The sequence below is a fragment of the Mus musculus genome, chromosome 5, assembly GCF_000001635.26.
Source record: "Mus musculus strain C57BL/6J chromosome 5, GRCm38.p6 C57BL/6J".
Taxonomy (NCBI): Eukaryota; Metazoa; Chordata; class Mammalia; order Rodentia; family Muridae; genus Mus; species Mus musculus.
This window is the reverse complement of record NC_000071.6, coordinates 92,225,837-92,281,158: the sequence shown is the minus strand read 5'-3', so window position 1 is coordinate 92,281,158 and position 55,322 is coordinate 92,225,837. Positions and strand designations below refer to the sequence as shown.

Here is a 55,322-nt window from a genome sequence, read left to right as displayed (position 1 = left end):
TAAGCAGGGAGCATGCAGTGTGGAGCCACAAGTAGTGAACTCCTAGATGCTGTTGGGTGCTGGACAGTCAGTGGTATGCATTTGGCAACTTGCTACCCTGGTGATGGAAGGCAGAAGCTCCGGAGTATAGACTGTAAATTCATAGCCTGCTCCGTCTATGAAGCAAGTTCCAGGTAGTATGGCTCTGTCTCGAAAGCAGAATTCCAAGGTGCAGTATATGTGTCCACCAATGCACACATGGAATCTCTGAGAAAGTCTTTCACTGAAACTGAAGCTCACTGATTGGCTAGGCCAGCCTGCTAATGGTCCCTGAAATCCACCTGTCTCTCCCTCACCTGCCACCCCAGCTCTGGGAATAGACATGAACATGTGTAGGGCAGGAGGAATGGCTAGAGATTGAAACTCAGGTTCTCATGCTTAAACATCAAGTGCTTTACCCACTGAGCTATCCTCCCTCCCCAGCCCATCCCCCAAAGCTCTTAGTGGCACAGAGGGTAGTGTGGAGGGGAACACATTGGTGTCTTCATCAACTCATATGCCAACAATTTGGGGAAATTATCCCAGAATGAAAAGAAGCTTAAGCTATATCTCAATTTTAATTTTTTAATGTACAAGAGTATATGTGTGTGTGTGTGTGTGTACTCTTCTACATATGTTATTTCTATAAAGTCTTAAGATTGTTCTTTGAGGGGCTGGTGAGATGGCTCAGTGGGTAAGAGCACCCGACTGCTCTTCCGAAGGTCCAGAGTTCAAATCCCAGCAACCACATGGTGGCTCACAACCATCCGTAACGAGATCTGACTCCCTCTTCTGGATTGTCTGAAGACAGCTACAATGTACTTACATATAATAAATAAATAAATCTTTAAAAAAAAAAAGATTGTTCTTTGAATGCAAACAGAGTACTGTTAAGAAAACAAGCCAATCTTTAAGTAACGGTGGTTTTCCCTTGAGGCACATACAGTCTTGGTGTTTCTTCTATAAATAAAACGGCCATGTGGAAATGGTTGCTGGATGTGAGTGGAAAGGATATATCTGAGTGACTTCTTTTTGCCTGCTTTGGACACTTTGGTAACTCGTATGTTAAGCATTTATATACATTTATATAAAGCATCCTTTGCAGAATCAGGAACAGCTCTAGTTCCGCATCAGCCAGAGGCAGTTGGAACAGGCCTGCTAATCCTAAATCAGCATCAAAGGGGCCTTAAAAGGAAATTGGGCCAAGTTGTAAAACAGAAAGGCAAAATGGGAACTGCCATTCCAGGAAGGGCTGCAAGAGTGGAAGTTTAAAGGAATCACTAGGGAAGGAAATTCGGAGTAAAAATACAGCTTCCTGTTTCAGGGGTACTGCACCTTTTTTTTTTTTAAGGTAAAAACATTTGAAAGATTTATTTATTTAATGTATATGAGTACCCTGTAGCAGACACTCCAGAAGAGGGCATTGGATTCCATTACAGATGTTTGTGAGCCACCATGTGATTGCTGGGATTTGAACTCAGGACCTCTGGAAGAGCAGTCAGTGCTCTTAGCCACTGAGCCATCTCTCCAGCCCAATAAAAACACTTTATAATCACGACTTTTTAACATACAAATATATAGAGCACAAGGAAACATTTACCAATCCAATGTTAATATCCTGGCTTTTTTGTTGCTTTTGTTTTATAAGTGAAAGCATGAGAGGCTGGCTTTCTGGCTCACGCCTGTAATCCCAGTACCCAGGGCTCAAGCGGGAGGAGCAGGAGGGTGGGGTCAGTCTGGGCTATGTTCTGCCTACAGAGAGGAAGTTCAGTATAAGAAGAGAACCAAAAAGTGGAACTGAAGCACTCACCATGACCCCTCCCTCAAGTGCTGCTAATCTCAGATGTGTGTGTGTGTGTGTGTGTGTGTGTGTGTGTGTGTGTGTGTGCGCGCGCGCACGCTCCTGTGTGTGTCTTCAGCACAGTATTATTTAGTATCTTAAAATTTGGCATAGAGTATCAGTTTGTGCTTTTGCTGACTGTAACTCAGCATTAGCATGTTTGTGTGTGTGTTGTGTGGCGGTGCACGTGTGTGTGTGTGCACATGGAGGCTAGAGGCTGACATGGGGGTCTTTGTTACTTTCCACTGCAGGCAGGGATTTTTTCCTGAGGCAGCGTTGCTCTCTCACTGAACATGCTGCTCACTTGACTTGGGTGAGCTGAATGTGCAGTTTAGCTCCATCCCAGCAAGAGGCCACTGGGGTGGACTAGCCCTGGGGTCCTTCGGCCTGCTCACTAGCTCCATCCTCATGGCTTGTTCGGCTTGCTTTCTTATAGAACCCAGGATCATCAGGCCAGGGATGGCGCCACCCACAAAGGGATGGGCCCACTCCCATCGATCGCTTATTGAGAAAATGTCTTACAGCTGGATCTCATGGAAGCATTGTCCTCAACCGAGGCGCCTCTCTGACGGCTCTAGCTTGTGTTGACACAGAACCATCCAGTACACCGGCGCTGGTTGAAACAGAGTCTGAACTTTAGGTGTTTAAGTACAGCGCAATTTTAGGGAAAAGACGTTTCCTGGTAACAATTATCTCAATCTCATGTGCACAGTAAAGCTTACGGCATCTTAAGGACCTTGGGCAGGATCGGGTGTGGTCTTGGGCATACATATTTCATAGAGTCATCAAACTACAAAGTGCATGTGACATCTTCCGTAAGGATAGGTTCTATTGACTGAGAAACAATGCTTACGAGTCTGGGAAGTCTAGGATAGAAGTATAGTCTAGGGGGTTCGGGTGAGGTCTGGCCCTACGTATAGCACAAATCACCAGGTTATTAAGTACAACCACTCCCGGCCTTTTACACAGAGATGTGATACTGCCTCTAGCTGTGAGTGAGAAGCAGGCTTAATCCCGCTGGGGCAGGAGGCGGTGTCAGTGCTTGGGTTCCTGACCGGGTGGAGCGCAGGCCCCGCCTTCAGTGCCAGCACCGCCCCAGGCCTCCCACTCCGCCTCCCCAGGACAGCAAAGATTCATTGGTCCGGTGGTGGCCTCAGAAGCCGGAGCTATGGGGACCCTAGCCACCAGGGCCGCGTGCCATGGGGCACACCTGGCCCTGGCTCTGTTGCTGCTACTGTCGCTGTCCGGTCCCTGGCTGTCGGCTGTCGTCCCCGGGACTCCGCCTCTCTTCAACGTCAGTCTGGACGCGGCCCCGGAGCAGCGCTGGCTGCCGATGCTGCGGCACTACGACCCAGACTTCTTGCGCACCGCGGTGGCGCAGGTCATTGGGTGAGCGCGGGACTGGTCTGGTGAACTTGTAGTCAGGCTCTGCTCTTCCCTCGTTGCTGCACCTCTACCCTCTCACCGCTGCACCGCTGCCCTCCCCACTGCTCTGCGCAGCGCCCAGCGGGTGGCTGACCCAGCAAGGCCAGTTCGGCTCTCAAATTCGGAGCCTCCTGCGGCGCGCGCGTTTACCACACATTTTCCGGGTCAGGGTAACGCGCAAGGTGTCACCCAGTATGCTAAGCTGCAGCGTAGGGCATGCAGCCCAGGAAACTCCGCATCGTGGACCAGCCTGGCTGGCCTTACATGGAGGTTGGCACTGGAGGTAGTGGTGATTGCACTACCATTGGGTGTATCTCAGCCCTTATACTTTTCATTTCGAAAGTCTCGCTGGGAGTTTGACTATACATATATGAGTATATGGACAACATAAATTGGATTTGGTGGTTTGTTTTTGTTGTTGTTTTGTTTGTTTGTTTGTTTGAGGGGTAAGGCAAAGGTGGGAGGGTGGACTCGAGAGGAACGTGTGATCGGGTTGCATTGTATGAAATTCCCAAATAATGAATATAAATGTTATGATGTGAGAAAAAAAGAAAGAGATTCTCGCTGTGAAACATAAACTGCCCTTACAATCCTCCTGCCTCAGCCTCCTGAGTAGCTGGGATTACAGCCCTGCACTATCATGCCCACTTTATTCCCGCTGGTTTGAACGCTGGGAATGGAGCAGCTCTGAAAGTAATCTAGATTCCCAACATTCCTCCCGCCTCGTCCACGCATACGTGCACTGTCCATGCTCTGAGACGAGAAACAAACTTCGTACTTTTTCATTTCTAGCGACAGGGTTCCCCAGTGGGTACTCGGGATGGTCGGAGAAATTGTGTCGAAGGTGGAGAGCTTCCTGCCTCAGCCCTTCACCGACGAGATCCGCAGCATCTGTGACTCGCTCAACCTCAGCCTGGCTGACGGTATCTTGGTCAACCTGGCCTACGAGGCTTCCGCGTAAGTGCCCCGTGCTAGGTGGATTAAAGTCAACTAATTGCCACCTACTGGGGACTCCTGTCACCCATAATGAATGGAGGAGATATGTTCGCTTGGTGAAGATGAGATAATGACTGAAGTTTACATGTCACCTTAGGTTTCTGACTCCCCAGGGAAATCAGAGCAGCATGTGTCTGGTGGACTTCCAGAGGGAAGCAGCCGCTCTACCCAAAGCTTACTTTTATCTTGTCAGGGATCTAGATGGCATCCTACTTTCCAAACTGTTAAGGCCTAGGAACTGTCGAAGGTCTGGCCAGCCAGTTTGCACTGTTACTAATGATATAAAGAAACTTTCTCAAGTGCTTGTTATTAGGAAACGAGGCCTGAGCTTGTTGCTTATTCTGTTATGTTCTGTGCCTTGGTGTTCTTGGAAACCAATCACAATAGAAGGCAATTAGAAAGAACTGCTTTGTATAGTTAGCCGACGTAAGCTTGGACCCGAACCAACCACCCAGCAGCACTTCCTCCACCCGTGTATGAGCTTTTTTTAAATGTACGGTTTCTTGCCTTATAAACTGCTCCTGAGATGGACCCCTACATAAAAGAGATGCTTGCACCAATATAAGATGCTATTTAGAATAAGACTTGCATTTTGAGTAGGGGTAGAATAAAGCTTAAGTTCCTAAGGAATATGTAGGGATATGTAGGAAGGCTAGATGTGGTTGGTTGATTCCTAGAGTTACTATCATTCACCCCAATTGGCTGGATGTAGAAAATGCTACGATTTTTAAAATATAATTGACATTCTATTGGACAGAAAGAGATGTGTACATCCTGGTAGATAGGTTAAGACATGCATGTTAGGCAAGGCAAGTCCTCCACCACTGTTGAACACCCCAACCAGTGAGAACTGGATATAAAATGTAGGATGTGTTCCTATGGGAATTCCCCACCTAAATCCTGATTGGTGGAATAACTTAACACAGATGTTTGTAGATTTCAGGCTTAAAAGCTATATAGGATTCTGGCTGGTGGTTGCAGTTCAGTTCCTCCTGAGTTAAGACCACATCCCTGATAGATCAGTCTTGGGGTGTGTGCTCAATAAACAAGCCCTGTTTGACTGAGAATGGTGTCTAAGTGGTTTGTGAGACGACCTCGAAAAAGCTACTCAAGAGCTGGGGAGAAGGCTATGTAGATAATCAGAGTGCCTGCTGTGGCCAGAGTGGACCTGAATTCAGAACCCTGGCTGGGTATGCCGCATGTGCCTGTAACCCAATCGCTGGGGTGGGAGAAGAGAGGAGGATTGTGGGAACTTGCTGCTTCAAGTTCAATAGGAGAACCTCTGCAAAAAGTAAAGTGGAGGACTGCAGAGAGAGCTTGAGTTAAGAGGGCGTATTCAGTGTGAGCTCCTGAGTTCAATCTCTGAGACATGTCGTCATGGAAGGAGAGAATTGATCCCTGCTGCTTGTCCTCTGACCTCCAAAAGCACACTGTGACACATGCACACTCCCCTCTCCCACACAAATATAAATAAGATAGAAAATCAGTTGAGGAAGATCCCATTGTCCTCCGGCATCCATCCACGTTACAAAAAGGTGAGAATCTACCCACCCACTCCCCTAAAAACCATGCTCAAAATGCACTGCCCAAGAAGTTTGGGGAACTATATTCTTCGCACACACCCTCCTGCTATGACCTTGATTTGGCTCACCTTTCTCTTCTACGAGGCTCTCCTTGGCCCTTGGTATGATCCTCACTGCGACCTCTCAGTGCTGATTCACACTGCTCTTTAAGAGTCTGCTTTTGCCAGGGCCAAGGTCACAGAGGACTCTGCGCATCCTACGCCCACATCCTAGGCAGAGTGCTGGAGGGTCTGTAAATGTTTGTGGATTCTGCAACAGGTCCTGTGATGGGGAGAGGACCACCTAGGTTTCTGCCTTTCAGATGGTTGATTGCTTTGTTTGTTGGTTTTCTGAGTCAGGGTCGCCCTGTGTGACTGAGACTGGCCTCCTACTGTTGGTCCTGCTGCCTCAACCTCTACAGTACTTAGACTATGAAGTGCTACACCCTGCATGGACATCCAGTAGGTGCTTGTAGCTTCTGGCTACCTTAAGGACAAGGAGGAGCAATGTGGAGGTGTGTGCGCGGCATACACCTCTATTCCAGCATTCTGGAGGCAGATGCAGGCACTAGAACTCTATGAGTTCGAGGCCAGTCTGGTTTACAAAGCAAGTTCCAGGACAGGCAAGGTTGTTACACAGAGAACCCCTGTTTCTCTATCTCTGTCTCTCTTGAAAATTAATGAACTAATTAATTTTAAAGACTTTTTTTTTTAAAGATGAAGGAGGGGATGTCTTTGGGATAACAGTTTCTATGGCAACTTCCCAGCACCAGAGGAACACAGTTCCTAAGAAGCATTTTAATTGCCTTTCCCTGGGGAAGGAGCCTCTGCTAAACTCAGGTGCTCAAATGGGACTCAGTTAACCTTACCACCCTGTCCCCCACCACCTCCAACTGTGTCCTCTTTTATGGCTTACTCAATGAAAAAAATCAGGGAGCATCTCTCATTGAGTCCATAAGGCAAGCAGATTAAAGCAGATATTTCAGTAAAATTATTCTAATGTCTTGTCCCGGATTACGGTGTTTCCTAAATTGCCTAATTTTCTTTTTAAAGCATCCTCAGGTTCAGGTAGGAAATGCTCTGTTCTCACTCCTGAAGGCTGGGTGTGTGTGAGTGCTAACTGTGCACTACTGAGTCTTCCTGGTGGCAGGCTGCCTAGGAGCACAGCCCTGTGGGGAAGGTGGGATGTGCTGTGCTGTGCTGTGCTGTGCTGTGGAAACCAAGCCTCTGAGGGGATCTTGCTGGCTGTCCCATAGCTGGTGAGTTCCAAGGCTGCTCACCCCAACTCTCCCCATGCCCAGCGAACCTCTCCCATAGCGGAGGCATGCATGCCCGTGTCCCTTGCGCTCCTGCAGGAGAGGTCACATTGAGTGATTTGCACGCCAGGAATGGTGGTGCATGATCCTGGCACTTGGGAGTCAGATGCAGGAAAAGTCTGAGGCAAGTCTAGTCTGGATGGTGAATCCCAGGGCATGCCCCAAAATGATGTGGCAATGGTGGTCACCTTGCCACCATTTAGAAAATAATCAACTTGGAGAACACCTCTTCTAACGTTAACCCTTCACCAGTTCACCTGGGTCCCCAACCTTATGCGAGTCTTCCGGTCAAGATGAGAAGCCTTAAGAGCTGAACCTCACCAAGCTTTCTTCTTTAGACAAACCAGTGAGGTAATAGTTGGGTTTTCCTAATTATAAAAGTAAAATTAATTTAAAAATTAAATTAAATTTTTAAAAAATAATTTTTTAAAAGTAATCTTGAATCATTACAGAAAATCAGTAATACAGAAAAGTTGGTTTAAAAGATTGATTGATGGGGCTGGCGAGATGGCTCAGTGGGTAAGAGCACTGATTGCTCTTCTGAAGGTCCTGAGTTCAAATCCCAGCAACCACAACCAGTGGCTCACAACCACCCATAATGAAATTTGATGTCCTCTTCTGGCACATCTGAAGACACCTACAGTGTACTTATGTATAATAATGAAAAAATCTTCGGGCCGAAATGGGGCTGACCGGTGTGAGCAGAAGTCCTAAAATTCAATTCCCAACTACTACATGAAGACCCACAACCATCTGTACAGCTACAGTGTGCTCATATACATTAAATAAATATGCATTAATTAAATAAATTTGATTGATTGATTGATTGATTGATTTTGTGACAGGATAGCCCTGTCTGGCCTGTAAACTATCTATATAGACCAGACTAGCCCCAAATTCACAGAAATCTACCTGTCTCTGCTTCCCAAGTTCTGGGTTTAAAGATTTCTGTTCCTATGCCCAGCCCGGAGTTTCTTTTAATTATTTTAATTAGTATTTTTACGTGTGTGTGAGTGTGTGTGTGTGTGTGTGTGTGTGTGTGTGTGTGTTTGCTTTAGCAATGCATAGTGGGGACGGGTTAGCTTGGGCTAGCGAATTGGGTTATATAATAACATGTTAATAGGTAAAATACCAGCAAGCCGAGGAAAGAACAGAATTCAGAGGTCTAGCTGTGCCCTGAATGCACAGGGGACAGGGGGGAAGATGAAACTCTCATTTGATATATCTATGTCAGCATCCTGTGGGTCAATGACAGGGTCTAGATGTGTTGAGTCCAACTGTAATTTCATATTCTTGTACAAGAGAACATTATAACATTTATGCCAGCGATAAGCAAGAGAATCTGATGCTTTGAGGGTTTGTTTTAAAGACAGAAACCTCGCTGTCTTTGTTTTTGTTGCCTTCACCCATGTTGGTCTTTTCCTTTTCTCAGATTCTGCACCAGTATTGTGGCCCAAGACTCCCAAGGCCATATTTACCACGGCCGGAACCTGGACTATCCTTTTGGAAAAATCTTACGAAAGCTGACAGCGAACGTGCAGTTTATAAAGAATGGGCAGGTACAACCATGCGAGCGAGATACAGAGATCAGGGGGCAGGAACAGCTATGTGCACATGCAGAGATCAGGAGTAGGAACAGCCATGCATACAACATGCAGAGATCAGGGGCAGGAACAGCCATGTGAACGAGATGCAGAAATCGGCAGGGCGTCTCATTTGGAATAGGAGCCCTTTGCGAGGCCTGCTAACTTAGGTGCTTCTGCCAGAAAGAGCTCAGTGGATATTTGCTGTGCATGTGTGAGGACCCGAGTTTGGATCCTCAAAACCATGCAAAGCTGGACTTTTCCGAGAGAGGCCAGCTAGCCTGGCATAGACAGTGGTGAATAAGAGATCCTACCTTAAGGAACATGGACGGCAAGGTGCGAAACTTGACACTGAAATTGCCCTCTGACGTCCATACATGCAAGGCGGCACATTCAAGCCCTCCTTCCCTCGATTAAAAATAATCCTCAAATCATCAACTTCCTGTGGGGGGGAAAAAACCGGGAGAGGTGTATGTCAACTATGGCCATAGGAAGAAGGATCAGTCAGTCGTTGCCTTGAGGGGCGTGGGCTTAAAGAAGCCAGTTTCCTTTAGGCATATTATTTGGGGAGCATGATCAGTCTTGCAAAGGTTGCGTGTAATCTGCAATCTGCGCCTTCCTCTGCCCTCATTGTTCAGGCGGCTTCTGGAACAGGGAGGGGTTCACGGTGGCGAGGGACACCCAGCTTTAAGGTGGGGTAGTCCTGGGTTTGCCCAGTTCTGCCATTTCCATTGAGAATTACTCAATCCTGTTCACTTACTTTGACATTATCGACAATTTTTTTTGTTCACTTCAAAAGAACAGTTGTAAGCGGCAACAGTGGTGGTTGGATTTATGGAAAATCCATAAATCAGTTCTCTTAAAAAATACTTATTTGTTTATTTATTTTTTATTTTAATGTGTAAATGTGTGAGACCATGTGCATACAAGAGTCTGGAGAAGCCAGAAGGGGGTCCCCTGGAACTGGGGTTACAGTGGTTGTGAGCTGACTTAAGTAGGTTCTGAAAACCAAACCCAGGACCTGCTGTCCTCTCTGCAGACTACCTAATCAATTCTTAGAGAAAATCTGCTAAAATATCATTACAAAAGGATGGAGTGATTATGTTAGTTTCCTACTTTGTGCTTTTGTGTGCTCTATAATGAGGAAATCATCTTAGAGTCCAAGAACTAAATGTAGTCACCCTGAAGTATTCATTTGATGGTTGTTGCTTCATCAGTTCCTGCTTATGCTGGAGAGTCCACGGGAATAGTCTGGGTAGTGGCATTGCTTATGGTGCTTAGGCGACTGTTCCCAAATCCATGCAGCTTACACCTGGCTGTTGTTTTTGTCCAGAGGACTCTTAAGTAAGAAAATGTTTTTGCTAAATTCAGAGCAGATTGTACAGGGCTGGAGAGATGGCGTAGCAAGAACACTCCAGGCCTACCAGACTCATGTGCCCTAAACCCCATAGGAGTGGAGCTATGTAAGGTGGACCAGACCTCAGCCGTCAGCACCCTGATAGGGTTTTCCCAGGGGCCATTGTTCAGTCATAGTTGGATTATAAGCATCATGGGATTTACTTATGTTAACCGCCTTCGAATTGCTGTTTGGGAAGTACATTTATGTAGAAATAAAATGCAGAACTGCACAGAAAGACACCTTACAGCTTCTCTGAACAAGGATTGCAAGCAAAATGTGGTTTGGTTTCCTAACCTTGTTCCTGCCTCCTTGGGAGTGAGGGTGTGTCCCCTCAGGACTGAGGACGTATCATGTGAATGACCCCCTCGGGGGGCCGGAAAAGGGAAGTTGAAAGCAACCATGAGCCACCACGTGAGGATGGAACTGAACTCAGGACCTCTGGAAGAGCAGCAAATGCTCTTAACCACTGAGTCATCTCTCCATCTCCAGCCCCTAAAAGAGCTTTGTGCGGTTTTGGGTAGTGGTGGTGGTGATGGTTTTTGTTGTTGTTGTTTTTAAGTTGTTTCTTTGTAACTCTATTGTAGAATTTTTGTGGGACCTGAACTCTGGTCCTTTGCAAGACCAGTATATGCTTTTAAGCACAGAACCATCTCTCCTGTTTCAATCGCAGGGTCAATGCGCTCCCATTGCACCCCTGGGAATGGAGATGGGGGCCTTCAAGGAAGCACTCTAGGGGAAAGGTCATTTAGAAAACCAACGCCTTCTTCCACACAGCTCTATCACCCTAAGTTATTTCATAGCCAAGTAGAGTGACTCTGAATAACCCTGCAAGCAAGGTTGTTAGTTTAATATTAAGTTTGGTTTTGGGCTGGAGAGATAGCTCAGTGGTTAAGAGCACTGACTGCTCTTCCGAAGGTCCTGAGTTCAAATCCCAGCAACCACATGGTGGCTCACAACCATCCGTAATGAGATCTGACGCCCTCTTCTGGTGCATCTGAAGACAGCTACAGTGTACGTAGATTATAATAATAAATAATAATAATAATAAAAAAGAAAGACAAACCACAAACACACACACACACATACAAAACTTTGGTTTTGTTTTGTTAGTGAGAAAACACAGGGTTTCTTTGTGTAGCCCTGGCTGTCCTGAAACTCACTATGTAGACAAGATTGGCCTCAAACTCACAGAGATCTGCCTTCCTCTGCCTCCTAGGTGTGGGGTGTTGGGATTAGAGGCATACATCACCACATCTAACTTTAATACTGTTTTAAGAATAAAAATAACATTAGTCTAGGTTTATTTAATTTCTCAGAATGTAAAAATGTTAATTAGCCAAGCTGGGCAGTGGTGGTGTATGTCTTAATTCCAGCACTTGGGAGGCAGAGGCAGATGGATCTCTGTGAGTTTGAGGCCAGCATGGTGTACTGAGTGAGTTCCAGCCAGGGCTGCTACACAGAGAAACCCTGTCTTGAAAACAAACAAACAAGAAATATTACTTAGCTTTTATAAACAATACAAACTGTGCAGCCTTCTAAATTCTTCCTTGAATAAACAAAGCCTGGTTTTGAAGATTGTTGCAGGAGTTATCTTTCAGCCACTTTGGCTTGTGACTTGGTTTACAGCTTTAAAAAAATTTACGTGATTAATTAATAAATTAATTTGTTGATTTTATGTATATGAGTCTATTGTAGCCATCTTCAGACACACCAGAAGAGGGCATCAGATCCCATTACAGATGGTTGTGAGCCACCATGTGGTTGCTAGGAATTGAACTCAGAACCTCTGGAAGAGCAGTCAGTGCTCTTAACCGCTGAGCCATCTCTCCAGCCCATAGGATGGCTTTTAAAGCATTTATACTATAAAGTGGCTGTTATTGGTGAGCCGGTCCACTTGTTCCCCCACAGAGCTCACATGTAGAGTATTTGTCTCTTGTCATGAACTCAAAGCAAGTTTCCAGTCAGACCCCATTTGCTACTTTCAGTATGGAAATCTTTTGGGTGAAAAACGTTTCACAGACACACAGAACGCAAAGGGTTAGAAACAATCAGTTATCTTAAAATTTTTAGTAGTCTGATTGAGCAGCGAGTCTGGTAACTACCATGACTCCTGTGTAGAGACTATCATAGTCATCTGTCTGCATCCGCCATCGCTGGTGTGCAAGGACCAGCAAGGTCCTCTGATAAAGTCACAGGCACGAAGGTTACTTCTTGTTTTGCCAAGCACATTTACTAAAAAGCAGTTTGGAAAGCCAGATTTGGGGGTGCACAACTTTAATTTTAGCACTTGGGAGGCATAGGCAGGTCCATCTCTGAGTTTGAGGCCAGCCTGGTCTACAGAATGAGTTCCAGGACAGCCAGAGTTACACAGGAAAACTCTGTCTCAAAAAAAAAAAAAACCTAGATAAAGGGATAGACAGGCTGACAGACAGACAGACACATATATAGATAGATACATAGATAGATACCCATCTATTTTATTTGCTGAATTCTGTCTGTTTCCCCCAAGTTCCCTCAAGTACACTTCCCCCAAGTTGGCTCAGAACTTTTGTTCTAGAATTTTGTTATAGAGTTTCATTCTATTATGTTCAAACTTCTTTAAAAAAAATCCAGGAGGCTAGGTATGGTGGCATACAGTTTAATCCCAGCACTCAGAAGAGGCAGAGGTAAGCAGATCTCTGTGAGTTCGAGGCCAGCTTTGCCTACATAGCAAGTTCCAGGCCACCCAGCCTACATAGTAAAACTCTGTCTCAACAACTAACAACTAACTAACTCACTCATTCACTAACTAACAAAAACTGCAGGAGAGTGTAGGGAAATTAAGTGATTTCAGCATATATTTTGTTGGATGGTAAAGTAATGCTTTTTTTTTTTTTTCCCAATTCCAGATTGCATTCACTGGGACCACTTTTGTTGGCTATGTAGGACTGTGGACAGGCCAAAGTCCACACAAGTTTACAATTTCTGGTGATGAACGAGGTAATTAAAACAAACTCTTGAACATTTTAAATGGAATCCCTGTTGAGGTTTTCTGGTGATTCCTTCCCTGGCAAAGCCAACAGAATCTGCGGAAGGAACCTTCCAGCACCAGGGACTTCCACTCTCTGAGGAGAGACAGGAAGTAGCCTGTGAGTGCTGAAGGTGATCTCGGGTGCTGGTTAGAACCACAGGGGTGAAGGAAGAGCTGATGGCACGGAGGCATGGGGGGGGTGGGGTGGGGATGGGCCTTCCCTGACCCTTGTGATCCCAGTCTGGGTCTGCAGAAGCGAGAAGAGATCATCTCTAGGTGGTCTGAAAGCCACCACAAAGACCGCAGGTGTCACTGTTGGTACATTGCAGAAATGGGACAGTCTGTGTTATGACAGGGAGGACATTAGAGATATAGAAGAGACAGAACCTAATGAGCATTTGGGATTTTAGGCAGAACAGAAGCCATAGGAGAGTTTTAGGCTGAAGAGAGAACAGTGCTCTCTCTCTCTCTCTCTCTCTCTCTCTCTCTCTCTCTCTCTCTCTCTCTTTCTGTCCCCCCTCCCCGTGTGGTCTGTGTGTGTCTTTCCCTTCCCCTCCTCCCTTTGTGTGTCTTTGTGTGTTTTTCCCTTCCATCTTCTCCTTCCTTTCTCTCTCTCTCTTTCTCTGTCTCTCTCTGTCTCTGTCTCTCTCTCTTTCTCTCTCTCTCTCTCTGTCTCTCTGTCTCTCTCTCTCTCTCTCTCTCTCTCTCTCTCTCTCTCACACACACACACACACACACACACACACACTAGGATCCCTATATCAGCCTCCTGAATGCTGGATTGCAGACACACCACCATGCCTAGGCTTGGTTTATGTTTTGACCCTTATTTTGGCTTCTCGGTAGAGACTGGACTAGGTTGGGTTAAGATAGAGTCAGAAGAACACAGGAGAGCTATCGAATTCATCCAGAGATCCGTTTTCTTCTCCACAAGCAACATTTGTGAGCCTTTTGAATTTAACATGCGGATGCTCAAACATTTTCTCACTGAAGCAGGCAAGCTGATCCTAGAGGCCATGCAGGACACAGGGCTGGAAACTGAGGCTACAAAATGAAGTGGTAGCTCATGGGTGGAGGAGGCGTTTCTCGGGCTGATCTCCTGGGTCCTGAGCCAGTTAGTAGAGTTGTTCTGTTTGCTAACAACTCCATGTCATTGCCCAAACCTCAAGGCAACATTTTTCAGTTCCATAAAATGTGGAAAGCCCAGAGAGAGGCGACCTCTTGCAACTGTTGTCCCTAGGGTGCTAAGGAGAACAAAGAACATTCACATGACATTCCTCATCTGATGACCCCTGACGAGCATCGTGTTGTTACTGACTCGTTTGGATAGGTTTATCCTCCTCCTCCTCTTCCTTCTTCTTCTTCCTCCTCCTCTTCCTCCTCTTTTTCTTCTCCTCCTTCTCCTTCTCCTCCTTCCTCTCCTCTTCCTCCTCTTTCTCCTCCTCCTTCTCCTCCTCCTCCCTCTCCCCCTCCCTCTCCCCATACCCCACCCCCTTCTCATCCATAGTATTCAGTTTTTTATCTCTGTGTATTCATTCAACATTTTTTTCAAACATCAGTCATGAATGAATCTGAGTTTCAACCAGTCTCTGCAAGTCTCAGCTAGCATATCCAGACTACAGCATGACAAGGCTAGGAGGTGTTTGTTTGTGTGTGTGTGTGTGTGAAGTGTGATGTCTATAAATGTATATATTTATTTAAATGATAGGCTTTGATTTCATCATCTTGTGAGTTAAGAGATGTTTATTAAAGTGACTATTGGAACAATTTAAAGTAACTGGGTTAGTCTGTAACATACCAATTTGATGAAAAGCCACCATATTTAAACTTGCTAAAGATACGTCAGAAAGGGCTGGAGAGATGACGCAACTGTTAAAGGCGAGGCTCACAACCAAAACTATAAACTGTCCAGAAGGACAAGTTCAATACATTCTTCCTAATCTCTGTTGGGCAGCTTCCTTTGAAAGGAATAAAATTTAATCTTGCCTGAGATAATTATTATTAGAGTGACTTTATCCAGCACAATTACTATTGTATCGGGCATAAAAGATTCTGTTTTCAAAACCCGAGGGAAGCTGAGCATGGTGGCACACATCTGTGCCAGTACCTGGAGACTGAGGCAGAAGAGTATCCCATTAGAAATCTGCCTTGGGCTACATAGAAAGGAAAGAGGAAAAAGAAAAATCAGTGAGTACCTGCTCGTTTTTGTTTATTAGAAGATATAGCTATAGTCATTCTGTGAATATAGACTTTCACTGTGTCTATGATGTTTTTATGATTGATTCACCCTCAGACTTTAGGCCACTTAGAGGGTTCAGCCAGCAAAGGCACTTCTTGTCGGGCCTAATGATCTGAGTCCTTGGGACCCAGACAGAAGGAGAGAGAACAACCTTCCTCAAGTTGTCCTTTTACCTCCACACAGATTGTGGGGCATGGGCACATGCGCATAACACCTCTCCCTGTGCCACCCCCAAGTAAATATGTAAATTTTATTAAAGAACTTCAGGCTTTTGAAAGCTGGATATTCGTAAAATCACTCTTCATTAGCCAAAATTTCTTTCACGTTAGCTTATAATATTGGAAAGAAAACAAATTTTGTGAATGGGGCCAGCTAGCTGACTCAGCAGGTAAAGGCAGGTGCAGCCAAGTCTGAGGATCTGAATTTGATTCCTGGGACCCACATAGTAGAAGAAAATTGACTTTGACACCCACATACACGCGGTGGCAAGTGTGCACCCACCCCTAAATACACAGTAGAAATAAGTATGTAAATAAATGTCATAACAAACTTTATTAATTAAGATTATTTTTAATTTGGACCACGGGCTGACTGATGCTTCTTTATGCACGCAGATAAAGGCTGGTGGTGGGAGAATATGATCGCGGCGCTTTCTCTGGGACACTCCCCCATCAGCTGGCTTATCCGCAAAGTGAGTAGCTTATAGTGCAGTCTCCACCCGGACCCAAACTCGTCTAAACGGAGTGACCACACCGAGAGGCTTCACCTCCTTCACATGATCCCTGTCCCCTAAGAAGAAGCATTGTAGTGTTTTCAGATGCATCTGTGTTTCCCTAGTGAACATCAGTGATAAAGCTGGATACTGCTTAGCAGTAACAAGGGCAGGCAGGTTTTCACCAGCTCTGTACTATTGCGATAGAGACAAGAATCCAGTGTGATTTGTACACAGCTCAGCTCTGGCCTGTACAGAGGCACCTTGCTTCTTTAAAGGAAGAGTAAGGGGATAAGGAAGGGCGTGAATGGAGACAGAGAGAAGACACACGAAATAAATGTAAATAGAATAATAAAAATATCTCATCCCTCCAGCAATAGTTACCAGGCTGGGGAACTCGCAAGGCCTTGTCAGGGTCTTGTGGCTTCCGTACCATATGAGAGGGCCTTTGGAGACCCTGGCTTCTGAATTGGCCTGTCATCTGGTCCCTTTCTTATCCCTGTATCTTAATAGGATGGTGACTATAAAATGTCATTCTCTCAGAAAGTGACCAGGAGTGGTCGAGAAGGTAGAGGGGGTGGGAGGGTCATGCCACAGGGTGTTCTTGGCAGTTCAGTTTAGTGAAGGCGCCCAAATGGAAGTGGGGAGTTGTAAAGTGACCCCTTCGCTGCTCGCATGGCTTCACAGACTTAGTCTGTCTCCTCATTCCAGGGTCACAGTGCCACAGTTCCAAGCCATTGGCCTGGCACTCAGTCCCACAACCACTCCACAGCCTGCAGCTGCTCTCACAGTGCGACTGCTGTTCTCTTGGTCCTTGAGCTCTTGCGCTCCAGATGGGTTCCCTGCTGTGGCTTTCTTCATTACTTCACCGTGCCAATGGTTGCCTGGTGACATCTTTGTGTTATTGGAAAGTTTCTTGAGAGCAAGAATGAGATCCTGGCTCCCCTCCAGCACATCGCCTAGAACAGAGCAGTGTTTCAAACAGTGGCTATGGGGAGAACCAATGACTGGGAGGTGTGGTCTGTCTAATGCCAAGGCTAGGTGAGCCCAGGGGAGGACTGGCTGATAAGCTGTCCTGGAGAAATCCCTGCTGCTGTTGGAAATTCCTCAGCCAAGGCTGAGGAGTTTGTCACTGTTGTTTTGTTCTCCCCTTGGAAGTTCCCATGACAACAGGATAAAGCCAGAGGAGTTGCAAGTTACAGCCATGGCTTAGCATAAGGAGGCTTTGCTTTGGAATGTGTGTGTCCAGCAATATGGGATGAGGTTGTCAATACTGGTTTGTCTTCTTTTGTTTAGACCCTGAGTGAGTCAGAAAGCTTCGAAGCAGCTGTCTACACGCTGGCCAAGACTCCCCTCATTGCTGACGTTTATTACATTGTTGGGGGTACATCGCCCAAGGAGGGAGTAGTCATCACCAGGGACCGAGGTGGCCCGGCAGACATTTGGCCTCTTGACCCTCTGAATGGAGAGTGAGTAGAATGACAGTCTCTTTATCTAATCTGTATTGGCTGAAGTAGGAGTTATGTTTATAGTGAGTAATTCTCCTAAATGTCGCTGGGTAAGACAAGTTCATGTCCTCTTCGGCAGGTGGTTCCGAGTTGAGACAAATTATGACCATTGGAAGCCTGCACCCAAGGTGGATGACCGAAGGTAGATTCTTTTTGAATTTTTGTTCTGTTTCATTGAGACAGGTCCTTACTCTGCTAGTGTGGAACCCACTTTAAAGCCTAGGCTAGCCTCAAATTCGGAGTAATCCTCTTGCCTCAGCCTGCCTGGATCAGAGCATGCCTCCAAGGATCAGAGGCATGATAGCAAGCCCTACACATAGACTTCCAATGTTTCTCATGGTCAGGAGACTGTCCCCTTCCTAGAGCAGAGAAAGAAGAGAACTCCAGGTGCCGTCTCCCCAGGGCCTGGACGGAGTGTGGAGGAGCAGTGGGGAGGATCTCTTAGTAGTTGGTATTGGCTGGAGGGATGAGGTTAGCCCTGGCTCCAGGGTCAAGGAGCACTGGATCCTATCATGGGCTCCACCAATGACTCTGTGGGGCCACTGGGACCTTTGCTCAGCTACCTGTAAGTGCAATGGAGGGGCTACCTAGTGGGTTACTGTTGTAAGGCTTTATTTGGAAGGAAGTCATTTTCCATAAACCAATTAGTCAACTAGCCTGCGAATACAAGGGCTTGCATCACCCTTTCTAATGTAGAAACCTATGAGTCATCAGGTTACAGAAAGTAAGTCTACCTCACTAATCTCTGCCTCCCCACACGTTTGGCAATAGTTGATTTCTGCAGCAGCTGCCCCAACTATCTTGTGTGTCGGGTTGAAGGCGCCCAATGGAACGGACCCCGCTACAGTGGGACCCGGCAGACACAGGGAGGAAGCTTAGGAGAATCTGGGCCTCGTGCTGTGCCTCTCAAAATGACCTCTGATGAGACTCTGGGTTTCCAGAAGCACCTGATGACCGTTGCCCATTGTTTTTGTAGAACACCAGCCATCAAAGCCCTAAATGCTACAGGGCAAGCTCACCTCAATCTGGAGACCCTCTTCCAGGTAGGTAGCTCTTCCAATGCTTACCTTACCTAGGTGGAAACTTCCTCTGAAATTAGGGAAAACATTGCAGCAAAAGTTCTATGCTGCTGAAAACATTGTAAAAAGCCACGTGATGTTTTCTGAATTTGGCTCTATGTACATTAGGGTATCTGCCTTCACCTGTTTGTCTTCATATTGAGAGAAATAAGCACAGCTTTAATATGTTCATTGTTTTAAAAAGAAAGGACAAGGGCTGAATTATCCTGAGACACACTCAAGTGTTAAGTGGTTATTTTCTTTTTTGTATATAAAAAGTGTGTGTGTGTGTGCGCGCGAGCGAGTGCGTGTGGTGTGTGTCTGTGTATGCACGTGTGGTGTGTGTCTGGTGTGTGTATGTGTGTGGTGTGTGTATGTGTGTGTGGTGTGTATGGTATGTGTATGTGGTGTGCATGGTTTGTGTGTATGTAGGGGGTATGTGTGTGTGTGGCATATATGTGGTGTGTGTATGTGTATGTGTGGTGTGCATGTGTGTGGTGTGTGTATGTGTGGTGTGTATGGTATGTGTGTGTGGTGTGCATGGTTTGTGTGTATGTAGGGGGTATGTGTGTGTGTGGCATATATGTGGTATGTGTATGTGTATGTGTGGTGCGTGTTGTATGTGTGATGTGCATATGTGTGGTGTGTGTGTGGTATGTGTGTGTGGTGTACATGGTGTGTGTGTGTGTTATGTATGTGGTGTGTGTGGCGTATATGTAGTGTGTGTATGTGTGGTGCATGTTGTATGTGTGGTGTGCATGTGTGTGTGTGTGGTGTGTGTGTGGTATGTGTGTGTGTGGTATACATGATGTGCGTGTGTGTGTGTGTGTGTGTGTTTGTGTGTGTGTATGTATGTGGGTGTGTGTGTGTGTGCATGTGTTCATGTCACACCATACACAAAGAGGTCAAAGAACAATTTGTGGGAGTTGGTTTTCTCTTCCTATCATGTGGGTTCCAGGGGTTGAACTCCGATCCTCAGGCCTGGCAGTTTTGGGAACAAGCTCCTTTACCCGCTGAGCATCTCCCAGTGCCACTGGTTATATTCTTAGACCTCCTCTGTGTGTGTCTCTTCTATCTTTTAATATTTTCATACTCTGATTTCTTCCTATGCAGGTTTTATCCCTGTTTCCTGTTTATAACAAGTAAGTTACACGGTCAGCCTCACCTTTCACCAGGAAAAATGTTACTGTGGCCAGGAAGCCCGAGGTTCAGACCAAAGGCCCTGGCAATATCAGCCTCCAAAAGCTAGCCCAGCCACCTGTCCTACACACCAGTTAAAGAGACATGGATGTCCTGGGGAAAGCAGAGAGAGGAGGTTCAGTCAGCACGCTGGGAAGGGCGACAGTGAAGGGTGCTGTGAGGCAGAGCTGCTCCTCCAGGGACTGCAGGCTGCAGATTTAAATAGAGGAAGAATGGAGTCCGATATCCAGAGGAGCTCCTCCTGGTGAGGGCACGGTCTGGCTGCTCACTGTCCCCATTCTGGTTCTGCAGGGTTAAGCCTTGAAGCTGTTGATAGCTTAGGTAAGCACCAGTTTCTAGATGGGTGCTCCCTGACAGATGAACGTGCCTGTGTGCAGAGGGGAGCAGTAGAGAGCAGTGGTCCAAAATCTAAAGCCAGGCTTTAGACTACTTTTCAGTTACCTTGTTACAACCTCACACACAACCTCCTGGCTTGGGGGAGGGGGTGGTTATGGGGAAGTGGTGGTGGGGATAGGGGTAGGGGCCCAGAGAGATATCCTGGAGGGGGCCAATAGTAAGCAAAGCAAAGGGGACAGATGTTCTAGTTTGAGGAGGGGGAGGGGCAGGTAAGCCTATCACAATCAGGCGAGGAATTCAAGAAAACCAACCAAAGCCAAGAGGATGGGGTGACCTGGATAGTGGAGGGAGGTGGGCAGTGGCATGTTTGCCCCTCAGTCTGCACAGGGACTGTCTTCATGAGTCCCTGTTAGGACTAAGTGTTTGTCACCTTAGTTTCTGCTCCCTACGCTCACGCCCCTCCCCTCCTCCTCCTCCTCCTCCTCCTCCTCCTCCTCCTCCTCCTCCTCCTCTTCCTCCTCCTCCTCCTCCTCTTTTTCCTCCTTCTCTTCCTCCTCTTCCTCCTCTTCCTCCTCCTCTCTCCTCCCCTCCTGCTGACAGCTCCCTGCCATATGTATCTATGTATCTATTGTTTTATGTATCTATTCTTTTGGTTTTTAGAAATATTGTTAGTCAGGTGGTGGTAGCCCACATCTTGGGAGGCACAAGCAGGTGGATCTCTGTGAGTTCGAGGCCAGCCTTGTCTACAGAGTGAGCTCCAGGACAGCCAGGGCTACACAGAGAAACCCTGTCTCAAAAACAAAACAATAATAAAGGTTTTTAGAAATATTGTTTTTATATTATTGTTGATATTAGTAATTATTATTCCTCCCTCTTTTAGTCTGTGGTCTTGACTGTGGCAGTGTGTGAGCTAGGGCTTCTCTGGCCTGGAGATTTTACTCACATACTCTTCTAAGGGGAAGGCCACGGGAAGCTTGGTTTGCTTTGAAGGGCGGCTGTGCAAGAAGTTGAGAGGGACCCCTATCAAGCAAAGAACAGGCATCGGTCCTGCTAGGGGCAGTTCCACAAATAGGCTGACTGCCACTTACTACCATAGCGTGAACTTTGAGGAATCAGAATTTAGAAGTCTGATTTGGCTTTCAATGGTGTTTCAAAATAGGAAGACAAGCCAGTTAGACCTCTTGGTTTACGTTTTAAACATTCTGCCTCTTTGCATTCTTACCCTGCATCCTTATCCTGTAACCTTGTCCTGCATCCCAGGAGATTCGGGAGAGCATCATATTAGGAAATGTGACTCATATATAAGAATTTGTCTTGTTATTTCAGCTACACAATTTATACTACAGTGATGAGCGCTGCCGAGCCCGACAAGTACCTGACCATGATCAGAAACCCGAGCTGAAGGTAAGCAAGTGAATGAGTGTGCCCGTGCTGTGAAGAATTTGACAGTTTGTCACTGCTTGGGTGGGGTGGTGAGTGCTTCTCACAGACAGTGGTGACCTCCTTAAGGCTTAAAAGTACATTATGTATTCTGACAAGCATTTAGCATATGATGCCCAATCAGTAGGTATTATATTTTAAAGAGTTTATATGACACTGAACTCTCAGCATCTCTGCCCAGCGCCCCTTAACAAACCCTGCTCTCAAGGCTAGCTATCGCCTGCTCACGTACGGAGGGAGGGGCAAGTATTTAGGAAGACTGTTGTGTCTCCAGAGCAACTGTGAGGCCCAGTGTCTTCGAGCATCAGAAGGCAGATCCTGAAGGCAAAGGACCCCTACAGAATTTACCTGAAGGCACCAGGGAGCCCACGGGGATAGGGAAAGACTGAGGAGACAGCAGCCTCCTTCCTGTGTCCCTGAACGCCACCTCTGGACAGCACAATTGTCAGGGCTCTTCTGCTCAGGTGTCTGAATTGTTAAGCCTGGCCTGATGGTTAGGCCAATCTTTTATCATGGGGATGTAAAAGCCATTACTGTTTGAATTGAAGCGTGTGTGCTTTTACTTCCCTACCAGGTGATGTATTGTCAAAAAGCTGCATTTAGAAGTCTAAGACTGGAAGGACTGTCCCGTTTCCTGAGCAACGCAGGCTCCCTCCCCACAGAGCGTTTCTGCCTGTGGAGGAAGAGGAGCGCAGCCTGCTGTCTTGGTCCTCCTGACTTCCTGGTCCCCTTGAGCTTCACTAACAGCCCACCTTGGCTTGAACAACTCATATAACTGGTCTCAGAGGTCAGGCTGCACCCAACCAGTCACAAGTGTCCTGTGATTCTGTGTTCACACTCCTGCTTGTCCACTGAAGAAGGGACAGGACAAGATGGCTGTCATGTGGACAAACCCAGGTTTCTCCTAAGGCTGGGTGAGGCTTAGTGGCAGGGTTTGCACCGATAGATAGATAGATGATAGATAGATAGATAGATAGATAGATAGATAGATAGATAGATAGATAATAGATAGAAAGATAGATAGACAAATGAGAGTTTTCTCTGAAGAGCAGAGACCTCTAATTTGAGTAAAATTTTCTTAAAGCTATGAACTCTGACTTTTGATTTTGTGTTTCCATTTAGTAGAAACTCATTTTTTGTAAACTTCTAATGTATTTTTTTAAATGTAAGCCTTATTAAAAATAAAACTACTTTCTTACTACTTTTGAAAAATATATGACACCAAATAATATCCTGTCATCGTTTGTTAATAAAATGTCAAAAAAAAAAATGCTAGCTGTGAAGAGAAAACTTATAATTTTGGGTCTTATAGCATTGTGGTATCTAAGCTCAAGAAATTCAGGGCTGAAGAATAGACCCAGGCGGATCCAGGCACAGCCAGATCCACCCTGTAGCTAAGAATGTCCGGCCATAAAAGATAAAAAAGAAAGTGCAGGAACTAGCCAGGGCTATCAGGACCAAATGGCCATCTGGCAGGATGGCGCCTCCCGGGTGGCACCTCCCTATAGCCCACCATAAATCATATACTGACCAGGTGTCCTGCTGACCTCGAGAAGTCCAAGCCTTTGTGCCCCCCTACACCTTAACTAGCATGTACTGCCCTGTTAATTTGTAATCACCTCGCCGACATTTAAATAAGCCAATCATGTGTAACCTCGCAAATTCCTTCGGCTCCCTCCCTTTTTGGTTTGTGGTTTTTGCCTTTATAAGCCTGTAAGAAGTTTGGGCCGGGGTCGAACTCCCCTGCCCCCTGCGCAGTGCATGAGTTTCGACCCCAGCATGCTGGCTTGAGTGCTCTTTTGTTGTTTGTGTGTGTGTGTGTGTGTGTGTGTGCCATTAAAAGCCTGTTGTTACAACGAGTAAGGTCTGAGTGTCCTACTGGGTGCACGCCTCCCCAAGAGGGACTCCCCTCCGGGATCTTTCAGCTGCACTTTGGCTACTTTGTGGGTTCTTTTTTCTTCCACCATTCAACTCCCTAAAGACTAGATAGGAGAGAGAAAAGGATAGAGGGGAAAGGGGTGATGTTATCACTAGACTACTTCCTGCTGATTACAGATGTCAAGTCCCTTGGGGCAAGTTTGACCTTTGCTGTCAGAATATCTAATTTCTTCTTGTTGTTTCTACTTAACAAGCCACAACCAAGCAGTCAACCAACAACCCACCTTTCCGGGCTCTAGCATTTATATATCCTCTAAAAAGTCCCCAGAATTCCAAACATCACACAGTCACAGAAAATCTGCTTCTGCTAGGGCATGAGGCAAATCATAGTCGTCTGCTACAAAGCAGCCCTGTATCCTAACATCTGGTGTTTTATAAAAAGATAAGGAGAGGAGGAATGTGTTTGGTGGAGGTGTAGTCAGGTGTGGGGGCAGGGGGCTCCTGTGCAGGACAGAGAAAGGCAGAGAGAGAGAGAGAGAGAGAGAGAGAGAGAGAGAGAGAGAGAGAGAGAGAGAGAGAGAATAGAGGAGTATAGGCCAGCCATGAGCATGTGGAGAGAGAGGGGGAAGGGAAGGGGAATGGGGAGAAGTCGGGTAAGGAGAGGGAACAAGAGCAGGAGAGCAAGAGAGAGAAGAGGAGGCAAGCAGCCCCTTTTATAGTGAGCCAGGCACACCTGGCTGTTGCCAGGTAACTGTGGGGCGGAGCCTAGACAAAACAAAACAAAACACCAACATCTAGGGTGGAAACAAAAACTTATCCATATAATATTGCTGCGTTTTAAAAAGAAAGCGGAATTACAAAATTCTCACTACAATACGCTGTCAGGGAGAATAAAAAAATCTGCAAGGCATCGAGTACTGTGTTCTGCCTGCTTACCCTGAAACTGTGAGCTTCTGCTTTTACATATAGTTTATTATTTATATTTCCTACTGGATGTAGGAAAGGGAACTGGGTATACACTCTGAAGGGATTCTGTCCCTGGGAAAGACATGATCTCTCAATCAAGTTTTGCAAACAGAAGGAGCCTCCCTGTGGGCTGCAGGAAGCACCCTTTGTGACTCTTGTGGAACAGCTCCAGCATCTGGCGCCCTGCAGCTGGTCTCTGTGGGGTCAGCACTCTCTTGTTTCTGGGTTAAGGAGCTCAGGCTCATCAGGCTGGCTTGGGGAACACGCCTCCTAATCCACAAGAGTAAGAAGATTTAGGACTGGAGCGGGGTGGGGGTGGGGGGTCCTCCACCCCCAACGAGAAGTGACATGCCACACTCTGCAGACTTGCCTCCAGTCCCCGGGCCTCCTTTGACCCAGGGTGTTGCTGCCCACGGCTTGAAGGTGGACATTGTGATTGTCACATGGCACTTGAAATGCATTGCCAGGGTAGTCGGTGTCATCCTGCTCCCTGAGAAGACAACATCAGACAAAGGTTAGACCTGACCCCATCAGGCAGTTCCATCCACCAACCGTGAAGAAAGATGGTGATCAGACACATGGGTTAGGTGCCTGCCTCCTCGTGTCTCAGAGTCAGCTAAGCTCCTGGAAGGTAAGCCCAGACTTCCCAGCCCGTGAGACAGAAATGGATGAGACCATGAAGTCAGCCAGTGAACTTAATATGGGAGGGAAAAGTTCGTTGCGGGCAACAGAGAGGGAAACATAGCTGCCTCGGTCTCCTGGAGCATCCTCAAGGGTTCCCTGGGCCCTAGGGACCTCCATCCAGGCAAACCTAGGATGTGTGGCTTCCATGAATGAAAACCAGTATAAGCAGAGTTGCATATTAAGTACATTTCTAATGTGGATATTAGGCCCAGGGGTTAATAGAGAGAGGCACTTTGGGGAAACAGTGAGACACTCCCATGCATGGCTGTAGCCTTGTGGATGAGAGTCAAACTTAAGTGTCTTTACAGCAGGTTTATATAGGATTTTAGTAGTTTTCAAGTGATCTCTCTAAGGGTTGCTAAGACCCAGGACAAATGACAGACAGACAGACAGACAGATAGACAGACACACACACACACACACACACACACACACACACACACACACACACACACGCACACACTTTTACTTTACATATATAAATGTTTGTGCATGTCTGGTGCCCGTGAAGATCAGAAAGGGTGTTGGGTTCCCTGACACTGGAGTTATAAATGGTTGTATGCCACTACGGGGCGGAGAGGGGTGCCAGGAATTGAACCCTGGTCCACTAAACGCACCACACACTTTTCAACTACTTTTTCAGTACTGCCCAAAGAGTATTGTAACAAGACAAAATTTTGAAGACTTTTTCTTAGTAAACAAAGTTATAAGGTGGGTTTGTAAGAGGCACCGTTCAGGGCGTGTTCAAGGTTACAGGTCGCTTTGGTTTTACATAAGCAGTTTATTTACCCTTGATCTCTGTAGGAATTCATGTATGGTTTTGGCCTGAGTAAGGATAGCTTCTCAGTTGCCTCCAACACCTTTTGTGAGAGGTCTGTGGAAAGCACAGAGTACCTAACTAGGCAGCTGCGGACCAAAGACGCTGGAAGTTTCATGACCCAATCAGAAGGACAGGCAAGCCAGGCCCCAGGACCACAGGCCATTTTCTTGTCACCTGCCCCACACCTACTTCTGCCCATCACTGTCATTCTCTCTGTCTTTCCCTCCTGCTTCCGTTTGGTTTGGGGATGGAGGTCAGTCAGAGAAAGCCTCTCTTGGAGAGGCTGCACTCGTGTTTTCTGGATTTCAAGTCCTGATAACCTACTTTCCCTCCACCAATTAGGCTGCTAGTGAACAGAGCAATAGATTGAAAAGAACGTGGTAAGGTCTGGCTGACTTGTCAAGTTCCAGAGGGACGGGAACCTCCCTCACAGAGTGGCATAATGTGGAAGTCACCGTGACTTATGACTTACAAAGACTGGGTCACAGCAACCTCCGGCGTGGCAGCTATCAGTCACTGTGGGAGGAGCCAGTTCAGTTCTGTGCGGCTCCTTCAACCTCATTTTCCAGAAGTGTGGGGTGTGTGTGTGTGTGTGTGTGGTGTATTGCATGTGTGGTGTGTGTGTGGTGTGTATGGTGTGTATGGTGTATATGGTGTATATGGTGTCTGTGTGTTTGTTATGTGTGTGTGGTGTCTGTGTTTGTATATGGTGTGTGCATATGGTGTATGTGTGTGGTATGTGTGGTGTGCTTGTGTGTGTGTGGTGTATTGTATGTGTGGTGTGAGTGTGGTGTGTATGGGTGGTGTCTATGGTATATATGGTGTATATGGTGTCTGTGTGTGTGTTATGTGTGTGTGGTGTCTGTGTTTGTATATGGTGTGTGCATATGGTGTATGTGTGGTGTGCTTGTGTGTGTGTGTGAATGAAGAATGCATGCACACACACACACATGTACACACACATGCACACACTGGCATTTCAAAGATAGGGAGAAACAACCTCAAGAGAACCTAGAGAGGCGGGAGCAAACACAACTGGCCAGCATCTGGGACCCCAAGGCAGAACTGTAATTCAGGTGGGACCTGCAAAACCAGACGGCTTTGCCGTTCTGGCAAGGTACTGACTGAAAAGGTGAAGTTATTGGAGACATTAGCATGAAATGTTTTGATCAATAACAAGGATGAAAATTGTATTTCTGGGAGCATCTAAGAAGTCAGGTATGGGTGGCACAGACCTGTAATCCCAGCTATTTCAGAGACTGACACAAGAAGGTCACAAGTTTGAGGCCAGCCTGGGATAGTTAGCGTTTTGAAAATGATCATGAAAAGAGGTTTAGGATGTAGCTCAGTTGGTAGAGAACCAGACTAGCATGACTAAGGCCCCGAGTTTGATCCCAACAAAACGTAAACAGACATCAATGGTGCATGCCTGTCTGCCATCAGCACTCAGATAGTAGAGACAGGATGGTCAGAGGTTCAAGGCTATCCTCAGTTACACAGTGAGTTTGAGGTTAGCAATCCTGTCTCCAAGCAAAGTAAAAAAGGGCCTGTGGATGTGGTCCAGCAGTAGAGCATTTGTCTAATACACCCCAGACCCCAAGTTTAATCCCAGCACCATAAAACAAATAGTATCTAAGAAGAGAGCATGCCACCTGCTCTCCTGAAAAGCAGGAAGGAGAGCAGTGGTTTGCTAGCAGCTTAAGCATGGCAGAGATTATGAAAAGCAGCTTTGAAGCCACAAAAACTATAGGTGTGTTTCTAGTCCACACAGACTAAAAGAGCATCCGCTCGGAGGGAGACGGGACAGCACAGGAGGGAATTCTCAGGGGATAAACAGAGAGGGGGGGGTGATCCCGTGGGGGCTCACAGACAGTTGCTCCCCCTGAACTGATGCTGTGTGTGAACCTCCCGCTGACAACACCCCTTCCTCTTGTCAGCAAACCCCTCCGTTCCCTCGGATCGGGATCCGCCACTGCCGTCCATGTCCTGCAGGAGCGCTGTCCCTCAGCCATGGGAAGCAGCTCATCCACCCAGCACCACTTTGCGTTTCAGAACGCTGAGAAAGGTATGAGCTTTTCTGCTTCAGCGCTAGCATTGGTACCCAAAGCCCTTGCTGCGTAGGGCGGGGCCTCTTAGGATGGAAGTAGAAAGCCGTTCAGTTGCTCTCAAGCCGCCTCTTAGAACTGGGCTGCACCTTGGCAGTGACTACCACAGTGCTCAGTAGACCATCTGAGTTGATAAATTATTCCCAGCAGTCGCTGTTGTCTCTTTATCCAGTCTGCACACAAGAGGATAAAAATGATGTTGGATAAAGAGGGAAGCGAAAGATTCTGTGTAAAGGGTCCACCGTGCCAGTGTCAGCAGGGAGGAAGAACTAACGCCCTCTCGTGGAGTGGGGTAGACCAGCTGTTCTCAACCTCTGCTGCGACCCTTTAATGCCGTTCCTCAGAGTGTGGCCACCCACAACCATAACAGTATTCCGTTGCTACTTCATGCTATAATTTTGCTGCTGTTGTGAATTGTAATATAAATATCTGTGTTTTCTTAGGACTTTTTTTTTTTAAGATTTATTTATTGTTATATGTAAGTACAGTGTAGCTGTCTTCAGACGCACCAGAAGAGGGCATCAGATCTCATTACGGATGGTTGTCAGCCACCATGTGGTTGCTGGGATTTGAACTCAGGACCTTCAGAAGAGCAGTCAGTGCTCTTAACCACTGAGCCATCTCTCCAGCCCCAGCCCTAGGACTTTTGACCCTCAAAGGGAATGGGACTCATAGGTCTGAAGAGAACGAAGTGGAGAATCGAAGGAGTGGAGCTGTGGAGGTTGGCAGAAGCCAAACCTTACAGGATTTTGTTTGTTTGGGATTTATTTATTTATTTAATGCCTATGAGTACTCTATCTGCACGTATGCACGTATGCCAGAAGAGGGCGTCAGATCCCAGTATGGATGGGTATGAGCCACTATGTGGTTGCTGAGAATTGAACTCAGCAACCTCTGTTTGAGCAACTAGTGCTCTTAACCACAGCTCAGTCTCTCCAGCCCCTTGTATGGAGTCTTTTAAAGCAGAGACTCGCTGTGGATCTCTGGTGCCAGCAGCTTGCTATGAACCAAACCTGCCACAACTCTCTTACCTCTGCCTCTCAGATGCTGGTATTGCGGTCGTGTACCGCTACATCCAGTAACCTCCTGTAGGATTCTAAACTTTATTCCAAAGGCATGAAGGATGAAAGAATTCAGAATAAGGAATTCTAAAACAGTATTTTTATCTCTTCAGAACACTCTCCTGGCTTCTGTGAAAAAAGAATTGAAGAGTACAATGAAATTAATTTTTAGAGCTACTAACATCATCTCTATTAGTTACTTTTGCATAGATGCAACCAAGTCCCTTACAGAACAAATGTATTATTATAATAATAACTATTATTATTAATTATTGATAGGGTCTCATTATGTGGCCCTGGAACTCACTATGTAGACTAGGCTGTCCTCGAACTCACAGAGATCTGCTTGCCTTTGCCTTCCAAGTACTGGGATTAAAAACGTGTGCCACCACAGCCCTCAATGTAATTCTTAAAATGAGAACGTTGTCGACATTAGGGTTCCTCTTGTGTGTGATGAAAACACCATGGTCAAAGAAACCCAACGGGGGTTGGGGGGGAGGTGGCGGGGGGGGGGGCGGTATTCATTCAGCTTGTGCTTGTGCTTCCACATCACAGTTCATCATCAAAGGAAGTCAAGACGGGAACTCAGGCAGGGCAGGAACCTGGAGGCAGGAGCCGATGCAGAGGCCATGGAGGAACATAGCTTACTTGCTAACATGGCTGGCTCAGGGATGGCCCCACCTACAATGGGCTGAGCCTTCCCCGTCAATTACTAAGAAAACCCCCTTCAGGCTTGCTACAGCTAGATCTTAACAGAGGCATTTTCTCCATTGAGGCTCCTTTTTCTCTGATGACTCTAGCTTGTGTCAAGTTGACATAAAACTAGCCAGGACAGGCTAGAGAGATGGCTCAGAGGTTAAGAGCACTGACGGCTCTTCCAGAGGTCCTGAGTTCAATTTCCAGCAACTACATGGTGGCTCACAACCATCTGTAATGGGATCTGACACCCTCTTCTGGTGTGTCTGGAGACAGCTACACTGTACTCATATACATAAAATAAATAAATAATTCTAAAAACAAACAAACAAACAAACAAAAAACCTAGCCAGCACAGTGACATATACAAGGCTGGGTTGTAGGAAACACTCATCACTTGTTGTGTGGCATAAAAAGAGTACCTGTTCTCCACTGAGTCTAATTCCTTGTCCAGATGAAGATGCTGAGGTGTAAGCTGATTCGTTGATGCCACAGTTTGGCAGGACAATTCAGAGGAACCCAATCTCTTGAAATTCATCTTACTGTCACATTGTAGAAATATCACATACAGCACGTGCGCGCGCGCGCGCGCACACACACACACACACACACACACACACACACACACACAAACCTACCTCTCGTGCTTCCAGCCCCATCTTGGGAGTCCCAGCTCACAGGTTCGCATCCTCATCTGTGTTACAGCCTTCAAGGCAGCGGCCCTGATCCAGAGATGGTACCGGCGCTACATGGCCCGCCTAGAGATGAGGAGGCGATGTACCTGGAACATCTTCCAGTCTATAGAGTATGCTGGACAGCAAGACCAGGTCAAGGTATGTGGCGGTGGCCGCAGGAAGTGGGAGGACAGCAGTCCTGGTGTGGGAAGGTGCAGCTGATGGCACCACTCCCGGATTCTCTTTCCTTCGTTTTTTAAAGCTAGCCTCGTCTGGTTCTTCCACAGCTCCATGAATTCTTCAGCTACCTTGTGGACCATTTCACTCCCAGCAGCCACCATGAGAGTGAGTAGGAGTTGTCATGCTACGCCGTCTTGGCTTAATACCGTAGTGTCGGTGTGGTAGGGTCACCACGGGAGTGTAACTGGGACTCTTTCTGCCTAGAGCTTGGGATTGTGTAGGAAAGTTGGCAAACGAATGACCGAGTAAACTTTTAGCCTGGGCTCTCCTATAAACAAACATCCCTGGAGATAAGTGTTTAGGCTCAGGAGGAAGAAAGGAGTGGAGAGAAATGGAGGAGGTGGAGAGAGATGCGGAAAACGGGATCGAAGGCTAGTTCAGGGGGCCTGCGAAATACTGAAGAATGAACCTCCAGGCACCAGTTCCTGGTTGAAGGCATCCTACAGAGACGGATACAAGGGTGGTTGACTCCGCAGCCTTTCTGGTTCTGCTACCCATGATCCTCCGCGGTCCGGGAGGGAAACCCTTGGCCTTTAGAGCCTGGTAGCTGGAGAAGGCTACCACATTGGTGCGAGCCTCTTCTGTACCCACTGAGCAAGGTGAATGGCCTAGAATCCTTTCCTCATTGGCTTTGCCCTGCTCAACTCTGCATGTCGGGATGTCCTCTGACCGATCTTTTGATTTTTAAAAGAATATTTATTTTAAATCACGTGTAAAAGTGTGTGTGTGTGCCCTTGTGAACGCCGGTGTCTGAGGAGGCCAGAAGAGGGTGTTAGGTCCCCAGGAGCTGGATTTAGAGATCACTGTGAGATGCCAGATGTGGGTGCTAGGAATCTGACTCAGGTCTTTTGGACGAGCTGCCAGCACTCCTAACAGCAGAGACGTAATCTCTCCATCTCCCATTTCTGGTGATTTTTAAAAAAATAAATGTAGACCAACTAATGACTGTACAAGCACAGAAACATAACCTTCCTCCTGCACCCCCTAATCACCTGACTTCAGTTTCTCTGTCCTATTCTGGGCTGGAGCCAGTGCCGGACTGGCAGGGTCGCACAGCATTGACGGTCCCTCAAGGTTGGTTCCTAAGCTGGCCTGCCTTCGCCCTTTGTGTCTGAACTAGGAGATTTCCTGAACCGCATGTTCACCGAAGAGAGATTCGCCCAGGACGTGGAGACAGAGGAGGGTGGAGATTTTGAATCCATAGAGGTGCCAGACAGCTACACGGGGCCACGCCTCTCCTTCCCCCTTCTTCCTGACCATGCCACTGCCCTGGTGGAAGCTTTCAGGCTGCGACAAGTAAGCTTAAGTGGGGACCTGGGTCCCTACAAACTTGTATTTATGAGTAAAGGTAGGCCAAACCAGCCTGGAAATGTAGCCAGGCTCCTGTGATCCCAGCAGCCAGCTTCTAAGAGCGGAACCTTTGTGGTTTTGTTCGTTCAGCCTGCAGGTAGCTAGTGAGGAAGGCTGGGAGGCTCACACGGATCTGGGCACGGGGATGTAGCTGCCCTTGAGCAGCTGACGTGTTAGTAGTGGTGCAGGAAGTAATAAACTAAAGGTCAGTATGCGGTAGCACAGAAAGTGATGAGAGCTACGGAAGAGGGCAGGAAAGGAGGCAGTCTGAGCAATGGGAGATGTCGGAGCAGAGGTCAGGGTGCTTCGAGATACACCTGAGATATCTGGGAACAGAGTGCTCGAGATAAAAGGCTGAGTACAAAGGCACTGAGACAGGGACTCTGTGGACTGTCCAGGGACCTCAGAAAGACCGCTGTGATCAGTAAACTGGAATCCAGGGGGAAAGTAAGAGCTGCTGGGGCAGAAACACAGGGATGATACTCCAGCTTGCTCTTTAAAACAGTCACTAGGTATCAGACCCTAGTGGTGCACATCTTTAATTTCAGTATTTGAGAAGCAGAGGCAGGCAGATTGCTCTGAGTTCAAGGTTAGCTGAGTCTAGACAGTGAGTTCCAGGACAGTCGGGAGTTCATTTTGAGAATCTGTCTGGACTAATAATAAAAATATAGTGCTCGCCAAGTTGAGACTGGCATGCTGGTGAGCGTAGAAGAGAAGCGGAGGGGAGACAATGGTCTAAACAAAACACTGTCTTGGCTTCCCCCCCACCCCCCACCCCCCAATGGCCAATGCAGAGCTGGTGAGAACTTGTTCAGTTCTGTGAGGTGCGTAGATCATGGCCCCTCCACTCTCTGACAAGAAGAAAGCAGAGGGGTAGGGGTTAGGATGCTGTTTCTTGGTAATGGCAGGTTTGGTCCACACCATCAGTTCATACATTGCTACTAGTGCAGTTATGCACTTCCTAAGGGCAAAGAAAAATTCTATAGATTAGCCAGGAAAGAGGAGGTGTAGCTCAAAGAGGAGGGAAGAAAAGTCAGGTGAAAGCAGAGTTGCGAGAAGAGGATCTATAGTTTACTGGGTTCCTTCTGGGGTATGGGGTGGCTGGACGTTTGCCAGCAAAAGTGGGGTCATCCGTGTTAATTTATGGCATCCCACCCCTTCCTCCTGGTAGCAGCTCCATGCTCGATACGTCTTGAATCTTCTGTACGAGACCAGAAAACACCTGGCCCAGCTGCCCAACATCAACCGAGTCTCCACCTGCTACAGCGAGGAGGTCACAGTGTGTGGTAGGTGCTGGCTGGAGCTGCCTTCCCTGGGCAGATACAAATCGGAAAATCCTGCCATAGAAAGGGGCCAGGAACTGAGCCAGGGGGGAAGATGTGCTGGCTATTAGCAGGTCACATCGGCTCCCTTTCAGCAGACTGTTTCCATATTCGTCACACATTTACTTAAAGGAGACATGGTTCAGAGAAGCAGTTCATAGTGACTGCAAGTTCACACATTCTGTACTGAGAACAGAATCACCACAACAGTCAATAACAACAACAACAACAACAACAACAACAACACACACACACACACACACACACACACACACACACACACAAACAAAGAAACCCCAGCCTTTTGACATTTTATTTCTTGGTACTTCAGCAAATTTCAAGGCTTACAGAGTGTTTATCTCCATCCACACACATGCCTGTCATGTAGAGAATCATAGTGGCCAGCCTTCTGCGTTTGCTCAGTAGCATCCGTGTGGACAGAAGCCCACTCCCCAGCTGAGGGAGACGAACATGAGGAGGGGGTGGGAACTGGCCCAGCGGATGTGCCTCGCTCACCCTGTAAGCACCTGAAACTTAGAAATCATCCTTTCAATGCCCAAAGAGGAGATTTCTTGTTAGATTTTGTAACTTCTCTTGAACAGTCTCCCAGCACTGGTCCACAGTGAGTGACAACTTCTAACTTAGGTGGGGTGAACTCCCCAGCTCTCTTCCCATTACTGCCCTGTATTATATTGCCTGGTCTTTGCTGAAGTAACAGAGTAGCAAATTAACTGTGATAATCATAAACAAAACAAAACAAAACAAAAACAGTGTTTTCTGCTTTTCAGTACTAACTACATCTGCAATAAAGTAGAAGGAGATCAAAGTGATTCTCCCTAAATTAGTAACTGTTGCTTTCTAGCCTTGTCCCATTTTTCCAGACACTATTTTTCTTGTTAAACTATGAGTCAGTATGAACTAATATCCTTTTCTCTGTTAGGAGATCTACATGGCCAGTTGGATGATTTAATATTTATATTTTATAAGGTAAGAGCATCCAATTTAAGTTACTTTCCTGCTCTGAGGCTTAATTTAAAAGTTCAGATATAAGATATACCCTCCATTGCCCAAATACCTAACCGTTGCTTAGACTTACAAAAAAGACGTAATTTTATCTTATATTTTGTTTTGTTTTCCTGCATGTATTTTTGTATACCACATATACACAGTGCATGGAAGCCAGAAGAGGCGTGGACCCCTTAGAGCTAGAGTTACAGATGGTGATGAGCCTCCACGTGGGTGTTGGGAATCAAACCTGTGTTGTCTGCAAGAGAGCAGTCAGTGCTTTTAACTGCTGAGCCGTCTCTCCATGACCGATTGCTTGGGTTTCTACATGTGTGTCTCCACAATAATACCTGATCTAGAGTCAGCTTTGCTTTCTAGTCTGGTTTATTTTTGTAAATTTTAGGCAAATCTAAATGTCAGTTTGATAAGCAGCAGGAACCATTATTTAGCAATTGATTTTCTATTTTTTCCAAATAAAGAAGATTATTATGGAGGCATCCAAACTTTGTTTATATCCATTTTACCTATAAGTAGAACACATAACAAGTGTGTACGCAATATTTTATTAGTACAGTATTATTTCGTATGTATGCTATATTTCCAAATCATTCATATGCGTGTGTGTGTATGCATATGTATTCTCCTTTTTAAAATGTTTTTTGAAATAAGGTCTTATGTAGACGAGAATGGCCTACTTCTAACTCACTATGTAGCCAGACTGGCTTTGAACTCCTGATCCTTCCTACCTCCATCTTCCAAGTGCTGGGTTTAAAGATGTGTGCTATCAGGCTCAGCCTGGGATTACCTTATTTAATCCCCATGAGTTCATGGCAGTTATACGACTATTATTGTTATTGTCATTATGAACCTGGAACTTAAAAGCGGCTTCCATATCACAAGCCCAGCATTCTTTGGTCACACCACATGGTTGTGTCTCTACATCAAATGCCAGGCTTACTGAACATCTCCTAACTTCAGCGTCTTTGGAAAGGAAATGTAAGACAACAGAAAACATTTCCCTTTTTGCTGATATTTCAGTGTAGAGGAAACCACAGACCACAGGATTGGCTGTGGCTCCTGACTTAGCAGTCAGATGCCTGATGCCTTTAACCTGATGTTCTCTCCCCTCCCCGACTGCTTCTTTGTGAACTCATCATCGGTCGGAAGAACGGTCTACCATCACCAGAGAGAGCATACGTGTTCAATGGTGACTTTGTGGATCGAGGCAAGGACTCTGTAGAGGTCCTGATGGTTCTCTTTGCCTTCATGTTGGTATACCCCAAGGAGTTCCATCTTAACAGAGGAAACCATGAGGACCATCTAGTGAACCTACGGTACAAGCCCAGACTCATGGGATGTTGGGTGCTTCCTCTAGCATTCCTTGCTTTAGATGTCTTTTAAACAGAGTTTTCCTAGGGCTAAAGTTGTTCAGTGGTGGAGTACTTGTCTAGAATGCACAAGGGCCTGGGTTCAAGTACAAGTCAAAACATAAGTTTTCTAATTTCTGAAAGAATACACAGTATATAATATTTTTAAAGATTTTTAAATTCCATGTTATTTTACTATTGTGATAAGAACATTACATTTTTACTTATCAACATTTTTAGCTTGTAAACTATAAGGATCCACACAGAGGAAGTAGCAATTCTAGATAAACAGAAAGAATAGAATTTAAATGTCTCATCATTTCTCTACCCAAGAAAGAAATTGTAAACTTTTTGATGGTCCTTTCTATCTCTTTCTACATATTCTAAGGGCACAAAACTAGAATAAGCATTTTTATGAAATGTGACCGCTCCACGACATCTGTCACTAAATGCATCTTCATGTGTGCTTTGCCTCTGTGTCCAGATATGGCTTCACCAAGGAAGTGATGCATAAATACAAGGTGAGCCCCTTCCAAAGCCCGGCACTCCCTCCCTTCAGACAGTTCGGTGAAGCTGAATAGCTTGTCGTTTTTTAGATACATGGGAAGAAAATCCTAAGGACACTTCAGGATGTCTTCTGCTGGCTTCCGTTGGCCACTCTGGTTGATGAGAAAGTCCTTGTTCTTCATGGTGGAGTCTCAGACAAGACAGACCTGGAACTTCTGGCTAAACTAGACAGGCACAAGGTACTGATTCATGAGCTAATACAAACCTCACCTTCTGTCTAGTTTCACTGACCATGTGAAATAGAAGTCACTGTGCATGCCGACTGGTGAGAATGTGGGGAAAGGATTGAGGATTCCCAGCTGGCCTCAGGGAGCAAGTGTGCTGTAATCCATTAGCAATGTCTGCCATGGACACACAAGAGGAGGGTGGCAGCTAGTGCTGTGTTTTTGCCATCCTTGATCTAGATATACATTAAAGGATTTATTAATGTATATGTAAGTACACTATGCCTGTCTTCAGACACTCCAGAAAAGGGTGTCAGATCTCATGACCAGTGGTTGTGAGCTACTAAGTGGTTGCTGGGATTTGAACTCAGGACCTTTGTAAGAGCAGTCAGTGTTCTTAACTGTTGAGCCATCTCTACAGCCCCAATCTAGATAATTCCAATCACTGCCCTTTAGCACCATTTCCCAAAGAGCCCCTACTTCCCAAATGATTCACATCAAATCATCGTTATCTAAGTTCAACCCATGTGTGTTCAGCAACTGGCCAGCAAGAACGACGCTGCAACAGGATCCTTCTGCACATGTTTATTGGGAGAGCTTGATTGCAGAGGCGAAGAGACCCGTAGCCCAGAACTGGTGCTGCTTATATAGGCCTAAGAGAGGCGTGTCTCACACCTGGATTGGTTATGCACTAAGCCTAATTTGCATGTTCCTCATCTGATTGGCTACTCTCTCTCTCTCTCTGTACCTCACAGAGCCTCATTATCATACTCATTTGCATGTCTCACATCTGATTGGTTATACTCTCAAAGCCTCATTATTATGCCCGGGCCAGGCAGTGTCTTTGCAAAAAACTTTACTGCATATGTACACACTGGTTGTTTGTCCAAACTTATATATGGTGGCCAGCAGTAGTCAGCACCACTCTGCAACGGCACATGGTTTTAGAATAAGGACTGGCTTCCCACAGAGGGTGCTCTCTTGCCACATGCAAAGTTGATACTAAGGAGATATGGAAAGGACCCAGAGACTGTGTCTGTCCTTCAGGTATCTATAACAGTGCTGTGTGCTGGTAGAGGGATGGAGAGACAGAGAATGGAGTATAGGTGATGAACAGTAACTTTCTACTGTCCATTCGACTTTAGAAATAGAGACCTGGAAAACCAAGGCTTCGCATTCTTTTTATATTAGACTCTTGACTTTTTATGGTAGCCCATGCATCCCCTCTCCAACTGCCCCTTGTGGCCACCTCTGTTAAATCGAAGAGGTTTTGGCTCTTTCCTGAAGCTTCAACATCACGGAACTTATTACTGCAAACCAAGCAGCCCCAGCTCTGAGTGAATTCAATGGCTATGAACATACACAACAGCACATGGTTTTAGAATAAGGACTGGCTTTGAGGCTTGCAGTTGTCAGTTATCAGGTGACATGGCAACTTAGTGTTGTGACATTGTTTAGGGAATCACCTAGGCTGTCCCCTCCAAGCCTGGATCTGTATTGCCAAGAAAAGGAGCTGTTGTGCCCAGGTTCTGCACACTAGGGAGAAAGAGGAAGGCAAGTGTTCTTGCTCCTTCCAAACAATCCAGAACTCACCGAGTGTCCACTTTCACCTGCCTCATCAGACTGCGAATACGTTTAAAGGGGTGCTGGAAATGGGGTGTATGTGGTTGGCCAACCTGTGAGAAAGAATTGGAAGACAGATCTGGGGGGAATGATAGTGTTTGCCACAGACATATTCATGTTGGAAAGTGTTTCCTGGGTTGACAAAGCCTGGCCTGAGAAGTGAGACGGAAAGGGATAAAAATCCTGGTTCCGTTGCTTAGAGTTTGTGACCTTGGACAACCTAACTTAGTATGACCTTAGACATCACTTGTACAATGGGGATATGAATAAACTCTATTATTGGCATTGTGGAGATTAAATGTAAATATGTCAAATGTGTCACACATGGCTTATGAAACCATGCTCACATTTGGCTGAGGTGACATGAGATTCAAATGGCTGTGTTTAATGCCTACGCCTTCCTTGAGTGAATGGATCTCTAGAGCAACATCTTAAGAACTTGGAATTCTCTGCCGCCATGCTCATGATCCAAGATGGCTGCTTGAGTTCCAGTCGTGGCCACATTTTAGCCAATTAAAAAGGACAGAAGAAAGTTACATTCTTTTCTTTTATGGACAGCGGGTGGCACTCAATGTTTCTCTTCCTACCTACTTGACAAGAATTTATTCAAATGGCTATACTTACCTGAAAGGAAAGTTTGCAAATACAGTCTCTATCCCAGGTATCCCAGGGTGTATGCCCATTACTAAGGGGGGGAGAGAGAGAGAGAGAGAGAGAGAGAGAGAGAGAGAGAGAGGGGTTAGGGTGGCCACCCCGATTTAGCTTACAATGTTGGCTTCTGTGTGCACTCTTCCCCAACACACAGAACCAAGTTCACGGCACAGGGCTGTATATATGGGGCTCATTCAGGACTTACCTTGCCTCAGAGTCCAAGATTTCTGTACTCAGGTCCTGCCAATCAGGGTAGGGTGTGGCTTCATGTGATTCGGTGGCCAGGGACAAGTTACACATCCCTGTATACCCAAACTCAATGTTCTAAAGAGGGAAAGGGTAAGGTTTTTGGCAGATGTTGGCGAGAGCTCTGTTCATTCCCTGGCTCACTCTCTGCTTCTGGACATCTCAGCCTGTCACGTGTGTTATTTGTAATATATATATACATACATACATATACATATACATCATATACATACATATACATACATACATACATATACATCATATATATATATATATAATGTAGGGATGGTCTAGAACTCACTGTGTAGTCAAGGCTGACCTCGAACTTGTGATCTTCGCCACTATGCCTCTGAAGTACTGGGATTACAAGTGCACAACACCATGCCCAGCTTCAGTCTTAAAGTCAGAGGTTTCCTTACGATATTTGCATCTGTACTTAGGGGCAGTTGATGTTTAACAGCCTTTATGGGGTGTGGGTGCCTGTGCAGGCCATGAGACATTGGATCCCCTGGAACTGGAATTACCGGTGGTTGTGAGCTGCCTGATGGGCGTGCTGGGAACCGAACTCTGGGCCTCTACAAGAGCAGCAAGTGCTGTTCATTCATAGCTGCTGTCGATTCAGCCTCCACATTTTTCTGTTTGTTTTGTTTTGTTTTGTTTTCCTGAAACAGGGTTTCTCTGTGTAGACTTGCCCGGAACTTATTCTGTAGTTCAGGCTAGCCTCAAAATCAGAGATCCACCTGCTTCTGCCTCCCCAGTGCTAGGATTAAAGGATGTGCCACTGACAGCCAGCTCACACTTAATTTTTAAAGTAAGTAGTTGGCCCTCTTCTCCTTTCTGCATCTTCTGCCCCCACCCCTACTTATAATCTTGAGAGCATAGGGCCCTAACACCTAAAGCCAGTTCGTGGTGCTTCCCTTGTTAAATCTGCGTGTTGCCTGGCACTTGATTTTTTTAAGCTCGATGTTTCACAAACTTTGAGCTCAAACCTTCTGTTCAGCAGTGTTTCCATCTGGAGGTAGAGACAGCAAGCTACAGGAGAGCCAATTATCTCATCGGGAGACCCGTGTGTCGTTGTGAAAACATAGAAGGGGGGTGGACTTTGAAAAGAGCAGAAGGAACGGTTTCTTTTCATGGCTTAGGATGAGCTAACGTCCTAACATTTGGTTGGCAAAGCTCTGTGGTGGCACTGGCACGGCAGTTCGGAGCAGTTCGGACAACCTGGGGAGCCCTAGGGAAGAGTGCAAAGAAAGAGATGGGGCTCCAGTCAGACTCACTGGATCCAGTGCTGGGAGAGTCTTGGTATCGCTGTGCCTCGGATTCCTTGGCTGTCTGTAAATGATGAAGCTCTCTCTCACTAGGAGCTGGTGAGAAAGTAGGTTGACTTACAGAAATTTTGCACCGTGGCACCTCACCAGAAAGGCTCAATACACCAGCATCCGAAGTCTCTTTAAGAATCAAAGTTAGAGGGCTGGTGAGATGACTCAGTGGGTAAGAGCACCCGACTGTTCTTCCGAAGGTCCAGAGTTCAAATCCCAGCAACCACATGGTGGCTCACAACCATCTGTAATGAGATCTGACTCCCTCTTCTGGAGTGTCTGAAGACAGCTACAGTGTACTTACATATAACAAATAAATAAATCTTAAAAAAAAAAAACAACAACAGCCTTGTTAAAAAAAAAAAAAAAGAATCAAAGTTAGAGACTCAGAGCTAGGACTTGATGACGGAATCTTTAGAGTTTCCTGAGAGGTGATAGGGGTGTCACTGGTGACTGGCTTTTGCTGTCTTTAGTGAGGAGGGACTGAGTAGGAACCAGGTGGTCGCAGTTTCTCTCTTCCAACTGCTAGGAAATGATAGCCTCACTGTCCCTACACGGAGTGTCTCTTTCCAAGACATATTCATCCCGTGGGCCCTCTCCAGGACCTTTCTTTGTTCTTGTCCTAGGCCAGCCCACCCAGGGGTGGCTCTTCTTTGTACCTCACAGTTTCTGGATCTATTTGCGGGATGGGGAGGGAGCATTCTGTGCGCATGCCTAGCCTTGCAAAGATGGCCTTCTCAGCTTTGCCTGTAGCCCAAGCACGGCTACTGTCTTTGGGTTCATTGCCACGCAGTTCCGTGCCGGATTGCTGTCTTTCCCGAGAACAGAATGTTTTGTATTTATTTTTCAACTCGGTTCCAACGCCACGATGAGACGGTGGGGCTCCAGCTGAAAGGGTTCCCGCTTCCTCTCCCCTGTCCCTCTGCAACAAGGTAGGGTCACGGGTCAAGCATTTCCGGTTACCTGACTGCTTTTCCCTATTCTACACTACCGGTCTAGCAATCCATGCAATCCAAGACTTACAGCAGATGGCGCCAAACCCCGCGTAGAATAGATGTTTTGTTTTTCTCTGGGTACCCTGTCAGAACCATGATCTGCCCGTCCATGTTTCATGCCCAGGTTCCGACTCTACATCACTACCGTTCCATTTGTGGGTATATTTTTTTAAGCAGAAGGGTCCTTAAAAACGGCATGGTAATGCTGTGTATGTCCATCAGAAAACCTAGGTTATGTGACTGATCTGAAGGCCGTGTATACAGCGTGGATGCGCTGCACACAGGAGTGACCCACATAGCACTCAATTTTCCGTTGGTGATACAAAATGTTACTATGTGTCTTGCAAAAATATGTTAAATGTGAGTAATTTAAACATGAAATATCAGCCTGCCAATTGCGTGTTTGAATGTGGTGGCTAGGTGGAATTGCTGTGCAAAGTTATAAGGGTTGCCATCAAGCTTGTCATAGCCCCGGAAAACTGCACAGAGCAGAGGTTTAGGACTGACCTGGATCCCAGAACAGTAGTCTGAAAGGACTTACCATTTCATTTTTGTAAGTCTTTGCGTGGTGCGTGCCTGCGTGTGTGTCCGTCTGTTTGCTTGTTTATTTATTTATTTATGTATTTATTTGACACATTTAGATTGTTTCTACCATGAGGTGCAAAACAAGAAAGGAAAGTGAGAATCGAGAGGAGCAGAAGAGAAAAGATAACCAGACAAGCTCTGGACAGAAACCTACTCCGTGGTTTCTTCCTCAAAGCCGCTCTCTGCCCTCTTCGCCTTTTCACCTGGGCTCTGGCTTTAAGGCCTACAAAGCCGGCAGGTCCTGCAGCATCCCCTGTGGCTCCCCTAACAGCAAGGAGCTATCCCGGCGGGGGCAGGTGCGGCGCTCAGTGGACCTGGAACTGGAACAGTGCCGGCAGCAAGCCGGCTTCCTGGGGATCAGAGAGAAGGGGGAGTCCTTGCCTTTGGCCCCAGATGCTGACTGTGTTGCTGATGGGGGAGGGGTGCTGGAACCCACCCCCGAGGAGTGGAAGCAGGTGAGTGTGGCCAGGTGCTGCTTCTGAGAGTTTATCTGCTGTAGGGGGAGCGAAGAGATCAAAACTCCTGTATAAATGCAGGTGGTTTCCTGAGGCCCCACTTTCTATAAGGAATTAGAAAACCCCAGGACACTAACTTTTGTTTAGTAACTCATGTTGACGTTTTGTTATGAATGGGGAGAGGTTGCTAGGGACCGTTGCCCAAGAATACCTGTTTCAGGACTTGGCTTCAGCTGAGGATGCAAGTTAGGTGCCACTTAAAGGATACTTTCCCATGCAGCAAGCTGGCAGCTCCCGCACAAGGTCAGAACTAGTCAGTAGCTTCTGTCCTCTCTTTTCAGAAAAATAAGGGCTTCCCCAGATCTCTAAAACTATGTCCTTTACCACACCCAGCTGCTGTTTAGTTAGGGTTTCTATTACTGCGCTGCAGTACCATGACCAAAAATAACTTGGATGGAAAGGACTTATTTTGCTCACACTTCCACATCATAGTCTGTCACTGAGGAAATTCAGAGCAGGAACTCAAGCAGGGCAGGAACCTGGAGGCAGGATCTGATGGAGAGGCCATGGAGGGATGCTGCTCACTGATCTGCTCCTGATGGAATGATCAGACTGTTTCCTAATGTACCCTGAACTACCTGTCCAGGAAAGGTGTCAGTCCCTGTGGGATGGGTCCACCCTTAGGAATTGTTAGTCTAGACAACAGTCCAGACTTGCCTAGAGGCCAATCCTACTGATACATTTCCTGAACTGTGGTCCCCTCCTCTCTGAGAACTCTAGCTTGTGTCAAGTTGACATAAAAATACAGGCACACCTGGTAACCAGGTTGGAGACGATGTTGGTGGTTTTGGGGAAGTTATATAAAAATTTGATGGTGGAGTCATTTGTCATCTATAAAAATGGCGTTTCATAAGGTTCATCCAATAAAGAAAAGAGTTCAGGCTGTTTTAAGAGCTCAAGTGGGCAGAAGTAGCCACTGTCTGGACAAAGGAGGGCAAGAAGCACACATCACATTCTCCCAGAGTTATTGCTCTGGGCTCCAAGACCAACTTATACTTGAAGTTTAAAATGAAGTTTTGCAATCTGTGACCCACTAATGTGCAGATACTTATAAATCAAGTGCATTTTCCTTAAAAGTACATTAAGAGGGTATTCTGTATCATCATCCTAAACCCATAGTTCCTCATTGTGCCAGACACGCAACGTCGTTAACCTGAGTATGGACAAGAGGCTAGAACCCGAACTGCTGCCCCAGAACTCTCAGATCTTCTTCCTCTCAAGTTGGTTTTGTTCAGTGTTTTACCACAGCATAAAAAACAAACTAGAACAATAACATATAGTTATTATGTCTTCCACCATTACCAGGTCTTTGTAGAAGAATCAGGAAACTAAAAGCAATTAGGACATAGTTTATTTCTGTCTTTCTGTCTCTCTGTCTCTCTGTCTCTCTGTCTCTCTGTCTCTCTGTCTCTCTCTCTCTCTCTCTCCCTTCCTTCCTTCCTTCCTTCCTTTCTTTCTTTCTTTCTTTCTTTCTTTCTTTCTTTCTTTCTTTCTTTCTTTCTTTCTTTCTTTCTTTCTTTTCTCCCCCTTCCTTCCTTTCTTCCTTTCTTTCTTTCTTTCTTTCTTTCTTTCTTTCTTTCTTTCTTTCTTTCTTTCTTTCTTTCTTCTTTTGTAATCAAAAGTCTAGCTAGGAATCAGGGATTCCATCATACAGAAGAAAGATGGGAATAGCAATACAGAGAGAGCAAGCTGCATTCTCTGCTGTAGGATGTGGTGGGTGAAGGGAGGATGTCTCACTCTTGCATTCAAGGCCTTGAGCAGACTCCGTGGGGTGTGTCTAGCAAACAGAGAGGGCATCCTGACTCTTTTAATTGTGATTTAAACTTATAAAGCCATGGGGATATGAAGCAGAAATGTCTGCTATTTTCAGGATCTCTGCCTTCATTTTGGAGCCAGGGTGCAGGGGCCTGGGATACAGGCTCTGACTGAGGGTGTCAGCCCTGGGTACAGCTGTTGCCTGAGCAACACTACCTCTATTCCATGCTGCCCTTTCATGTAAAATTCACCAAGAGACCACATATGTGCTTGCCAGCCAATAGGCGCACACACTCACTTGTGAAATAGAACATTTGTAAGCTGCATGCCTCTGTTCCCCATCCTTGGGAAGCGGCGGCAGGAGGATCGATTGTTCAGAGTCATTCTCAGCCTGGGCTACACAAGACCCTGCCTCAAAACAAACAAGCAAGCAAGAAATCTGCAGCACTGGGAGTCTGAGGTAGGAGGGTCGCGGTGAGACCAAGGACAGCCTGGGTTGCTTAGAAAGACTCTGTCTCAAAACAAACAAACAAAAACTCAACCAAACAAAACTGCAACCAAACAAACAATAAAAGGATGTGGCAAATCTTTTAAAATTCAGCCTTAAGCACCCAAAATATAAACACAGTGGCTGGAGAGGTGACCCCGTGGCTAAGGGCATTGGTTGCTCTTTCATAGGATCCTGGGTTTGAGTCCCAGCACCTATATGCCTCTCACAATCATCTGTAATTCCAGTCCCATGAAACCCCACACCCCTCTGCGTGTACACGGCACACAAGCAGACATTCAGGCAAAACACCCATACACATTTAGAAATAACAACAAAGATAAACAAAGACTTCAAAATATAAACATGGGTCAAATATTGATTACGTAGGCATTTTTCACTTTGTCTTATTTTTCCTGTCTCTTCCTCCCTCCTCCACTTTCTCCTCCTCACCTGCTTCTTCCACCCACCCTCCTGGTGTTCTTGGGAATGGCGGAGTGGCTGTGAACCTCCTCTTCTTCCTAGGTTGTAGATATTCTGTGGAGTGATCCCGCGGCTCAGGAGGGCTGCAAGGCCAACGCTGTCCGAGGAGGAGGCTGTTACTTTGGGCCTGACGTGACAGAACGGTTGATGGAAAAATACAAGCTGCAACTCCTGATCCGTTCGCATGAGTGCAAACCCGAGGGCTATGAGTTCTGTCACAACCGCAAGGTGGGTTGAGCCGCTGCAGCTGTCTCTGTATCTGTGTCACAGGAGTGATTCCAAAAGGCTCCTGGGAGGTGCCTGGGGTTTGCTACCCACTTGCCTGAGGCAGCTGGGTACTTTATAAGTGTGGGAGTGCGTGTGTGCATGCGTGCCTGTGTGCATGTGTGCGTGAGTGCGTGTGTGTGTGTGTGTGTGTGTGTGTGTGTGTGTGTGTGTGTGTGTTTGTACAGGGCCCACAGAGGCCAGAAGTGAGTGTCAGGTTCCTCAGAACTGGAGCCACAGTAACTGCTGGGCTGTCTGTCCAGGCCCCAGAGTAGGGTTTTCTATGCCTTTGTACCTCAGAGATGCTCTGTGAGACTTTCTGCTCGCGAGGCACTGGGAGGTGCTGCGCTGATGTCTCTTCCTGAAGACTTACAGAGAGCACAGAACAGGAAGCGTTTTCAGCCTTGCAACCAGGAAACACAAACTCAGCCAAATGGTTCTTCTATTAATTGACTGCCAACCCACTGTTCTCCCACAGAAAGAGGATTCTGGGAACACAGAGCCCCACCCTTTGTCATCGACTAAGTCAAACATTGTTACATTTGGAGATGTCCAGATACACACAGATCCTGACTATCTGCCTGGACAATGTAAAACCCAGTGCCTTGTAGGGATGTTTAGACAAGCAACCACCATGTGACTAAGAGAGGGAAGATTTGGCTGGGTAATCACTAACTTCCTATATCCATCAATCAAAAGGGTTTTGTCTGTCCCTTGTTCTCAGGCTCTTGGGAATCAGTGGCTGCCATCAAATTTTGTTTTAAAAAGTCACAAAAAGCTTCCTGTGGTGACACCTTTAAAACCAACGCTCAGGAGGCAGAGGCAGAGGCAGACAAATCTCTGTGAGCTCAAAGCTATCCTGGCCTTCACAGTGAGTTCCAGGACAGCCAGGGCTACACAGAGAAACCCTGTCTCAAAATAAATAAATAAATAAATAAATAAATAAATAAATAAATAAAACAAAGGATCCTAAAAGTCAAAAGTAAAAGATCGGAAAGTCTGAGAGGACGGCTCTGTCGGGAAAGCACTTGCCACATAAATCTGAGTGCAGCTTCCTAGCACCCACATAAAAAGCTGGGTTCAAGGCGTTGTCCATCTGTAATCTCAGCGGCTGGGGAGGTAGAGATAGGCTGACCCCTGGAGCTCACTGGCCAGTCAGACTAGATGAACTGGTGAGATCCTGCCTCAACAAACATGGTGGAGAACAACTGAAGAAGAAACTGACTGGGAGGGAGGGAGGGAGAGAGGGAGAGAGGGAGGGAGGGAGGCCCATGATGAGTGTGAGAAGCAGCCCGATGTGGGCTTGGCCCGTGGGGTTGAGGATGGAGATTCGTCAGTATGCATACGTTCCATGCTGTGTCTCTTCTGTTTTGACTCAGGTGTTAACCATCTTTTCTGCCTCCAACTACTATGAAGTTGGCAGCAACAGAGGAGCCTACGTCAAGCTGGGGCCAGCCCTGACTCCACATATCGTGCAGTATCAAGCTAACAAGGCGACCCACAGGCTAACCATGAGGCAAAGGCAAGACTTTTCAGCAAATAGCTATCAGAAAATGAATGTCAGCGACTAGAGACTTTAGATGGCATTATAGTTATTCAAATTCTACAGGACAGTTCAGAATTTAGCTATATTGGTATTAAAATCTAGAATAGACATTATGCGAGAGCCCCCCGTATTGGTCTTTTTGTTGTTGTTTATTTGCTTGCTCCGTTTCTTCTGAGACAGGGTCTTACTGTGTAGCCTTAACTAGCCAGGAACTTGCTATGTAGACCAAGCTGAGATCTACCTGCCTCTGCCTCCTCAATGCTAAGACTAAATATGCACTATTCTATCCCCTCCTCTCCTCTCTCCTCTCCCTTCTCTCTCTCCTCTCTCCCCATCTCTCCCCTCTCTCCTTCCTCTCTCCCCTCTCCCCCTCTCTCCCTCCCCCTCTCCTTCTCTTTCTCTTCCCCCCTCTCTCTCCTCTCCCCATCTCTCCTCTCCCCCCTCTCTCCCCTCTCCCCCCTCTTCCCTCCCCCTCTCCCCCCCCTCTCTGGATAGGGTCTCATATCTTACATAGTCCAGGCTGGCCTCGACCTCACATACAGCTAAGGATGGCCTTCACTCTCCTGTTCCACCAGCCTCTGCCTCCCGAGAGCTGAGTATACAGGCGGGCACTACCATACCTGCCTGATTTCGTTTGCAGTTATGATAATAAAATACCTGATGCAAGGTATTTTTAAAGAAAGTGAGCTTACTTAACATATAATGTTGGAGGCTGGACATGTAAGGCTGGGCAGCCCCTTGGGTCTGTCCTTTAGTGAGGACCTAACTGTAGATGGCATCTCATCAGGGATAAGGGGAAGATCACATCCTAAAATGGTAGGCAGTCGAAGGAGGATGTTAGGCTCCATCTATCTTCATACCTCACAGAACTCAGTCAAGAGTCCAAGAAAACTGCCTTAATCGCTTGTGAGGTGGTGGCAGGGGGTGGAGATGGGTGGTCTTGACTTAAGAAACTGTCTTTGGCTCCACCCTCTAAAACTCCCATCACCACACAGAGGACCAAGTTCTCAATACACAAATCAGACACCCTGAGTTCCACCCCTGGAATCTGTGAGATCAGAGAGAATCAGCCCTTAAAAATTCTCTCTGATTAACACATTCTTGCTGAAGCAAACACACACACACACACACACACACACACACACACACACACACACACTCCATGCATAGTTCCAGAGAAACTTATCCATCCAGAAGGTTGTCCAGGCAATCAATGACTGCTGTTTGCAAGGACATCAGTACTTCTGTTAGCTTCTGATGTAACAAATTCTAGACAAAGCTTGTGTGATCGTATACCTGTGCAATTTGGACCAAGCTTTAGAGAGCTCACACAATTTTTAAAAGGTTAATGGAGCCTACATATGCGTTACTAGTTAACATAAATTACAATGAACATTTTTCAACTTAAAAAACAAAACAAAACATTGTTTGCTTTTTGTTTGTTAGCAGGAGTGTCTCCCGTAATCCAGGCTAGTCTTGAACTTGCTGTGTAGCAAAGACTGACCTTGAACTTTCTGCCTCTGGCTCCAGAGTGCTGGGGTTATAGGCAAGTTCCACTCTCTACCTCCGGCCTGCAATAAATACTTTTATCAAACATGACAACATGCTTTAAAAAAAAGTACTTTATCACTTGAAAAGACAGGTTAGCTGTTCGTTATTTATAGAATGGCTGGCCTTCGATAAAATATTACAAACTGAAAAGATTTGGTTTTTAAATCTCCTTTTTATCTAGTTTCAATTTATTGAATATCTATTTTGAGCCAAGTGCTATGCCCAGAATCATGAGATTGACCCACCACTCCAAAAAATGAAAAAATTAGGCTAGGATTGTAGTTTGTAACTACAACACTTGCTTAGCATGGACAAAACTTGATCCCAGGACCCCCTACCCATCAAAAAATAATTTAAAAGATGGATTTAGTGATTTCCGTGTTTTATATGAATCTCATTTTCTGCTTATCATAATCATAAACTGTGAGGAAAACATGGTTTATTACGATAACAAATGGTACACAGTGGATGCCAGAGGCTTCCTGCTAGATGCTCGCTACCGATTTATTTAACCCACTTTCACCCTTTAAACCTGTTTTTAATGGAAGAGTTGAGGCACAGCTTGCGTAGAGCACGTGACTACAGAGGTGATCTTTCTCTAGACGTGAGTCACTGGCCACCCTGGGACATGGAGGGGAAACGAGATGGAACACTTCTTTCCAAAGTTGAGCTCTTGGGCTTGAGTTACTGAGAATGAGGAAGAACGTGCTAGAGCCGCCCAGGACTTACCTTACACTCAGCTTTTCACAAACCCCTCTTCTTCCCATTCCAGGATCAGCAGGGTGGAGGAGTCGGCCCTCAGAGCCCTTCGACAGAAATTATTTGCTCATTCGTCGGACCTGCTTGTTGAGTTTAGGAAGCGCGACCCGGATGAGAGCGGTAAGGACAAAGTAAAACAGACCTAGAAGCCTCTGGGGGCTTGAGCCAGAGCACTGGTTAGGGGTGAAAGGCAGACATCTCATGACATTGCGGCTTCAGCTTGCTGCCGGTTTTGTAATTTTTTTAAACCTTAAGATATAGCAGAGCATGTACTTGGCCAGATGCAGGTGGTGAGAGCAATGGAATCATGGGAAGGGTCAGACCCAGAACCAAGCAGGAGTGAGCGGAGGAGCTGAGTTGCTGGTGCTGGCCCAGGGACTGCTTGTTTCTGAGCTTTTCAACTCCATGTTCTACTGTCAACACTAAACAGTGTTTTTATTCAACTTGATGGAGTAGCCAACCAAACTTTGATTAATTGCAGCCATATATATATATATATATATATATATATATATATATATATATATATGCATATATGTTATTAAGTGTTTAAGTGAATAATATATTCCAAGGAAAGTAGAACATTGATTCTTTCTTTCTTCAGTACTGGGGATTGAACCTAGGACCTTGTACATGCTAGGCAGGTGCTCTGTACGAAGCTATACCAGCACCTATCCTTTAAAACAACCACACACACACACACTTGCATACATAGATATACATAAACTCATGTACAAACACAAATATGCATACATACATATATACACATACACACATACATATACATTCATATATACACACTTGTGCATACACATACTTATATACACTCATATACACACATATAACTATATATATACATATATACTCATACACAATACATATACACATGCACAAACATACACTTATATACACATATACATAAAAACACATACACAATACATTGTTTTATGGTATTTACGAAAATCTTAATGTACCCAAATTTAATACATGAAAAGACATAATTTTTAATTATGGGCAGAAATAAAGTTTTATATCACATTTGACATACACTTATGCTTTGTTCTCTGAAATTCCAATTTAATTAGCCATCTTGTATGTCATCTGGCAAGCCTAGTTTCCAGTCAACTTTGCCATGACCAACAAGAATAGTGGTAACGGCCTTTATTCCTATTACCCATCAATACTTAAAGGATGTGAGCGTTAAAATGCACACCCTGCTGGACAGGAAACCAGACTTCTCTGTGGCAGGCCGACAGCCAGGTCTTTCCTGCAGGTGTCATCACCCTGAGTGATTGGGCGACTGCCGTGGAGTCTGTGCTGCACCTGGGACTGCCCTGGCGGATGCTGCGGCCACAACTGGTGAATAGTTCAGCGGATAACGTGTTGGAATACAGGTCCTGGTTGGACAGTTTGGCCAAAGAACAGCTGAGCCGAGAGGTGAGGGTGTGGTGGTGGTAGTTGAGAGCACACAGCGGCCTCTGAACCCTATGAAGGGGTGCCTAAATTCTGAAACAGCTATTTAGGGCCCCAAAGCTAGGGTGGGAAGCTGAAAGCAACTATTTGTTACATTCCTATATATCAGACTGTGTGTTAAGGGTTTTGTGTAGCTGCCTCTGTTAATCTCCGCAAACAACCTAGAGGTAGGCATTACCTGTGCTTTTAGACCTGAGAATGCATAAGCCTGGGGTTATAGAATTTCTCAGCGGTGACTCAGGCTTGGGCTAAGGGTGTACTTTGTGAAAAAACCTATGCTAAGTGTGCTTAAAGCCCCGGATCAACCTCCAGCAGCAAAAGAGAACAAAACCAAACTCAAGTCTTCTAACTGTAAATCCCATTTGGTTTCCCCAACACCTTGATGTTTCCTCTATTTTAAAACATGAGTCAATAAATAGTTGCTGACAAGGCCAGTTAAGTGAGGCTTTTCCTTAAGTACTTTTGGAAAACATCTTTATTGCAACATGACTGCAACATAATTCCCACATTATGTAATTATGTAGTTCACCCACTTGAAAGGACTCAACTCAATGATGCTTCCGATAAGTTTGTCCCTCAGTATCTAGCATGAGGGGAATACTCACACATCTGGGGAGGTTCAAATCCCTTATGTAAAACAGTATGGTCATGCGCTTCCTCCCAGACAGAGACTTTACTCTCTAGGTTACTTATAATACCTAACGCAATGCAAATACTATGTAAATACTGGATTGTAGCAGGAATAATAATAGAGAAGGTTTGTATAAGTCAGTACTGACACAGTTTTCATCCAAGACTAAACCACAGATGCTGAACCTAAGGATGTAAAGGGATGACTATATTTGCAAATATATGCAACCATCTACCGATTTTTTTATTTTATTTTATTTTTTCAAGACAGGGTTTCTCTGTGTAGCCCTGGCTGTCCTGGAACTCACTTTGTAGTCCAGGCTGGCCTCGAACTCAGAAATCCACCTGCCTTTGCCTCCCAAGTGCTGGGATTAAAGGCATGCACCACCACCGCCCAGCTCAAATTCTATTTTTGGATGGGTTTTTGCTTGTTGGGGTTTTTGTTTTTATACCACCAATGACATTCCTACTTCACTCTAGCGAGGTGGAAGAAGAACTTGTTCAATGTAAAACTATCAGAGTTCATTGTGTATTGTTGTTTGCGACCCTGACCAAGATCCTCCAGGGCAGGGGTAAGAAGGCGCAGAGTCAGTGACAGGCAAGTGGCAAAAACAGTACTTTTTTTGGCTGCAACTGGGCAAACCTTTATACGCCCCGCCTCCCAACCTCTCATTGGCTCTCAAGTAGCCAGATGTGGCGCTGTGTCTTTCTCACTGGATCGCTCCGTTGCCTGATCCATCATCTCTAGCCACTCTAGGTTGGCTCCGGGAGGAAGTATCAGCGATGCGAACATCAGCATTGCTGCTGGGCCCCCTACAGTGTATTCATTATGCATTAGGGCAAAAATAAGGGGTTGGCAAAAATGAGGGTTTTTTTTCTTTAATTTTTTTTTTCTTTCCGGTGGGTGAGTTCACTGGCCCCAAGGACCAAGGCCAGGGGAAAGTGGGAAAAGAGAAAGGGGACTCGGGTGGAGAAAGAAGCTTTTCTTTCTTTTTCTTACAGAATATTCAGTCGAGTTTGCTGGAAAAGCTCTATCGAAACCGATCCAACTTGGAGACCATTTTTAGGATCATAGACAGCGATCATTCAGGTAAACTCGCCCATCGCCCCTTCACATTCCGTGCATAGGAATTATTTTGCCCCAGACCCCTTAGTTTCCTTCACAACTATTTCCTCTCAAGTTGCACGCAGCTGTTGAGTTGTCTGTCGCCAGCGGTGTCAGAAAAACTACTCTTTGTTGTTTTGTTTTGTTTTGTTTGAGATAGGGTTTCTCTGTGTAGCCCTGGATGTTCTGGAACTCACTATGTAGACCAGGCTGGCCCAGAACTCACAGAGCTCTGCCAGCCTCTGCCTCCTGTGTGCTGGTATTAAAGGCATGCACCACCATTCCTGACTTCATTGGGTGATCTTGGACCTTTGTTTTCTTAAAAAAATAAAAAAATCAATTCAAGGTCAATGAAATAGCTTGGTGGGTAAAAGAAGCAGATGCCACACAGCCTGAGCATTCCCAGAGCCCACCGTGGAAGGGGGGGGGGGGAGAGGACTGACTGGCTCCTTAAAGTTGCCCTCTGACTTCCACATGCTTCCTGTGGCACACATGGATGCGAGCATGCGTATGTGTTCACAGAGACACGACTTTTAGTAACTACAGTGAAAAACCTTAGCTGAGGTGAACTGAGGATAAAGCAGCCCTGGCAGAACTGCAGAAAACCAAACCGGAAATGAACTACGGCCAGCCAGCTGTTCGTGCACAATGCAAGGGCTCTTGCTCTATTATGATCTGGTTGCTTGTGAGGTCTCACGTCACCTCTCCAGGCTGGTGTCTAACTCCTGTCCTCAGTCCAGGGAAGCTAGGATAAGCCTGCCCAGCTTTTTTTTTTTTTTTTTTTTTTTAAGATTCATTTTTTTATTTTATGTATATGAGTATACTGTAGCTGTCTTTAGACACACCAGAAGAGGGCATCAGATATCAGATCACATCACAGATGGTTGTGAGCCACCATGTGGTTGCTGGGAATTGAACTCAGGACTTCTGGAAAAGCAGTCAGTGCTTTTAACCGCTGAGCCATCTCTCCAGCCCCAGTGTGTCCAGCTTAAACACATTTCGTAATCAGTATAAATACGCTTATATCTGGGATGACTTGACATAAGAAGATGTCCCCTATGACATTCTGGACTGGATAATGTATTCCAAGGGTTCCTTTTGTGCATCATATGGTGCTATGGTGCTATGGTGCTATGGTGCTATGGTGCTATGGTGCTATGGTGCTATGGTGCTATGGTGCTATGGTGCTAAGCAGTATCCCTGGCCTTCATCTTCTGGTTGCTCCCAGCTGAAGAGCACTCGTGAGTCATGCTTTTCTGTGGTCCCCTTGGGAGTTCATATGTCACCGGGAGCCTTGGGGTCTGTGTCTGCTCACTGGATGGGGAACAGGTGTCCCGTTAGCAGGTCAGACTGTGTTAGCCCTGAAAATAGAGGGGGTGACCGACTTCTCCCCTCTGCCTTAAGGATTCATCTCCCTGGATGAGTTCAGGCAGACTTGGAAGCTCTTCAGCTCACATATGAGCATCGACATCACAGATGACGGCATCTGTGACCTCGCCAGAAGCATCGACTTCAACAAGGATGGCCACATCGACATCAATGAGTTCCTGGAGGCCTTCCGCCTCGTGGAGCAGTCCTGCTTAGAGGGCCACGCCTCTGCTTGCCTGCAGTCCACAGACACTGCTGAGAGTGGCCATAGCAGTCCAGGCCCATGCTGAGGATAGACTGGTCTATTACTCAAAGTGCCTAAGGCGATGCTGAGTTTATGACTCCACATGGACTTGGACTTTATCCTGAAAATTTGCCACCACAAAGCATTCAAATCAAGAGTTACCTGTTTGGACTGGAGAGATGGTTCAGTGGTTAAGAGCACTGACTGCTCTTCCAGAGGTCCTGAGTTCAATTCCCGGCAACCACATTGTGGTTCATAGTGGATCTGTCAGCCTCTTCTGGTGTGTATGAAGACAGCTACAGTGAAATCATATACATAAAATAAATAATTTAAAAAAAAAAGAATTACCTGTGTGTTTGCTAGTGGGTGGATGTGCATGCGTGTGTGTGTGTGTGTGTGTGAGTGTGTGTGTGTGAGTGTATGTGTGTGTGTGTGTGTGTGTCTGTGTGTGTGTGTGTGTGTCTGTGTGTGTGAATGAATAGATAGTGGTCCCAACCTCATTTTAGAATCTTTACAAAGTAGAACTCAGGTGTAGAAATGTTTAAATTCTCAAATCTACTCTAGTTATCACTGATAATTTAACACCCTTATGATTTTATTTCATATATTTTATTTTGATTCATATTATTTTGTTTTAAAATGTCATCAGTAAAAGAAAATTTTAATTGTATATAATCCTATGACCCAAATATATAGTTTTTTCATTATGTACTTATAGCACTTCTCTGATTTTATGTCCTCATTTTTAAATAAATTTACACTTAATTATACATACTTTTTCCTTGCCGCTATATAATTTTCAGAGCTATCGTTTAATAGCTGTATAATTTTCTTTTAAATTAATGTACCATAATCTGTTTGGTTCCCAATTAATAAACAGATATGTTGTTTAGTTTTTCATACATAACATCATGCCTAATTTGTAAAAATATTTTTTGAATAATATGTTTTCTTAGGATACAAATCTCAGGAATGGGGTTGCTTTGGTAAAGGATATTGTGTTATTTAGGCTTTTCGGGGAAACCAATAGGCTATAGACAAGATTTATTCTATAGAATTGGCAAGGGCCTGGAGAGATGGCTCAGTCAGCTAAGTGCACATGTGCCATGCATACACAAGCACCTGAGTTTACCTCCAGCACTCACAGGGAAAGTTAAACGCAGTGCTAGAAGGTAAGGGCTGG

General features: G+C 45.9%; 2 protein-coding genes across 4 annotated transcripts; both read left to right on the top strand.

Moving 5' to 3' along the window:
* The first annotated feature begins 2,977 nt into the window (after positions 1-2,977).
* Naaa (N-acylethanolamine acid amidase) lies at positions 2,978-23,499 on the top strand. Of its 2 annotated transcripts, none has more exons than NM_001163687.1 (11): positions 2,978-3,247; positions 4,082-4,240; positions 8,589-8,715; positions 13,027-13,117; positions 16,002-16,078; positions 17,396-17,568; positions 17,687-17,749; positions 18,584-18,650; positions 19,779-19,807; positions 21,528-21,605; positions 22,216-23,499. In NM_001163687.1, exons 1-10 carry the CDS (start codon positions 3,027-3,029, stop codon positions 21,601-21,603), a joined length of 1,083 nt encoding a protein of 360 aa, NP_001157159.1. In that variant the 5' UTR covers positions 2,978-3,026; the 3' UTR covers positions 21,604-21,605; positions 22,216-23,499. The 2 variants fall into 2 exon arrangements, with proteins under 2 accessions (NP_001157159.1, NP_080248.2); NM_025972.4 differs by having other exon boundaries at positions 4,076-4,240.
* Positions 23,500-24,880: 1,381 nt separating this feature from the next.
* On the top strand, positions 24,881-54,480 carry Ppef2 (protein phosphatase, EF hand calcium-binding domain 2). 2 transcript variants are annotated; one of them, NM_011148.4, is made up of 17 exons: positions 24,881-25,116; positions 27,927-28,054; positions 30,557-30,684; positions 30,813-30,870; positions 31,886-32,061; positions 33,287-33,401; positions 34,378-34,424; positions 35,610-35,776; positions 36,294-36,330; positions 36,406-36,555; positions 42,016-42,414; positions 45,242-45,427; positions 46,843-46,985; positions 49,333-49,439; positions 50,593-50,756; positions 52,425-52,512; positions 53,932-54,480. In NM_011148.4, the coding sequence occupies exons 2-17, from the start codon at positions 28,000-28,002 to the stop codon at positions 54,183-54,185; spliced, it is 2,274 nt and encodes a 757-aa protein (NP_035278.1). In that variant the 5' UTR covers positions 24,881-25,116; positions 27,927-27,999; the 3' UTR covers positions 54,186-54,480. The 2 variants fall into 2 exon arrangements, with proteins under 2 accessions (NP_035278.1, XP_030110066.1); XM_030254206.1 differs by lacking the exon at positions 24,881-25,116 and having other exon boundaries at positions 26,888-28,054; positions 53,932-54,468.
* Positions 54,481-55,322: the final 842 nt, after the last annotated feature.

Bases quoted from the DNA above. Each gene is read 5' to 3' on its own strand.
- Naaa (NM_025972.4), top strand. From the start codon at position 3,027: ATGGGGACCCTAGCCACCAGGGCCGCGTGCCATGGGGCACACCTGGCC. The intron at 17,569-17,686 runs GTGAGTAGAATG...CCTCTTCGGCAG, and splicing joins CTTGACCCTCTGAATGGAGA to GTGGTTCCGAGTTGAGACAA. The intron at 18,651-19,778 runs GTAGGTAGCTCT...CTTCCTATGCAG, and splicing joins ATCTGGAGACCCTCTTCCAG to GTTTTATCCCTGTTTCCTGT.
- Ppef2 (XM_030254206.1), top strand. From the start codon at position 27,880: ATGCTGTGTGTGAACCTCCCGCTGACAACACCCCTTCCTCTTGTCAGC. The intron at 34,425-35,609 runs GTAAGAGCATCC...ATCGGTCGGAAG, and splicing joins TAATATTTATATTTTATAAG to AACGGTCTACCATCACCAGA. The intron at 49,440-50,592 runs GTAAGGACAAAG...TCTTTCCTGCAG, and splicing joins GCGCGACCCGGATGAGAGCG to GTGTCATCACCCTGAGTGAT.